Genomic DNA, 72,089 nt, shown 5'->3' with positions numbered 1-72,089 from the left:
TTGGATCACATGTGATAATTTATACCGATCATTCGGCAATCAAGTATCTCGTACGAAAGAAGGATACGAAAGCTCGCCTCATTAGGTGGGTTTTACTTCTTCAAGAATTTGATTTGGAAATTAGAGATAAGAAAGGTACGAAAAACTTAGTTGCCGATCACTTGTCTAGATTACCTAATGCAAAGGATGATGAAGGTCCAATTAATGAGAATTTTCTTGATGAGCAGTTGTTGGCTATTTCGAGTGAGCCATGGTACGCGGATATTGTGAATTATTTGGTTACAGGTGCGACACAGGATCATTGGTCCAACCAAGACAAATAAAGTATTTCTTTTGGGATGACCCTTGTTCAAAAATTGCTAGGATCAAATTGTCCGACGGTGTGTGTCCGATAATGAGCAACAATTGATTCTATCATTTTGCCATGATCAAGCATGTGGTGGTCATTTTAGTGCAAAGAAAATGGCCCACAAAGTGTTACAGTGTGGATTCTATTGGCCGAATCTTTTTAAAGATGCTTTTGAATTTTGTAAAGCTTGTAAATCGTGTCAGTCATTAGGTAAAGTTACAAAGAGGAACATGATGCCCCTCAACCCGATCTTAGTGGTCGAAATCTTTGATGTGTGGGGTATTGATTTTATGGGTCCATTTCCCAAGTCCTTTGAGAATTTTTATATTTTGTCAAGAGTAGATTACGTTTCAAAGTGGATTGAAGCCATTGCTTGCAAATCCAATGACCACAAGGTGGAGGTCAAGTTTCTAAAAGAAAACATATTTTCTCATTTTGGTACTCCTCGTGCCATCATTAGTGATAGGGGAAAGCACTTTTGCAATAGACCTTTTGAGGCTCTTATGAAGAAATATGGGATCACTTATAAGTTGGGTACCACTTATCACCCACAAATGAGTGGTCAAGTGGAGGTTTTGAATAGGCAAATTGAGCAAATTTTCGAGAAGATAGTTAATCCAAATCGCAAGGATTGGTCCATTAGATTAGTGGATGCCTTGTGGGCTCATAGGACGAGATTTAAGACTGATATTGGTCAGTCTCCATACCACCTTGTGTATGGAAAAACTTGTCATCTCCTGGTTGAATTAGAACATAAAGCTTTTTGGGCTATTAAGAAACTAAATTTTGACTTGTCTGAGGTAGGAAATCATAGAAGACTTCAACTTGATGAATTGGAGGAGTTACGTAATGATGCTTACGAGAATGCAAAAATCTACAAAGAGAAGACAAAAGCCTTTCATGACAATCATATTTTGAGGAAAACGTTTCAAGAAGGTGAAAAAGTTCTTCTCTACAATTCAAGATTGCACATCTTTCCAGGTAAGTTAAGATCCTGTTAGGATGGTCCATATCTGGTGAACAAAGTTTTCTCTCATGGTGCGATTGAAGTTTTAAATCCAAATTATGGTGAGATATTTAAAGTAAATGGACAAAGACTGAAGCCGTTTATTGAATTACCATCTTCGAATTTGGAAGAGGTCATGGATCTCCATGAGCCTCCTTACCATTTGTCTTTTTAAGAGTTTAAGGTATGCCCCTCTCCTCATTGTCCTTGTTTTATTTCTATTTTTGTATGCATTGAAGACACTGTATGATTTAAGTATGGGGGGTTAATTTTGGAAAACTTAATTGCGAGTTTCTTTTATGGTTTAAAGTAGAAAACCTCATTTTTCTTTATTTTTAGTATTTTTACAAAAGAAAGAAATAACTAGATATTTTTGGAAAGAAATTTTTATCCCGTTTTAAGAAAGAAAATTAGTCTATATTTTAATTTTGAAATTTGAGAAAAGAAAAAGAACACTTTCTACTTATAGTTTTGATATCATTTGTAATCTTGTTTATAAAAGATTTGATTAGGAGATGAGATTATAATTTTGGCTTTTATATGGTAAACTGAAAAAGGAAAGAAAGGTGGAAAAGAAAAAAAAGAAAAGAAATTACTTTTGATCCAGTCTTGACTGGTAGCTTTTTTGACTCGAGTAAGTAAGTTCGAGGGGTATTCTACACCTAGTTCCTTAAAGTTATCTAGTTTGAGAGTAATTGACCAAAAGCTCGTTTCAAAGGTCGTTTAGAAAGCTTAAGAGGTCAAGACATTGCATGGATCAAAGTAAAAGTTGAACTCATACTGCATCAATTTCTAAAGATATATGCAAAAGTAATTCCACCATGGCTTAGTAACTTGGGTGTCTGGTGCAAGCCCTGCATGCCATTCACGCCAACAACAGTAGATGAATAATTGAGTTCAATTTTTAGAAAATAATGGGAATGTGGAAAGAAAGGTGGAGCCATATAATTGTTCAAACTTCTATCAAATTTCTGATTCAAATTCTTTTGTAACATAGATGACACTAGAATATAATCTATAAGGACAAAAGTGTGAAAAATATAAATGAGGATTCCTTAATTAAGATATATGTCAAATTTCACAACTTAGAATGGGATAATAAGATCAAGTATGGGGGGTATTCTAGAAGTTTCTATCTTGAGTAAAATAGTAAAGCAAGATGAAGGATTGTATTTGGCTTTATTCCATATTAAGGATTTGAATGAAAGTTTTTATTTTTGGAAAGTTTAATTTTTGGAATTTTGTGTGTATATTCACTGCAAACACTCACGAGACACAACTCGTCCACTAGGGTAACCTAGGGGTTTAAAGGCTTGTTGCATGTGCTATGTGCAATCGTGATTCCTACGAAAGTGAGTTAGGTTATTTTATCTTTATTTTTTGTTTATTTTGTTTTTGTTTGGTCGAGGACTAGCAAAGCTTAAGTATGGGGAGTCTGATGAGCACATTTATGTGTGAATTGTAGGTAGGAAAATCATGCATATTTTATATTTAGAGCGGTACTACTATGGTAGTTTTCTTTATTTTTGTGTTTCAAGTTGTTTTCTGGATTTTCATGGAAAATATAGCTAATGAGATGGAGTTTCAAGGGAAAAAGCAAAGCTTGGAAAATCATGGATAAAAAATAAGAGTGTACTTCGACTATGGTGGTGGACCTATGAGGGAAGATATCTCTCTCCTCACAAGGAAGTTCAAAAAATTCATAAGAAACAATAGGAGAGACGTCTAAAAGGAGAAGAGTTCTAGACGGGAGAAAGAAGAAGAGAAAGATGACCATGATGAACTAAGGTGTTTTAGATGCCACAAGCTCGGACATGTAAGATCCGATTGCCCCCTCAAGAAGCTCGATGAAAAGTTCAACAAAAGAAGAGGGAAGGACAAGAAGAAGAGCTTTAGTGCAACATATGATAGACTTAGTTGCTCGTCCGGAAGCTAAGAAAGCGATGATGAAGTATCCCACATATGCCTTATGGGAGTTCAAGAAGACCTTTCAGCGAAGGAGGTAAATTCTCTATCCGCTCTTAATGTTGAAAACAATGATGAAGATGAAAATATTTCCTTTACTTATGATGATCTATATGATGCTTGTGAGAAATTTTATGAAGCACACATTCTTGAAGTTTCCAAAAACATCAAGCTTATGAAGAAAATAAAAAAAATTAAATCTTGAACTTAGAAAATCTAAGAAGGAATGCAATGCTCTCACTTGCATAGTAAATGAAAATAAAGTCTTGAAATAAAATCAAGACTTTTTAAAATAAAATCAAGAAATCTACTTAAACATTGAAAGGTTATATTTGGAAAACAAAGAATTGAAATGGGAAAAATGAAAAACTCTCTTTAAAATTTAAATGTGGGAAGACAAAATTTAGATGAGATACTTAATATGAAAGTCTCTTATGATAAGTGTGGACTTGGCTAGCAACCTCGTCAAAAGAAACCTTCATATAAGAAAGATAACCACAAATTATACATTTCATTCGTAAAGGCTAGCACATCACATTCAAATGCCAGTTATTATGCTAGGTCTAGAGTTACCCCCACTTGTTACTATTGCGGTAAACTTGGACATATAAAATACAATTGCAAAGTTAGAAAATCAAGTAGATATGTATGGGTACCAAAAGGCAACTCTTATTGAACTAATCCAAAAGGACCCAAAGAAATTTGGGTACCTAAGCCCAAGACTTGATTCTCTATTTTGTAGGTATGCTTGAGTAGCAATTCTACATTGGACAAGTGGTACCTAGACAGTGGATGCTCAAGGCATATGATGTTTTATCCCTCCAAATTTTCTACTCTCAACATGGAAGATCAAGGAACTGTCACATTTGGAGACAATGCCAAAGGAAAAACAATTGGCGAAGGTACGATTAAATTTAAAGGTATTACCATTAGAAATGTATTGCTTGTTGATGGACATAGACATAAGTTGCTTACTATAAGTCAACTATGTGATAATGGTAATGAACTACTTTTCAAAAATGATAAATCCATTGTTAGAACTTCATATGATAACAAAACCGAATTTGTAGCTACTAGAGATAGAAATGTCTATACTTTAATGCTTGAAGAACTCACATGTCAAAATGTCACTTATCTTGCATCTTTTGAAAATAACACATGGACATGGCATAGAAGACCGGGACATTCTAATATGAAAATTATTGCTAGAATATCTAGAAAGAACCTTGTGGATGGTTTACCAAAACTCAACTATCTTAAGAATCATATGTATAGAGCTTGTCAACTTGGCAAACAAGTAAAAGACTCATTTCAACCTAAGAACATTATCACTACTTCTAGACCATTACAACTACTTCACATGGATCTATTTGGTCCCGTGAAGACATGTAGCTTTGGCGGAAAAACATATGTTTTTGTAGTGGTAGATGATTTTTCTAGGTTCACTTGGGTTCTATTCCTTGCTTCCAAAGATGAAACATTTAGAGAATTCTACAAATTATGTAACAAGCTACAAAGAGATAGAGGGTGTCACATTAAACAAATTAGAAGTGACCATGAAACAGAATTTGAGAATCACCAATTTGAAGATTATTGTATTGAATTAGGCATAGATCACAACTTCTCAACCTCAAGAACCCCTTAGCAAAATGGTGTAGTGGAAAGAAAGAATATGGTCTTACAAGAAATGGCTAGAACACTATTTCATGATCATAACATATCTGGACATTTTTGGGCAGAAGCTGTGAATACAACTTGCCATGTGATAAATAGAGTATTGATAAAACCCCACACTAGCAAAACACCCTATGAGCTTTGAAAATGCAGAAAATCCAACATTAGCTACTTTAGGATTTTTGGATGCAAATGCTACATTATGAACATAAAGGATAATCTTCACAAATTTGATCCTAAAGCAGATGAAGGAATATTCTTAGGGTATTCAACTAGAAGTAAGTCCTATAGAGTGTTCAATCAAAGAACCTTGACAGTGGAAGAATCTATACATGTCAAATTTGATGAACAAAGTGAGGACAAGAGGGTAACAATCAACATAGATGATGAAGATGAAGGCCACCCTGTAACTTGTGAAAAGAATACCTCCACCTTGATTAATCCTTTGGAAAATCTTAGTATTGAAGTTGAGTCAATCGAAGAGAGAGGGAATGAGGAAGAAGATCCAAGAGGCAAAAGAATCATTGCAAGTCACCCCTCTACTTAAATTATTGGTGAAGCATCATAAGGAGTTAAGACTAGGGGATCGAACAAGGCCTTTAAAACCTTGATCTCCCTCGAAAATTTCTCCAGCGAATTTTCCGGTCAGATTCCGTTGAGTTGCGGCAAGTGCTTTAAAGGTCACAAGAACCGAATCTAAGGAACAAATTGAAGTCCAATTAGAAGGCCAATCAAAAGTCTAGAGTCCTTAAATGAATAGAACTAGGCCTATTTATAGGCACAAATGAGAGGAAAAATGCCTACACAAATGTCAAAAAGTGTTCACAGATCCATTTTTCATACGATTGGGATTTCGTACACTTTAGGAGCAAACGAATGCAAATTTCGTACAAAGCAAATTCCTCCAAACTTCTGGAATTTTGTACATATCCAACAGGTACGAAATTATTTCCGCACATGAATAATTGTACGAAAACAATTTCATACACATAGAAGTGTACGAAAATGCCAACTAATGTTCAACTGGGCCAAGAAACTGGCTAGCTTTCTGCTGTTTTGCTAGTTTTTTGGCTCGTTGTCGGGGATCTTAGGTATGCAAGCTCTGGGCTATAATTGCAAACTGATCTTGGGTCAAATTTCGTGTTGAGTTCGAATGATATTTGTCATCAAGTAAAGGTTTTGGACCGGGAATTCTTCCACTCTTTGTGCCTACACCATAATTTTATCATCCCGGGAATGCCAAAGCTCCCCGGTTCTCATGCTGGATATACTATATCACAAGGATAAGCATCACTTCTCCAAGCACGGATTCATCATTGGAATCATCATTGCGCCAAACTATCATCAATCCGATCTTGGAAAAATGGGGTGTCTCGAGATGCCCCTCTTTGGCAGAGGATGCGAAGCATAAGAATGCCAAACTAAAAGAGACAAGAACAACATTTTGATAAGTGAGGACTGACAATAGGGTGCAAGTTCCTTGGGTCCTAGGGTGTCCCTTACCAAGAGAATCTTGTTGTTAGGTCCTTGAGTAGAAATCTCTCGCTAACAAGTTTTGAAAACAATATTTTTTAAACATAGCAAAGTGAGTCCTTGAGGAATTCCTCTCCTTCGCTTAGCTATGCAAATGGTCGGGTCATAAAATGTGAAAATTTTCACCGAATTTGGTCCTAGGATGTGGAAATCCTCACCGAATAATTATGAAAACATAATACTATTGTTCAAAGAAAATGTCGGATCCTAGGATGTTGAAATCCTCACCAAATCCGGGTCCTAGGATATGGAAATCCTCTCCGAATAATTTTAAAAACAAATTCACCCTTCTGGGGAATGAAGAATTTTTGTAATAATGAGGTGTTCTTCTAACACCTAGTGCATGATTTTAAAAATTTGGGATGCCTTTCTAACATCCAGTGCAGAAATTGTTGAAAAGATTTGGAATTTGGGATGCCTTTCTAACATCCACTGTGGAAATTTTTGAAAAATGAGGCATTTTTTCTAGTACCCAGTGTAGACATGATTTTCTTTTTGGAGTTTTAATGCCCTATCGGTGATCAGAGAATTTTTGTGAATGCTACCATACTTCAACACTCCCACTCACGTGGGACTCCTCTTTTTTTTATTTGAGAGGCGAGAGGGGGTGTACTCGTCAATTTTTATCATGAGGGAGTTGTTTGGATTGAAACCAAGGACATGCTCTGAGGCAATAACTTTGTTACCATGTATAACTCGTGAATTTTTAATATCAAAGAGTTTTTTGGATTGAAAACATGGACATGCTGTGAGGTAATAACTCTGATACCATGTTGTAAATACCCCAAATACCCCTTTAAAATTTTTGTCCCCCCTTCTAAAAGAGGGGCATTTTTGTCTGTTTGTATTTGACTTAGATTAGGGCTTCCTAATAAAGCCTATAAATACATCGCTTTGTGGCTTAAACAAACCCTAAACGTTTCGTTCAGCCCTAGAGACAGAAATCAAAGAAAGAGATGAAGAAGACCAAGGAGATCGCAATTTCGAAGTCAAAGCCGCGAAACAAGGTAAGATTTATGAACTATGAAAGATTTGGAATATTAGGAACCCTAAAACAAGGGTTTGATAAGTAGAAATAAAGAAAAATTGTGGTTAATTTGGATTAGAAATAAGAAATCTTTGGATTGATCTTGAGTCCTTGGACCTAATATTATTTTACGGTTCCAACGAACTCAAAGTCGATTGGTAAGAATCTGAATTCAGAATTTTGTATTTTAGAAATTCGAATAAGAATCTTTAGGAATTTTTCTTAAATCGTACGTTTGAATTCGAAGCATAAAATTGGGTTTTGATGGATTCATCTTGTCGATACGAATCCATCGGATCCGACCTCACGGAATTTGGAGTCCGAACGAAGAAGATATGATGTATTTAAGTTTTGAGAAAAACGGGTAAAAACCCAAGAAAAACAAGTTTTCGAAGAGCAGCCGACTGGTCGGACCAGTCGACTGGCTCGCCTAAAACTATGCTTTTCGTTAAAACAATAATAGAGGGCCGGTCGACTGGTTGGACCAGTCGATTGGAACCCTAGAACTGTGTTTTAAAATTTGAAACAGTAGTTGATGGGCAGTCGACTGGCGCGCCAAAACTGCTTTTTGAGATCAAAACAGTAGTGAAGGACTAGTCGACTGGTCCCACCAGTCGACTAGAACGCCTTTGATGTTCAAAAATTTGTCTGGATTTGAGAATAAGTTTTGAGTTCTGGATTTTGATTCTTTGGGTTTTGGGTTACCTTTTTGGGCCCTTATATGTTACATATGTTCTGTTCAGATTAGGGTATTGAATCGTAATCAGAAGTTAAGAAGGGAATCAAGCATCCTTGAGGTACGTAATAACGTACTACTTTGGGTATTATAAACCCCTTTCCCTTTTGAATCAGTATTGACTTTGGAAACCTGTATTGACACCTTTGAACTTCTGAATTAACTTTGAGTCATGCCATCTGTTTCATCTATTGTTACTCTGAAATAACTGTTGTAAAATCTGAACTTTTGAAATAACTACTCTGAACTCTGAACCTCTGAAACTATCAGTTTGAACTTTGAATTATTGGAACCATTGGAATAATTAGAACTATTTGAATGTGAACCTCTGAACCTGCTTTTGGACACCTTTTGAACACTTCTGTGGAGGCTTGGATTATTTCTGGACCCTACCATATGGGGGCAACTCTAGACCCACCATGGGGGTAGTACACTGGAACTTCTGGCCCGTCTGTGGGATAAAAAGCTGGCCCTGTTGACTTGTATTTGAACTATGAGGAACTAGTTCCAACACCGTGGACTGTCAGTCTATAAGCAATAACATGTCTTCTGAACCATGCCAGTGACTCTTAAGTGTATTTAAATTCTAAAAACCTTTGACTTTAATCTGAACTTAGACATTGAATTACTTTATTGCACCTTGAATTCAGAACCTTATTTGACATGCACTACATCTACTTTGTGCCTACTGTTCAATTGAGACTTCAGTATTCAGTTCTGACTTTGTTATCTGACCCTATTGAGCCTTGTTATGATTAGACTGTACTTAGAGTAGTGCTTTATTATGTACTGAGCTTTTCAGCTAACTATGGTTATATAATATTTTTCAGCTCTTACCCTCGTGAGGCTAACGAGGAACATGACACTTAGCTTTGGGATTGGACTTTGACTCAGAGATTTGTTTAGTTGTTTTCAGTTTATTAGGATGTGAGTACTTTGAATAAGATGTAAAGATTTTAATATTTTATTTTGCTATGTCTTTGGGGAGATATGAGATTTGATTTGACTTTGATAGGTCCGTATTAATTGAACTTTGATATTTTAGTTATGGAATGCCAGGTTGTTTCTGTTATTTGCTTTGTAGCCTTGTACATTTGTGAGACTTGTTTTGCATGTGTACGGCGCTGTCATGTCCTACGCCCAAGGTGGGGGTTTGGTGCGTGACACATGTGAAACAAACAATTAGTCCAAAAGCTTAAGCTTTTAAGAGTTGGTTTTATTTAATCATTTCTACTTCAATAAGTTGGAATAATTTTCATTATGAAGACCCTATCTTTATCCTTCCAGAGTCGTAATTGAGCTAGTTTGGAATAATACCTTCTTGGACCATATCATTTTCCTGCTCATCTACATTCTAATGAAGAGAGAGCTCTCACAAAGAGTAGACGCAGCTAAGGGTGGAACATGACATTAGTAGTAAAAGGGCATAACATCAAAAGAGCCCTTTCAAGAGAATTCCGGTGGTTGCACTGTATTTTTTGTTTTTCAAATGACTTTTGACATGTGCCTTTTAGTTGCTTTAGTTTATTTTGAAATTTGAAAATAATTTCAATATAATATATTCATTTCTACGATCTACAACAGTTAATGAATTTAGGTGCTAAATTTTATAAATTTCCTTTGTCTACCGTGCAATAAAATTCTCAACTCTACAACCAATGAAAAGAAAAAATATATATATATCATGTCATGCTTTGTTGAGTGTGTGAGGTATGGTGGATCAGAAATACCAGTCATAATTTACTCTGTATCAAGAGTGGGATTCTCAACATTACTATCATTAAAACGCAATTTTGAAGTTATTTTCAAGAGAGAAGCACCGCCTCTCTTGAAAAAAGATGTTGAGAAAGTGGTAGGTGGTTCAGAAAAGATGTGGGGTAAACCTTTATTTTCTTAATGTTATTACTAAAAGAGAATGTGATGCAAAACACATTGCATTGGACAAGTCTTTTATTTTTTATTTTATTTTTTTATCATTTTATTTGTTGTATTTTTTTGGGTATCAAATTTTGTTCTTTTGGCCTAATTTGGGTGTTTTTAGAAAGGTTTTTCGATTGCCTATCTAAAGAGCCCAGGATTACGCGATTTGGACTTGATTTGGCTATGTTATAGGCATTTTACGGATATGGTATAGGTATATTACGGGATTACTATTTTAGGAATATTTTAGTCATGTTTCAACCTTTTTATTTATGTTCCTTTAGTTAGAAGATTGAAAATAATGGTTAGGCAAATATTTAGGGTATCTATTCGTAGGTTTTAACTCTTTATATAATGTAATGGCATGAAGAAAGAAAGAAATAGATTGAATAAAGTTTATTTTTGGGACATCACTTGTGAAGAGAGCATTGGCTATTTCACGTGGGTGAAGGAGTTTGCTCTTTTCATGTGTTATATTCGAATTTTTCTCCAAACCGTGGCATGTGTTTTCAAACCCGGCCCCCACGAGATTATTTTAGTTGCTGCTTGTGTTGATCTCCATCTTATGTTGCCGCTCGACGCTCCCTGCATCAGTTGGTTTCAGAGCACAATGGATCTCCGACGCATGCATGACAAGATGAAGAAGTCGTTGCACCTAACGTTAGCCAGTCTGATCTAGCTATGGAGAACGAAGAACTCTACCAACAGGTGAAGAGCTTCACACAGTTAGCACTACTCGAGGCCCGCATCCATGAGAAGACACACATGGATAGGGTTGCAACTTGGGCCAGGTTTTACTCGACCCGCATCAACCCGACCTAAAAATATGCAGGGTCGGGTTTAAAGAACAGGGGTTTCAGGTAGGGTCAGTTTTGGGATTAGAAAACCCGACTGTTTCTCGGGTCGGGTCGGGTCGGGTTTGAAAATGTAAAACCCGAGACCCGACTTTACTTCCTTTCATTTTTTATATTTTAAACACACCTTATGCAGTACGCCAATATGGAAGCAACATTGGGACTACTTTCCCTCTTGCCAAGTATTATTTATCCTCTCTCTCTCTCTCTCTCTCTCTCTCTCTGCATCCTTTTTCCTCGGCAAGCTCTTCCCGGGCAAATTTTCGACGTGCAAGCCTTTCGATCTCTTCCCGGAATCCTCCCTTGGAGAATCTACAGTACTTTAAAAGCCCTTTATTTATAAGAAAAAAAATCCTTATGAATCTCTCTCTCTCTCTCTCTCTCTCTCTCTCTCTCTCCACACAAACCCAAATTCCCTTAGAAGATCCTTGTTGAAAGGGTGATGTTCCAAGGGAATGGGCACCCTCTAATGGCTATCTTTTAGGGGTGAGTTCTACCCTGTTAAATTCCCTACAATCCTTGCGTATGTGTGAGAAATTTTCTAGGGTTTTCACATCTCCTTTGTGGGTGTTTTCATGTTCCCTTAATTTCTTTGTGGCTTATAATTAGAACTTGCTTTCAAATCGACCTCTAGAAGATGAAATCTAGAAGCTTTGACTAATAGTTCTTATTCAAAGGAAAGCAATAAGGGATAATCCCATGTTCTGTAGCACTACCTCATTACTAATGATGAACCAGAATCTGGAAACTTGGTAAGAATCCCCAATTTCATTGGAAGAGGTTCTCAATCCGTGTGTCTATGGCTTTCTGCTTGGTGGTGTCTCTGATTTGAATTGAGAGGTTAGAGAAATCAAGTCCAGTGCTCCCCGGTTTTCCCCAATACGGTCTGTTCAAAGTAATTAGTTTGACTTTTGCACAATGAAACTAGTGGTCGTTAGATCACTATATTTGTTTTACATCACCTTTTACTGTGCAGTGGATTAATGGAAAATAAAAACCTTAGTCGGTGAAAATGTTGACTACATAAAAGTTTTACTTTGGAAATATAATTAGTTTACAAAAGTTTTAGGGAAGTGATATTTACTCCCCTTTTCATCACCAGGGACACCTGGCGGCAGTGTATCAATGACTAAAGGGTCGCTAATTTACTTGACATCAGAGAATCCAGTGGGCTTGATTGCCACGTACATTGGCGCTTGGAGTCCTCGGTGATGAAAGAGGGCATAAATATCACTTCCCAAGTTTTATTGTGATTGGAAGGAGACATTGCAAACAATTTATTAGGGCAGGGCTCGTGTTAGACCATAAATCATTTTTCAATTGCTAAACCATCGTAACATTTACTTTTAATCTCGATATTCAGCAGTAAAAACACTTTTTTTGTTTTTTCATGTCATAGTATTCATCAAATCAAGCTAAAAAATGAGTCAACCTAAAAGAAACCCGACCTGACCAGAGAAATTATCATGGGTAGGGCCTGGTTTGAGTATCATGGGTTTTTCGGAAAAAAACCCAACCCGACTAGAGATATTTTCTCGGGTAGGGTAGGGTTCTTCAAAACCTGACCCGCCAGACCCGAGTTGCAACCCTACCCATGGATCTGAGAGTGCCTTCGAGATTGATGTGGCGCCTAATAATTAGATTTGGACGAAATACTTCGATAACATTGCCGTTTTAAAGGAATTTTTAAACGGATTTTGATAGCATGGCCATTCTTAATAACGTGAGGGTGCTTAATAATAGGATTTCCTTGATAACATGGCTGGAAGGGCAATAGGGTCTGATGGTGTCAGGAACGACGTGTACTATCTTCCACAAAATCTAAGGAGGCTTTTTAGGCTCTAATGGTGTCAGGAAGGGCAATAGGGTCTTTTTCCCACCAGCTTTTCAAGATTCATCTGTGTTACGTTGATAAGATCAAATGTGCCAATTTCGCGTGGATAAGTTTTGGAACTATCCACATTCCGTACTTTTGGCAGATTTTGTCTTCTTCATTTAATTCAGCTGGCTGTTCTCTTAGGCAAAAGTCAGCCGCAAAATGCTTTTCCACAAAATTCCCTAGCAATATAAGGGAAATGATATCAGCACAACCATATTTTAATATTTGCGCAAAACTAGCTGTCTTTTGTTATTTAATTGGCTCCGGAGAGCAATTTGGGAAATGTTCTAACCTTTTGACAGCTCTTTAAATACTAAAAGACAAGATGGACTAGCAACAATATCAAAATAGGTCGTGCTGAAATCATCTTTTTGAGGAATGCTAGTTTGAAGAGCCCTTGCCAAAAAAATGAAAGGGCTCCCCATTGGCTGGATGTCACCAGCCATCATTAATAATGACTGCAAAGTCAAAGAGGATGGTGATGTCCAGCCAATGGGGGAGCCCTTTCACTACATTTTTGCAAGGGCTCTCTTCAGTCTAGCATTCCTCCATTTCCCAATATCTATGATGCAAAAGTAACAACATGAAAATGAACCAATATTGCTACGAAAAGCAATAAACTAGTATTATTATTTCATCACCCAGTTCATATTGTTGCCTGAAATCCCTAGTTTATTATTATTTCATCACCCAGTTCATATTGTTTCCTGAAATCACTAGCAGCAGTAAAAATTGATCTGCAGCAAAAACAGAACGGAAGGAAAAGGTAGCATATCATGCAACCTCCTCTTCATCTGAATCGCTCCCATGCCAAATATTTTGCATGGCACGGTTCCAGACCCTTGCAGCTCTTCTCTCTTTGATGCTAGTTGCAAAGGAAGGCCAACCAGTGGCTCCACCACCTGATGCTGTAATTGGTGCATGTGCCGAGTACTTTAACACACATTTTCTTGCAAAGTCGAGGGTGCCCACATCAAATGCACGCGAAAGTGGACGCCCCTTGACTTGAACTTGGCGCACACTTCATGTAAAAAATGCAGAGTGAGATTCATTAGATGTCATAAAATTGAAAGAAACAGCAGCGTATACATGTCGAGGTCCTTAGGGATAGACCATAGTCACAAATATCCGTCTCGAGAATTTGTCAGGAAGGGTGTATCTCGGGATATTTTTTTAGAAAAATTATCTTTGAGTTTACATCGTGAAAATTTTAGAAAAATTAAATAGTTAAAATATAAAATTTAAGAGCACACCACGAATGATATCGTGAATTTATTGGGGTGTTTTCGTGATATGTGCGATAAAAACAATAAAATATGAAGATAATTTAGAATTGCAGAAAACTTTTGGGATTTTGTCCTTTTATCAAAAAAATGTTAAATATCGCGTTATTTTTAAATATCATAGTTGTGACTTTGACATGAAGTAGGCCCTCATTAGGTTAGGCGACAATCGTCACCTGGCTTAGAAATATCTGAGTACTAAAAGTTTAAAAATCGTTGGCAGCTGAATTATAAGTGTAGATGAAGACATGTTTTCTGAGGAACTAACCGTACGTAGTATAACCCATCCATTTCTTGTTTCTGAACCATACCCAACAGCTCAATCTGTAGAATCCCACCAATGCAGAGAACAGGCTGTGGTAGCTTGAATGCTTGCAAACGATACTCCTGATGGATGGAAAATCATTCACAAAGTTAAGATTTGGAATTAGAATTTAAAAAGGTAAATAGTTATTTACATTCCACTGAATATTAAACAATATATTTATCTGGAAATAAGCAGCTTTCAGTTCTCAACTATTAAATTAAGTTCAGATTCATATGGGCCTTACGGCCTAGAATGGAACATAAACGGCTATCAGCTAACTCGATGGAGGACTGCGGATGGGGGATGAATTAGCACGTAGCGGTGCCTATCGGGAGGAGACTACATTAACCGTTCATAGACGCGGAGTCCTAACTGGTGGGATCGGGAGCTGCAAATATGTACTGGGTGATTCGGGATATTATCTGAATTTGTAATCTTTGGGAACTTCTTGTCCCCAGTCGATGTACGATTTAAGATATGGAATAAAATCATTAAATTCTCAAAAAAAGAAAAGAAAAAGAGTTTTCAGTAGCTTGGATATTATCTTAAATTGTAATCATTGGGGACATCTTGTCCCCGGTCGATGTACGATTTAAGATATGGAATAAAATCGTTAATTTCTTTAAAAAAAAAAAGAAGAGAGTTTCCAGTAATGGGATATTATTTTAATTTGTAATCATTGGGAACAACTTGTCCCCGGTCGATGTACGATTTAAGCTATGGAATAAAATCGTTAATTTCCCAAAAAGAAAAAGAGTTTCGAGTACGCTTTAAAATAAGGGAAAACAAAATGTCATGACCATTCGCTCAAGTGAGTAGAGATGTGAAAGATCCCACATCGGAAAGGGAAGAAAAGTTACTGGGCTATATATGTGGATTTCTCCTTTCCCTATGTAGACGCGCTTTCAGCATTTCAAAGGGGCGCGCCCCGCGGAGTGGGTCGGGCACGGTTAGTGCTGCTAGAAAACAAAACCGGGGAAGACTGCGGCCCAAAATCGGACAATATCCACACAGCGGGGGCGGGGCATGACATAATGGTATCAAAGCGGGACCTCCCATCCAGTACGGTGTGCCAGCGAGGACGCTGGGCCCTAAGGGGGGTGGATTGAAAGATCCCACATCGGAAAGGGAGGAAAAGTTACTAGGCTATATATGTGGATTTTTTCTCTCCCTATGTAGACGCGTTTTCAGCATCTCCAAGGGGCGGGCCCCACGGAGTGGGTCGGGCACTGTTAGTGCTGCTGGAAAACAAAATCGGGGAGGGTTGCGGCCCAGAATCGGACAATATCTACACAGCGAGGCCGGGCATGACATAATGGTATCAGAGCGGGACCTCCGATCTAGTACGGTGTACCAGCGAGGACGCTGGGCCCTAAGGGAGTGGATTGAAAGATCCCACATCGGAAAGGGAGGAAAAGTTACTGGGCTATAAATGTAGATTTCTCCTCTACCTATGTAGACGCGTTTTCAGCATCTTCAAGGGTCGAGCCCCGCGGATTGGGTCGGGCACGGTTGGTGCTGGTGGAAAACAAAACCGGGGAGCGTAGATGACCCAGAACCGGACAATATCTACACAGTAGGGTCGGAGCGCGACATAATTGTGAGATCCAACATCGGAAAGGGAGGAAAAGTTACTGGGCTATATATGTGGATTTCTCGTCTCCCCATGTAGACGCGTTTTCAGCATCTCCAAGGGGCGGGCCCCGTGGAGTGGGTTGGACACGGTTAGTCCTGCTGGAAAACAAAATCGGGGAGGGTAGATGACCCAGAACCGGACAATATCTACATAGTGGAGTCGGGGCGTGACATAATGGTATCAGAGCAGGACCTCCCATCCAGTACGGTGTGCCAGCAAGGACGCTGGGTCCTAAGGGGGGTGGATTGAAAGATCCCACATCAGAAAGGGAGGAAAAGTTGTTGGGCTATATATGTGGATTTCTCCTCCCCCTGTGTAGACGTGTTTTCACCATCTCCAAGGGGCGGGCCCCGCGGAGTGGGTCGGGCACGGTTAGTGCTGCTTGAAAACAAAACCGGGGAGGGTAGATGACCCACAACCAGACAATATCTACATAGTGGGGTCGGGGCGTGACATAATGGTATAAGGGTGGGACCTTCCATCTAGTGTGCCAGCGAGGACGCTTGGCCCTAACGGGGGTGGATTGAAAGATCCTACATCGGAAAGGGAGAAAAATTTACTGGGCTATATAAGTGGATTTCCCCTCTCCCTATGTAGATCCGTTTTCAGCATCTACAAGGGGTGGGCCACGCGGAATGGGTCGGGCATGGTTAGTGCTGGTGGAAAATAAAACCGGGGAGGGTAGATGACGCATAACCAGACAATATCTACACAGTGGGGTAGGGGCGTGACATAATTGTGAGATCCCACATCAGAAAGGGAGGAGAAGTTACTGGGCTATATATGTGGATTTCTTGTCTCCCTATGTAGACGCATTTTCAGCATCTTCAAGGGGCGGGCCCCGTGGAGCCCAAGCATGGTTAGTGCTGCTAGAGAACAAAACCGGGGAGGGTAGATGACCCAAACCGGACAATATCTACACAGTGGGGTCGGGGTGTGCCATAATGGCATCAGAGCAGGACCTCCCATCCAGTACGGTGTGCCAGCAAGGACACTGGGCCCTAAGGGGGTGGATTGAACGATCCCACATCAGAAAGGGAGGAAAAGTTGTTGGGCTATATATGTGGATTTCTCCTCTCCCTGTGTAGACGCGTTTTCAGCATCTCCAAGGGGCGGGCCCCGCGGAGTGGGTCGAGCACGGTTAGTGCTGCTGGAAAACAAAACTGGGGAGGGTAGATGACCCAGAACCGGACAATATCTGCACAGTGGGGTCGGGGCGTGACATAATGGCATCAGAGCGGGACCTCCCATCCAGTACGGTGTGCCAGTGAGGACGTTGGGCCCTAAGGGTGGTGGATTGAAAGATCCCACATCGTAAAGGGAGGAAAAGTTACTGGACTATATATGTGGATTTCCCCTCTCCCTATGTAGACGCATTTTCAGTATCTCCAATGGGCGGCCCCACGGAGTGGGTCGGGTACGGTTAGTACTGCTGGAAAACAAAATCGGGGAGGGTAGTTGACCCAGAACTGGACAATATCTACATAGTGGGGTCGGGGCGTGCCATAATGGTATCCGAGCGGGACCTCCCATCCAGTACAGTGTGCCAGCGAGGACGCTGGGCCCTAAGGGGGGTGGATTCTTAGATCCCACATCGGAAAGGGAGGAAAAGTTACTGGGCTGTATATGTGGATTTCTCCTCTCCCTATGTAGACGCGTTTTAAGCATCACCAAAGGGCAGGCCCCGTGGAGTGGGTCAGGCACGGTTAGTGCCGCTGGTAAACAAAACCAGGGAGTGTAGATGACCCAGAACCGAACAATATCTACACAGTGGGGTCAGGGCAAGACAAGATGCCCCACGCTGTAGAGACAAGCAAATGGGAGATCTTTTCCTCCAAATCAAAGATCCTATGTACTAGATGGGTCAATTGCAACCAAAATGTCTCAATGGACGAATCACCTTTGACCCACAAACAGACTTCACTATGTTGCCTTCATTCCTAGAAACACCGCCAACCCTTACCAGCCCCAGACTTTCCAATCAAGCGTCAAATTTTGACATAATGAAAAGTAGAATTTTCCATCTTGAGGTTTTCCTTTCCTTCAACTATCTTCCCTTGATGATCTTTTTCCATTTCTTTATTCTTTGACACCAATGGTAACAAGGTTTCACTTATTCCTAATATCCCCATATGGTGCCCCAACATACTATATGCAAAGGTGGACCATATCAAGTACAAGGTAAAAAGGAATCGACTCGTTGAGTCAATGATTGATGCGGTTAATCTTTCAATAACTCGGGTGGGTCAAAGGAGTTTTTGAATGACTTGATAGGGCAAAACTCGAAGTCAAAAGAAAACTTGGCCAAGGTAAAAATGAGTCAACTATGGATAGTCGGTGATTGACTCTGTGGAAGGGTATTATAGTCTTTGTACATGTAACACATTTGGGCACACACACACACACACACATATATATATATATCATATTTAATGGGATCTCTCTAAGGAGACTCCATCTTCTACCTAAATTCCTCTTCTCCTTCTTCCTTATCCAGAGTAACATGGTATCAGAGGTGATCCATTGAAGGAGAAAAGAGATACAAAACAAAACAAAACCACAAAAAATACCCTAACAGTATCTTTTCCACTCTGCCATTCCTGTAAACCCCTTACCTCCCAATCCCTCCTCACCATATTAGCTCCACTCTCCACCCTCGCCCCATCCCATAACTCAGTTTGTGCATTGCGTAGAGTGCGCAAGCCACCCTCCCCCGCACTCTCTCTCTCTCTCTCTCTCGCGCGCATTATCCCTCTCTCTCTCTCTCTTTCTCGCATTCTCCCTCTCCCTCTCCTTCTCCCTCCACCATATCCATCCCTCCTCCACCTAATCCACCCCCACACCCTAACTCACTCTCCTGTTCCTAATCCCAATCCAAAATCCCTAATCCTTTGTAAATCCATCCACCCTTCCATTTTTAACAGAAATTTATTCAATTTCATTCCCATTTCTAAACCCCAAATTTCCATTTCGTAAATCCATCCACTCTTCCATTTCTAACGGATTCCACTCCCATTCCCATCCCAATTCGCCAGTCCTCTGTATATCCTTTCACCCTTCACCCAAAATTCAAAATCCAAAATCCTTTTCTAAATCCCTAAACCCTTTCTTTATTGGTTGAGCTTTTCTCTCTCCCCATTCGATGTTGTTGGTGGCTCCGGCTGATGTTGTTGCGCCCTCCTTGGTTGGTTGCTTCTGCGCCTGGTGTTTGTTGCTACTTCAAAGTTGTGTGATGTTGTAGTTGCTTTGCATTTATTTATGCATTCGTTGTGGTTGTGGTAGTATGTGTTGCTATACGTCGTGTTGTTGTTTGTGGCTTGCTATACTATTTGTAATGGCTACCTCTTCTTGTTTTATCAGAGCCGTGTGATGATGTGTGCCACTGTGGTTGTCTGTCTTGTTGTTGTTGACTGTATGAAATGATTGTGCTATGATCATCTGTTGGTCGTTGCCAAAACTATCTCTCCTATTCTTGTGGTCGTGGGATGATCATTATTGTGGTGGGTTAGTTTTATATCGCCCTGTTGGTTGGTTGGTCGCTGGTTACTCTCTTTTTGGGTTGTTGTGGTTCTTATTTTATTGGAGATGTATTGTCAGCTGCTTTCTCTTCATGGTGCTTCACCGTTTTCTGTTGTAAGCCTGTGGTCCTTCTTCCGTTACTTGTGTTACTTTAGCTGATGGGACTGCTTCCCATGTCTCCGAAGTTGGGGTCACCTTCCTCGTTTCCCTATTAACTTACTTTTTGTTAGTCAGTTGGCTAAGGATCTGCGTTGCTCTGTTTTATTTTCTTCTTCTTTGTGTGTCTTCCAGGATCTGGCGCCTAAAAGGACTTGGTTCGGGCCGTGGGGTGAGCGGCCTGTATTATCTGGATCAGCCAATGCACATTATTACGTTCCCTGGTTGATGCCTTTTAGTGGCACTGTCATTTAGGGAATCCATCTGTTGATACGTTGCCCCGATCTAGATTCCCGTCATTTTTTAGTTGGTTCACTCCGATATTTGGGGTCCTTGTCGAACCTCCTCCTATTTTGTCATATTCATGGATGATCATTCGCATCAAACTTGGATGTTTTTGTTGAAGGATCATAGGGAGGTCTTCTTTGCCTTTCGTACCTTTTACAATGACGTTTGTACTCAATATAGTTGTTATGTTCGTTGCTTGATGACTGACAATGCCAAGGACTATTTTTCGCCGCCTTCTGGTTTGCGATCATTCCTTGACTCTCATGGTATCCTTGATCAATCTTCTTGTGTGCATACCCCCCCCAACAAAATGAGGTGGTAGAGCGGAAAATCAGAACTTTAATTGGTATATCTCGTACTCTTCTTTTTCAAATGAAAGTTCCCAAGACTTATTGGAGTGATGCTGTTCTTACGGCTTGTTTCCTTGGGAACCATTTTCCATCTTCTGTGTTGGTTGGTCGTTCTCCTTTTTCCACCCTTCACCCTTCAGGTGATCCATTTCCTTTGACTCCTCATGTTTTTGGTTGTTTGTGCTTCGTTCATCTGTTGTCTCCTGGGTTAGATAAGCTTGACCCCCATTTTGACACCCGTTCTGAGTGGTGCATCTTTCTTGGCTACTCTCACACACATAATGGATAAGTGTTAGACATGCCTTTGTCTGTGCTCATGTTACCTTCTTTGATGGTTCCCCTATTTCTTACGCACTGCTCCCTGGGTCTAGGGTCCCTCTTTCCATACCCCGCCTTGTGGTTCCTGATTCTGGGGTACCTCTCCCATACCCGACCCTACTGTCAATGGGTCTAGCATGCCTCCTCCCGTATCTAGCATTGTCATCCCTGCTCCATCCAAATAGGAGGAGGTTTATAATAGTCATCCTAGTCTGACTGTGCCTGTTGATCCACCCACTTCTACAATCGAGCCACCTCCCCCCATTCCACCTCGTCAGTTAGCTAACTCCACTCTAGGTACTTCTCTTCCTTTTATTTCCCCTGAGTCCCCTATTGCTTCTCGGACTCTTTTGTGGTGTACCGCCCATCCTATTTCGTACTTTGTTTCCTATGACCATCTTTCTGCTGCCGATATGGGTTTTGTTTCTTGCTTATCTTCTCATCAGTTAACTATGTCTGTGGCAGAGGCCTTATCTCATCCATGTCGGCGCTCATCTATGGCGGCTGAAATGCAGGCTGTTGCCTCAAACTGTATATAGGAGCTGGTTCCATAGCCTAACGAAGCCTAGCTTGTTGGTTGTCGTTGGGTGTATACTGTGAAATATCTACCAGATGGTACAGTTGATCGGTTGAAGGCTCGTTTGGTGGCCAAGGGCTATATTGAGACATATGGTGTTGACTATACTAAGAATTTCTCTCACGTCGTGAAGATACCATCAGTTCATGTCCTTATCTCCTTGGCCGTTAACCATGGTTGGTCCCTTTATCAATTGGATGTTAAAAATGCCTTCCTCCATAATGACCTCTCTGAAGAGGTGTATATGGAGCAATCACTTGGGTTTGTTGCTCAGTAGGAGACTGATTTTGTTTGCCATCATTGGAAGGCATTATATGGGGTGAAATAGTCTCCATGTGTTTGTTTTGGCAGATTCAACAACGTTGTTAGATGCTTTGGTATGAGACAGTGCACAATTAATCACTCTGTATTCAGTACTTGTTCTGGTGATGGCTACATCTTGTTGATTGTGTATGTCGATGATATTGCGATTGCTGGAGATAATGCGACAGGTAGGCAGAGACTTAAGGTATTTCTTCAGATAGAGTTTTGTACCAAAGACTTGGGACGTCTTCGGTATTTTTTGGGTATCGAGGTAGCACACTCTAGAGGAGGTCTTTCCTTGTCGCAGAGGAAATATGTTATGGACATATTACAGAAGATGGATCCTTATAAATAAGGCCGGTAGAGATTCCTATGGATCCCAATGTGAAGCTTCTTCTAGATCAGGGAGAGCTGTTGGATGACCCTGATAGGTACATGAGATTTGTTGGTAAGTTGATATACTTGACTGTGACTTGTCCTGATATATCCTATGTAGTTTCTAAGGTCTCCTCGTTCTTCACATTGGGTGACTGTTCTTCAAATAGTCAGATACTTGAAGAGTGCTCCTGGAAAAGGTTTATTTTTCAGGAAGCACAATCATATGAGACTCAAGGAGTTCACAGATGCCAATTGGGCAGCATCTCCAATAGATAGGAGATCGACTATTGGTTATTGCACCTTTGCTGAAGGACGTATCCTGGATGAGTAAGAAGAAAGGGGTGGTATCTCGTTCTAGTACAGAGGCAGAGTATCGAGCCATGGCCCAGACAAGTGGGGAGTTGGTTGATGTCTTACTATTGCAAATTGGTTTTCCTCCTTCATCACCACCATCACTCTATTGTGATAACAGGGCAATACTTGACATTGCTTCCAATCCAGTGTTCGTGAGAAGACAGAGCATATTATAGTAGATTGATATTTTGTTTGTGAGAAACTTTAGAAAGGAAAGATAAGCACCTCCTTCACTCGTTCTGCAGATCAATTAGCAAATGTATTCACCAAACCGTTGGCGAAGTCTAAGTTGAGAGATAATTGTGACAAGCTGGGGTTGTATGATATATACACTCCAGCTTGAGGGAGATTGTTGAAGGGTATTATAGTATTTGTACATGTAACCCATTTGGACACACACACATATGTGTGTGTGTGTGTGTGTGTGCATAATATTTCAAGGGATCTCTCTGAGGAGACCTTCTCTATCACTTCCTCTTCTCCTTCTTCTTCCTTATCCACAATAATAGACTCAGGGAGTTTTTAAGTTCAAAATCAAAATCTCAAAAACTACCCACTTGACGGTAGGTGCTACTATGCCATTCTCCAATTCATCATGTCCTTTGACTTTGTTACTTAAGCACTAGATGTCTATTTTTATGATCATTTTTTTGGTGGGCTAGGATCATCTCCTCTAAAAGATTTCTGGATCCTGGTTTATCCACAATACAAAGCACTTAATGAACAGTGTAGATCACATATCGTGGTTTTGGTTGTGGATTGTGCTATAGAGGTGAGCGTATCAGAAATCTAAATTGGGTAAAAAGAGATATGAAGTAATATTGTGAACGTGGAGTAAAAAATGGAAGAAAACAAACAAGATCCGAAGGTGGACATGGAGGATGCAAGCATTTACTGATAGTAGAAAGAATTAACAAAGATAATAGGGAGAAGAAATCAATCATATGGAAGAGGCAATGTCACAAGATAAACCAACCGTGTTAACAAACAATCATCTAAATTGGTTGATGTCTTTTGAAATTGAAACCAGACCATCAATGTCCTATGAAATTGAAACCAGACCAAAACCCTTCTCATATCCCATCCATAAAACCCAAATCCAAAATCAAAAATTCAAAAACTCATTCACAATACAACTGTTAAACAGATTTCCATTTCCTCTTTCTGTTAAACTGGAGACAAGATCATATCGAGCTAAAATGAAACTGGTGTTATAGATCTAGGGAATGAAATTGGAGACGGGATCAAATCGACCTAAAATGGATGATTTATAGAAAGAGAGAAAACAGGCGATAACAAATGAGCAAATGTGAGTGACCTGGAGAGGAAAAAGGGGCGTGCTTAGAAATAGTTTTACAACGTTAACTGACAATTACATCTATTGGAACACACTGGGTTTGTAAATGAAAAACTGTAAGCCCAAGGGTTCCCATGGGTTCAATCATTCACCTTTATCTTCTTGTTTTGACGCTAGCAAACCTAAATTCTTTAGTCTTTATGGACTAATGTGTTGCTTTATAGTGTTGTGCCTTATACAGGAATTTTACATGTCATACCTCCATCACTCAACTCTACTCAACACAAGGTTTGCTGATCCACATACACAATGAACCAAGAGCTTGTACACACAGTGGAGACATCATCCTTAGAAGATGTTCAAGTCAAGAACTCAAGTCAAAGATCCCTCAATCATGCCTTTCAAGTGCCAGTAGAAGCTTGGAGTTGAACAAGCATTGGTGACACCTCATGTACCACTCAAAATGATTTGAAGAATGGAGGATGTCACAAAGCCAAATCAAGTCGAAGAGTTCACTCACAAGTTCAAGATGTCCAAGAAAGTGTGGAGGAGCCAAGACATCAAGAAGACTCAAGGTTATACATTTTTAGATTGTATTGGAGTCCTCTTGTTATATGTATTTGCACTTTCAAAGGTTTTCAAAATGGTTTTCATAAAGAGTTTTAACATCTTTGAAAACCATCCACACACCCCCAAATATGTGTTTGAAAACCTTGGACAAAGGCCAAAAGACCATGGCCCAAGTCCCTGAAATTTTTATAATTAAAGCTGAATTTTCAAACAGGGCCGGTCGACCAGGGTATCCCGGTTGACTGCGGTAAGGAGGCTAGAAGTCTAGCACCTACCGAAACATAGCGGGCCGGTCAACCAGGACCTCCTGGACGACAGCGGATGTGTTTCTGGAAATCCAGAAACAATCTAGCATGGTCGGACCGGTCGACCGCCATAGAGCCGGGCGACCGCGGATAGGGATCTGGACAAAAATAAAAAAGTCCAGGTTGCTCTCAGCAAGGGACCGCGATAAGCTCGATCGACCGCTGCGATAGAAATTTCAAAATAAAAAAAAGAGCGCCCGATAGGGACGGCAACCGCGACACCTCGGTCGACCGCGATGGTCTCAAAAAGTAGCCGTTGGGGCTTGCGGGGCTTGACTTTTTCAACCCATTTTTTTACGGTTTTACCCCCAAACGGTCATATTTTCAAATGGGCTATTTATACCCTATCCTAGACCAACTAAACAACCTTTTGCAAGATTATTTCACATCTTTTAGAGCTTAAACTTAAAAATCCAAGGTTGTTTCAAAAATCCTCTTCTACGCTTTGGTTCAACAAGTGCACTCCTTAAGGCTTTTATTTGTTATCATTTGGAGTGATTGGTGAGCTATCATTGTATTATTTGCCTATTTAGAGGCTTGAAAGACCTTAAACTTCTTCCATTATTCATTGTACTCGCAAAGATGAGCTTTTTCCTGTGAGGCGGTTTGCGAAGAGGGATCACTACCTTGAAGGCGTTTTGCGAAGAGAGATCACTACCTTGGAGGCGGTGTGCGAAGATGAGTGATTTCCTTTTAGGCGGTTTGTTAAGAAGAGTGATTTCCTTATAGGCGGTTTTGTGGAGAGGGATTGTTCTTTGGAGGCGGTTTGTATAAAATGGGGTTTGTCCCTTGAAGGAGTTTATTGTAAAGCCCGGAGATTCGGCCTGCGGAATCTCAAATAGTGAAAGAAAATCGCAAGGAAAGACCAAGTACTTGGGTAGTGGAGTAGGTCCGTTTGTGATCGAACCACTATACATGATTGCGTCGTCTCCTATCTTCTTCCTCCTTATGGTGATTGGTAATATCTAACATTTCTTTATGTTTATAATTATTTCAACAAGGGTTAGATTTAGACTTGTGTTGATTTTAAAATCCTAATTGAACTTGTAATTGCTAATTGTTAAAATTGGTTTTTAACATTACACTTAATTAGGGCAAAAAATTTAAGAACCCAATTCACTCCTTCTCTTGTGTTGCCTATTGGATTTTCAATTGGCATCAGAACTAAGGCTCATACATAGGCTTTCTTTTGAAAACCTCCAAGAGTAAAATATCCAAGGCAACCAATGGCATCTAGACTACCCGTATTTGATGGTTTGGATTATGGATCTTGGTCGATCCATATGAGGACATTTCTTAAGGGTTTAGATTTTGGTGTTTGGCAAACAGTAGAAAAGGGATATACTTTTCTCAACACCAAAAAGCCAAATGAAAAGAAAATTAAAAACTTCATCTTACATTGTAAAGCTATGATTACATTATGCTGTGCATTAGATCCAAATATATATGATAATGTATCTTCATATAAAAATGCAAAGGACTTGTGGAATACACTTAAAAATCTTTACAAAAATAACAACACAAGTAAAATTGCCTCACCAAACAATGAAAATATCATAAATGAAAGTGAGCAATTCAAAATGAAGTATGATGAGCTGAATAAAGAATTAATGGAAAGAAACAAAAAGGATTTAGTAATCAAAAAATCCGTTGACTCTATGTTGTTCAAAATAAAGAAATTGGAAGAAAATTTGGAAGAATACAAAATTAGGAAAATCAAGCTGCTTGAGTTAAATAAGCACTTAATAATTGCAAACCATAAATTGAATGACAAACTCAAGCTATCAAGTAAAAAGAAGAACTAAAAATCAACTCATCTCTTGAAGTGAACAAGTTGAAAAATCAAATTATAGAGATGAAAGCTCAAAATGAAAATCTTTTATTAGAAGCTCACAAACTACAAGAAAATACTAAACAGGCTTGTGCTCATAAACATTCTTGTAGTGATATTTGTTCTCCATCTACTAGCTTCTTATCATGTGATTATTGTGGTAGATGTGGACTTTACAAATCTAGATGTAAGTTTAGATTTGTAAAATCCAATAGGTTTGTTTGGATTAGAAAAGATACACTAAATAAAAAAAACCTTTTTGGACCCACGATGGTTTGAGTTCCAAAACCCCCTGCATGAGCCATATCATATGCCTATTAGATTCAGGGGTTTGTGCTTACTTGTTAAATCTCTTCGAAATTAATTGCTAGATACAACTTACTAATCTTGATTGATCATCTTGTATTTAGGTTGCGCTTAAATGGTTATATCTTTTTATAATTTTGTATGCTAGATGCTATACTTTTAAAGTAGATTTATCTCTTTGCATCTAGTTGTTTGTGCTTCAATGTTTGAATCGTTTTAAATAAATAAACAATTAAGTTAGAGATACATGTGCCTATTCTTGATTATCTTATTGTATCTAATGAGTTGTGCTTAAGTTGGTAAAATTATTTGAACTCATATAGAAAGATACATATACTCACTCATTGATTGATCTCGATGTATCAATAAAGTAGTGTTCATACCATCTGTAACATGACTCATCTTGATTGTTTAATCTTATAAGTCTATATCATTGTATATAGAAAATTACCCTCACTTATAATTGTATGATCATGTACTTTGGTCTAAGTGTTTTGTATCTCATTTGAAACTCATTCATGCACTTAGGACCACCATTGACCCATAGGATTTGCCCAATTAGTTCAAGATAGGATTCTAGGCTTAGACATCTTTGAAACTTGAACTTAGAATGAGAAAAATAAGTAAAAATGGGTCTAAACGTAAAACTTGATGAATTTTCAAACCTTTAGTTAAAGCTATAAGAAATTCGCAAGAATGAGTTCATTAGTCCAAGGTGTTTCTCATTGAGGAAAGACTCTTAAACATCCTTGGATTACAACTTCCTCTTAAACCTAGAGTGTCACAATTGTTGAGGGAAGTTGCAAATGCAACTTAGTTCAATGAAAGAATCATGATTCATCTTGATTGAACTAAGTCATATGTAGCATGTCTATAAGCTTGGCAAATTCATCCATGACATGCAAATCATATGAGAAAATCACTTGTTGAAAAGAACTCTAAAATGAACTTAAAGCATTCAAACAAGTGAAAATGAAGTCATTAGTGTAGGTAAAGTGATAAAAATCTTTAATCATCTTAACACCCTTCACAACAAACCTAGGTGCACTAGAAAAATAAAAATCTAAGTAAAATCTTTAAGTGTGCACATTGAAACACATGGTCACTATGGAGAACATATTATGTTTGTGCAATATAGCATTCATATGACCTTGATTTGTTCACAAGAATTACTGAACTTGAAAAATAAAAATACTTGTGAACTTCAAACTAAAGTGGAATCATTAAATGAAATGATTATCAAAATCCACTTAGTTAGAGGCATGTGATCTAGAGTAAAGATATATACACATTATGCCTATATATGTGTGAAATAAGGGTCTATAGAACCAAGAGGGGGCTGAATTGGTTTTATCAAAAATTTATACCATTTTTAAATTCAAGTATTAAACCTAATTTGATTTTGTTCTTCTCTTGATTAGATTTTGGTTAGTTCAAATAATATCAAATAAAAAGGAAATGCCAAACCAAACAAAAAAGAAAGTCCAAGACAAGGAAGGAACACACCGGTGTATAGTGGTTCGGGCAAAGCCCTACTCCACTCTTCTTGAGATCGTCCTCAAGGATTTCCACTATGTGAGACCTCCACGATGCCCGGCTCCGAGGCGATTACACTCCCAAGGGGTATTAAATGAGGATGCCCTTGACACCTTTACACCGACTCTCCTTCTTCGCTGAGTTCTAAGCATTACTCCTTTAGGGTATTAAAAATAGGATGCCCTAGCCACCTTTACAATGAATAGAAGAAGAAGATTGCTTGGCTTCTCTTGAAAGCTTGATGCACAATGAAGTCCCCTTAAGTGCTCTCCACAATAGGTTGCAAAAGAAAGCCCTAAATCCAAACTCTAATGATTTGCAAGTGCAAGACAAGTTTGGTGGAGAAGAGAAACAAATTCTCAAGCTAAAGAGGTTTGCAAGTTCTTTGAATGCTTAAGGATGTTTTTCAAAAGATTCAAGAGAGGAAGATAATCCTCTTGAATGAGTATTTATAGCTCTTTGAGAAGATATGACCGTTTGGGGCTGTGAGTATCAAAAGACACCAAAAATTAATTTTTAATTTTAAACCCAACAGCTCTTTTTTTTGCTGTCGCGACGTTCTTGGAGTTCCGAGTACCATTCTCGGAGCTCCGAGAAACATTTTCGGAGTTCCGAGAGAATGGCCAGATGTTGGAAAATACTACTGGACCATTTCTCGGAACTCCGAGAAATTGTCCAGAGTATGAAAATACTCCCTGGACACTTTCTCAGAGTTCCGAGCTCGGAGCTCCGAGAAGCCTAAAATCAGCAAACTTTTCTGTTTTTGTTGCTATTTGACTTTGGGCTTTTGGAACTCAAAACTTATGATAATTTGGAATGTTATGAGGGTCCCAACATGTTGGTCCACCACATAACCATTCACTTAACCAATTAGTTGAGTGTGGTTAGTTTTGAAAAATACATTTGAAAGATTTTGCCTTGACTTAGAAATCAAAGAGAGAGGATGTACAACAAGTCTAAATATAATTACGCTCCTCTTTGGTCTTGGTCTTCATAGATCTTCTATGGTGTGCTTGCATTGCTTAAGTGTGTTGAGGTGAGCTCCACATGATTGTTCTTCCAAGGTGATTTGTCTCCTGTGGTATCTAGATCCTTTGACTCTTGTGTGGTACATCTTCAAGCATGACCAAGTGATGTGATGGTTCCTTCTATGATCACCCTACCTTATCACAACACTTCAAGGCAAATTGATTAGTATTCAAGAACATAATCAATTATGTTTAGAATCATCAAAACAAGATAGGATAGTAGACCTTTGGGCTTACAATCTCCCAATTTTTTATGATGACAAACAAAATTGATTATGAGGTGTGTGTGGAGTGACATAATAGGCAAGTGAATGCAGGAACTCCCCCTCAATATATGCACAATGATAAATGATAACAAGTAAAAGCATACAGTGCATACAGGCAAGTGAATAGATAATCAATTTCCAAACTTCTCCCCCCTTTTGTGATCGACAAAAAAGGACGAACTTAACCAAGGTTTAAGCACATACATGAACAAAGTGATATTTGAGAAGTAGTTCATGTTGATTAGTTATAAAACTCCCACTTAAACTTTCAAATGAGGCAAACTAAGATGTATAGCAAATAGGAGTGAATGATGATTGAGTTAGGTACTCCCCCTTAATCAATGCTTATGGTATAAAATATGTAGCGAGATAATGCACATATATCTGTTCATGATCGAGATGTTGACATGTTGTCAAATTGTTAGGTATTTTAATTAAGATGAAGGTACCTCTCCATCTTAGAGAACTAAGAAGGCTAAGAGTACCAATTGAGTGATTTTTAAGATTAAGGTTTGACATCTCATTCATGCAGATACTACCAAACAGGGATGATATATATATATATATATATATATATATATATATATATATATATATATATACACACTATATAGATAAGCTGGTGAAAGGCACAAAGTATTTATCTGGCAATTTCTTTGACTTGATTCGCACTCCAAATGTTCAAGGCACTTCGGATATAACATATTCTATCATCACTAAGAGGTTTTGTAAAGATATCAGCCAATTGTTCCTCAGTGTTAATATATTTTAAGCAAATGTCCCATTTTTGTGAGTGATCTCTAATGAAGTGGTGCCTAATCTCAATATGTTTGGTTCTAGAGTGTTGTATGGGGTTCTTTGTCAAGTTTATAGCACTAGTATTATCACATTGGATGGGAATATTTTCCAATTTAATTTCATAGTCCATCAATGTGCTTTTCATTCATAGGACTTGTGCACAGCAAGCTCCAGCTGCCACATATTCTGCTTCTGTTGTGGATAGAGCTACTGAATTTTGTTTTTTGCTAAACCATAAAACAAGTTATTTGCCTAAGAATTGACAAGTCCCACTAGTGCTTTCCTATCCACTCTACATCCAGCAAAGTCTGCATCTGAATATCTAATGAGAGTGAAGGCAGTAGATTTTTCATACCATAGTCCCAGATTTTGGGTTCCTTTTAAGTACTTGAAGATCTTCTTGACTGCAGATAGGTGAGACTCTTTTGCATCCGATTGAAATCGATTACAGAGACAGACAGTAAACATAATATCTGGTCTATTGGCTGTCAAATAGAGTAGGCTACCTATCATACCCCTATACACCTTTTGGTCCACAGATTTGCCAAATTCATCCTTTTCTAACTTAGCAGTTGTACTCATGGGAATTCTTGATGTCTTGCTGCTATCCATACCATACTTCTTTAATAACTCCTTTGTATATTTTTCTTGATTTATAAATATTCCATTTTGGTAATGTTTGATTTGGAGTCCTAAGAAGTAGGTTAACTCACCCATCATGCTCATTTCAAATTTATTTTTTATTAGAGTTGCAAATTCATCACACATTTTTTTTATTAGTCGAGCCACAGATGGTGTCATCCACATAAATCTGGACAAGGAGGATATCTTGATTTTCTCTTTTGATAAATAATGTTTTATCCACCTATCCCATCTCAAAACCTTTTTCTACTAGGAAGGTGCAAAGCCTCTCATACCAAGCTCTACGAGCTTGGTTCAAACCATAGGAGCTTGCTTCAAACCATATAAAGCCTTATCAAGCTTGAAGACATGATTTGGATATTTGTAGTCTTCAAAACCTGGAGGTTGCTCAACATACACTTCCTCTTGGATATAGCCATTTAGGAAGGCACTTTTCACATCCATTTGATATAATTTAAATCCTTTATGAGATGCATATGCCAAGAGTATCCTAATAGCTTCCATATGGGCAACAAGAGCAAATGTCTCATTATAGTCTATTCCTTCCTCCTGATTGTACCCTTGGGCTACAAGCCTAGCTTTATTTCTAGTGATAATTCTATTTTCATCCATTTTATTTCTATACACCCATCTTGTGCCAATGACTGGATGATCACTAAGCCTAGGCACTAGCCTCCACACCTTGCTCCTTTCGAATTGACTCAACTCTTCTTGCATAGCCATCAACCAATATTCATCATTTTCGGCTTCCTTGATGGACTTAGGTTCTAATTCGGATAGGAACGCCAAGTTGTTACTCACACTTCAATAGTATGATCTAGTTCTTACCGGCGATGTGGCATCACCTAAGATTTGGGATTCAGGATGATCTACCAATATTCTCCTATCCCTAGGTAATGAGTCATCATCTACACTCTCAACTTCCTCACTAGGTAATGTATTATTTGTAGATGCATGGGGAGGAGCATTTGTCTTAGGTAAGAGGTGTTCGATGGGTTCATCCTCATCATGTGGCATTTCTTGAGGTGTTTGCTCTCTCTCATCAAATGTAACATGCATGGATTCTTCTACAACTAGGGTTCTTCTAATAAATACTCTATATGCCTTGCTATGTGTAGAATACCCTAAGAATATGCCATCATCCGACTTCTTATCAAATTTATGTAAGTTATCTTTGATATTCAAGATGTAGCATCTACAACCAAACACTCTAAAGTAGCTTCTATTTGGTTTCAAGTTTTTCCAAAGCTCATAAGGTGTTTTCTTATAAATTGGCGTCATATACACCCTATTTATGATATAGCAAGCGATGCTAACCGCCTCCGCCCAAAAGTATCTAGGGAGATCATTCTCATTTAACATGGTTCTAGCCATTTCTTGGAGGGTTCGGTTCTTTCTTTCTACAACCCCATTTTATTGAGGTGTCCTAGGTGCCGAAAAGTTGTGTTTAATGCCATGTTCATTACAATAAGTGTCAAAGTGTATATTTTCAAATTCCGTTCCATGGTCACTCCTAATGTAAGATATGGCAATACCTTTCTCATTTTGGACTTGATTACACAACTTAAGAAAATTTTCATAGGTTTCATCTTTATGTGCTAAAAATATGACCCATGTAAATTGTGAGTAGTCATCCACAACACAAACACATACCTCTTTCCACCTAGGCTACTTGTCTTCATTGGTCCAAAAAGATCCATATGAAGTAGTTGCAAGGGGTAAGTGGTTGAGATCATATTTTTAGGGGCAAATGAGCTCTTCAATTGTTTGCCTAATTGACAAGTTCTACAAATGTTTGGTGTACTTGAACTTAGGCAACCCTCTAACAATGTCTTTTGAGGAGAGGGTTGAAATGAGATCCATTCCGGCATGACCCAACCTCCTATACAATAACCAAGAATCTTCACTAATGGCATTAAGACAAGTTACATTTTGGAGTCTAAGATCATCTAGCCCAATAGTGTAAATGTTATTGTCTCTAGAACCTATGAATTGCACTTTTCCATCTATCTTATTTTTAACAATGCATTTTTCGGGGTTGAAGACTACTTCAAAACCATTGTCACATAATTGACTAATTCTAATAAGATTATGAGATAAGTCATCAACATAAAGTACATCATGTATGGGAGAGGTAGAGTTACCTATGGTGCCTTCTCCTTTAACTTTTCCTTTCTTATCATCTCCAAAGGTAACATCTCCACCATCCTTGAGTGATAGGGATGCAAATTGAGTGAGGTCTCTGGTCATGTGTCTAGAGCATCCACTATCATGGTTATAGTGTGCAGAACGAAAATTGAGAATATCACTATCAAACTCTACGAATGAACAGGCAGAAAGTGCTCACATTTAGCCTGATTAATTTAATATTCATCAACAATATGGTGAAAAGGAACCTTGAAAGCTTCTTGGAAGTAATGTCTTTTTCCACGATCCCAATGGAATGAAACTAATATCATGAGGATCTGAGCTGATTTATTTGTCGTTTACAGATAAATTAAGAAAAGCGGTACGGATCAAATCAAAACATGCACCAGATGGAACAAGAAATGGCATACCAATCAATTACAGGGTGCAAAAGAACGAAAGAGTAAATCCCAAGCTTCCGTTTGGAAGTTCGAAGATGGGATGGGGCAGATGGTGAATAAAGTGTCACTCAAGTAACTTAGGAAGTCTTTAAAATTGCAAGGGAGGACTCTATGTACAAAAACATGTACATATATATATATATAGAGAGAGAGAGAGAGAGGAAAGTGTTGGTGAGCTTAAGCGCCCCAATCACATGGGTCCCACATTTTCTGTGGTGATCCAAACCATTCATTTGCAAGGCCCTATCATAGATAGGGTGTGTACCAAAAATCAGCTCCATAGGATCATCCTAACCCCTCTATTATGGAGGACAAAAATGGGCAGATTTGTGGACAAATAATGTCTGTCCATTTTGACCTCCACAAATGGATGGGTTAGGATGATCCTATGGAGCTGATTTTTGGTACACACCCCATCTATGTAAGGGCCTTTCAAATGAATGGTTTGGATCATCATAACAAAGTAGGCCCCAATGTGATTGGGCGCTTAAGCTCACCATAAGTTTGGTGAGCTTAAGCTCACCAACACTTTCCTCATATATATATATATATGGGAGATGATAAATTCAGACCCGCTTTAAGATAAATCACACCCTTTCAACAATAAAAAACATTAAAGTCTGCCACATACTTATTGGTTGTAAACGAGCCGAGCCGAGCTTGGCCAGGCTCGGCTCGGATCGTTAAGCTCAAAAGCTAGGCTCGGGCTCGGCTCGGCTCTGTCAGGCTCGCGAGCCTTCTCGAGCTCGGGTTGTATTAAGTTCACACCCCTCATCTTCCCTAGACAGCCCTATCTAGTGTAATTTGACTACTCCTTTTACGCTACGGGGGCTGGTCCAAGTAACAAATGGGGTTCCAAAAAAGAAGTGACATATTTTGCCTCCCCCTTTCACTCCCTGGACAACCCTTTTAGTGTATATATTAATATATAATATATATATTTAAATATATTAAATTCTTAATGAGCCTTACCAAGCCGAGCCTAGTGTAGCTTGGGCTCAGCTCGTTAAGCTTAATGAGCCTGGCTAGCCGGCTCGTCTCGGCTCGTAAAGGATTCGAGCTGAGCTTTTTCTGAGCCGAGCTCGAGCGAGCTTTCGAGCCCGAGCCAAAATTGACACCCTTACTAATGGGAAAAGTGTCTCTGGTCGATCGACCAGATAACTTATCCGGTATGTCACTCAGAAACATAGTGGGGCTCACTTTGTTTGGGTGATCCAAACCATTCATTCGATGGTCATAGATAGGGTGTGCCCAAAAAATCAGCTTCATAGGATCATCCTAACCCTTAGATTTGTGGAGGTCTTAAATGGACAAATTTGTGGAAGTTTAAATTATAGTTTTAAAACTCCCCCGCATCCGCATCAACCTTTACCTTGGCCGCGTTCCACGTTACGCTGCATCCGCATTCCGCGTTTTGCCCAACAGAGTCAATAAAAACTCCTTTGACTCTCCCGAATTATGACCGCATCAACCGAGTACTCGACCACGTCGTGCTGATTTGACTAGGATTTTCTTTGGCCGCATTCTGCATCACATCCACATTTTAAAACACTGGCTTTAAATGGTCCTAAACATACATATGATTAATTCCAGCCCCAACAGTCCTAAACCCAACTTTATTGATGAAAACCAACCCCTAAACTCAAAATCTGCACACTCGATCCTCATTCCCAGCATATACCTCCTCGAAACACATACTATGGCTGACGCAAGGAGCATGAGAGCGGCAATACCAAGATAAAGATTGACACGAGCAGCACTAAAATAATCTCGTGGGGGTTTGAAAACTCATGCCACGGTTTGGAGAAAAGCTCCAACATAACAGATGACAGGAGCGAAGCTCCTTCACCCACGTGAACGAGCCAATGCTCTTCACAACAGATATCCCAAAAATAAACTTTATTCAAATCTATCTTTCTTTCCTCATACCATTACATAATATAGAAAGTTAGCAACCATAAATACTTGCCTACAAATTATTCTCCATTTTCTATCTAAAGCTACAAAAATAAAAGGAAGAAATAGTTCTAAGATAATCCTAAAATATTAATCCCGTATTAGACACTTACCATATCCTAAAACTGCCTATAACTTAGCCAAATCAAGTCCAAATAGCGTAATCTTGGGCTCTTTAGATAGGTAATCGAAAAACCTTTCTAAAAATACTAAAATTAAGCTAAATAGACAAGTTTTGACGTCCCAAAAAAATACCACAAATAAAATGACGAAAATAGGAAATAAAAAATAAAAAATTTGGTCCACGCCGCATGTTCTGCATCAATGGCCGTCCAGCATAAGATGCCCTATAATCTAGTGGTGTGATGCCCCGGTAACTTCTATCCCCTTCTATCTCATGTATGGTATTTCTCAAGCTTTTCTTATATTTTCTTGTTATCAACCCGAAAGCCTTTCTGTTTTTGTGATTTTAAGATTCAAAGGATATAGTGAGATACTGTATTGATTTTTTTTAATTTTTTTTGAAATGGTGGAAGTTTTATTAATCAAAAAAAGAAAGAAAGAAAGAGATTGTTCTGATTACTATAGTAATAAAGATTCTAATGATCGTTCTTGATAGTAAGTCAGACGGCAGGATTTGATTAATTTCTGTTACAACAAAAATGTAATATTGATTTCCCCTTCAATTTCTGCATCAGAAAGTTTTTTTTCTCCCATAGAATAAAGATATTGAGCTTATATATATGCAGTTTCTATTTTCACCCTTTTATTGTAGAAATGCTTGATGATTTAGAGTTAACAATTCCTCATATGATCCTTCCAAACCGCTATACATATGAGAATGATGGTGAACTATACAATCATATGGCTTCCAACAAAGAGAAAAGTGCTGAGGCAACCTATAGCAACAGCATCCATGCCATGGATTACGTAGAGAACTGTAATGGCCAAACAGTTTCATGCCAATTTAAAAGGTGCCATAAAAACAATTGACCGAAACCATCACACCTCTGATAATGCAATCATGGAATAGGAAAGGTACTTCTCAATGCAGAATATTGCCTTCATTAAAGAAACTATTTTCTCCAATCGTGTTTTGCAAAGTTTGTTCAATAAGCTACTGTGAAGAAATTATATATTAAAAAAAAACCCAGTTAAGTTAATAAAAAAAAACTGTTGAAAAACTGTAATTTTACCTGTCTCATTGGGAATTTTGATGATACATATGTCCAGATGAAGTCGTCATCAGCAGATCTCTGAACTGACGGAATCCCATCCATCATGTTGTTTGTCCTGCCCAGTAATGTCTTTGAATGGCCCATCTTAAATCGCACAGCCTTTGCTGGATATGTAGGATGCCGATGCTGAAAAAATGCTGAAAAAGAAAACATAATTTTACTGATAGTATAAATAAAATCACCAAGGGAATAATAAAATAACCCAAGTGAATAATAGAATCATATGAGTGTGTAAACTGAAAATATCAGGACACTAACCTCGGAATGGCTGTATCTTAATTTCATTAACAACACATAACTTAGAGGTCAATCTATAAGTTAGTGTCTCAGACACCTCAGGATCAATATTTCCTTTACTTGACCAGTAAGAAAGCCTTCCATCCACTCTATTATCATTTGGATACAGTGTGTTCACAATGCTCTCTTCTGGATAGGTATCAGTACTGGAGGCATTAATGGCCTCTAGAAGGCGATCCTTCATTTGCCTAGGGGATGTAAGAGCTCGAGCTAAACGGGCATAGACTCTGTGGTCTCTTTCCAGACACTCCCACTCTATATAATTACTCGCTCCAACTTCTATCGGCTCCATGGAGTCACATATTTCAGTAACATGTGTGAAACAAGATATTTCAGGAAACCTTTTTATGCAGAGCTTCTTATAGAAACTTTTTGCGATCACTGCAAAACATTTTAGAAACAATTCAGTATCTCATCTAAAACTATAACTCCCACACTAAAACTAAATTAATCAGTCACATAGGATCATACAATACAGCAGAGCATAGCCCCATCAATCATCCTAAACTAGTAACAAGCTTTTGAGCAGATAAATGGAGTCCTTTTATCCATCTTCATTCATTTTTGTATTGTAAAGATGATGTGGCCAAGGGGAGAAGTATAAGAAAGAGGGAAGGAAGAAGAAGAAGAGAAAGGAAAGCAGAGTAGAAATAGGGGAGAATCTGTTTTCTCAATTCATTAATTCATCAAAATTCCCTAATCCCTAATACCTAATACCTGAGGGCCTTATATAGGCAATTGAAATAAACCGGAAATGAAATAACATGGAAAATCAAAGCCCTAAAAACTAAAATATGGAAATAAAAATCCTAGAAACTAAATGGCGTGGAAATAAAAATCCTAAAAGTTATAATGGGCAGATGTGCCTCTTATTGGGCCAATGAAGTAGATCAGAAGAGAATGTTAAACAAGTTAAAAATACTGTTAAAATGGCGTTCAGAATCAATAATTTCTGAACTTGACCATGAGGAACACTAACTAAAATATGTCTCCATCAACTTTTTTTCATTAATTAACAATCAAAGAAACAAGACCATTCAAAATAAAGGTCTAGAACACCACAAGTATCCAACAAAAAAGGACAGCGTTAGCGCACATGCAGAAAGGGTCATGCGTATAGTAATTGCATGCTAGGTATATACACGAGCACTTGAGAATCAGAGTGTGCGTAGTTGGCCGCTGCGTCAAGTTAGAAACCCAAGTGAGTCAAAGATTCCTCATTCCAATTTATGACCAATATGTGAGCAAAAAGCCTAAATCGCCTTATCCATAATGAGAATTAGAAAATAACTCTCATCAAACATCAGGAAAGCAAGATCAAGATTAAAAACTCACTGTTGATATCAGACGAACGGCTAGAAATTAAATGCATTTAATTAAAGAGAAGAAATTATTGTGGAAAACAAAGAACAAAAACCAAAGAGAAACTTTCAGAAAAGGCAAAAGAACGACTTGGTAAACAATTTTATGATGAATAATGACTGAAGCTCATGACACTCGAAAAGGTTGAGGAAACTTTGCCATTGTGATCGTAGCCTATGGTTTTGGTCAGTAGTTAATCTTAGTTGGGGCCATTTTCTACATTTGGGCTGTAAAATGGCTTTGAGCATCCAGTGTGGGTGAAAAGAATCAAGAGCATAAAGCACCTGCAAATCAAATTGCAATCATCATACACACACACAAAAAAGGCCAAGTAATACATTCAGGGCCTAAATTATGGGATAGATGATGGCAGGGAGGTTGAGTTTGCACTCAAATATGTGGTATGACAAGGTAAATTTCAAAAGCAGGTACCATAACCTATTTAGAATGTGTTCTACAATTAGGCTAAGGAATTATGGCATGGAGGTGATCATTTTCCTTGCACACCTTGCCTTTTGAGGGGTTTTACACGTGGATTTGTTTCCGAGTCGATTTCACCTCTGTCGTGACTATGTGCATCGCCCGAAATCAGCCCATTAACTGTCCTGTGAATGGCTGAGATTAAAATTTAGTTTTTCATTAGGCTAATCAAAGCCATTCATGGGAAAGTGAATTGGCTGATTTTGTGTTGTCGCAATGGAGGAGAAACAACCTCTTTGTTTCTTGCGATTTTTTTTCCTCAAGAAGCTTTTTTTTTAAATAGCAAATAATATTGAAAAACATAAGGGGGGGGGGGGGGGGGGGGAGGGGACGAGAAGGGAAAACCCAAGAATACAGAAAGAAAAAAGAAATAGAAAAAAGAGCACAACGCAGAGGACACCTCAAGGAGGAAGATGATCAAACCATCTCAAAAAATCGCTCCCCACCCCTCTCCTAGCCAACAAATCTGCCTTCTCATTTGCGGACCTCCAAACATGGTCCAATTCAATATTTTATTCCGCAATAAAAAAGAGCCAAGAATCATGGAGGAACTACCCCACCCTTCAACCATCGGATCACATTTAGAGAATCCCCTTCAACAATTAAGTTCTTCAAACTATCCCTCCTAATCTTTTTTAGTCCTTGAAAAGCCGATGGATGACATCTCGTCCATGCTATAGCCACCGTAATAATGTGCATAAATAGATAATATGGAGATTTGGATACCCTCTCACTAGTTTCTATACTATGAAGGATCCATTACCTTTCCATGCCTAATTGGAATTTTTTCCACACAGTGGCTTTCGACTTAAAACTTTTCTCTTGCTATTTTTGTTGAATTTGCTATTAATAAAAGAAACTAGCAATTATTCTTTTCTTTTTTTGTATGTGTCAATTTGTTAAAAAGTTCTCTTGCTATTTTTGTTTTTTTTTTCTATTAATAAATGAAACTAGCAATTATTCTTTTTTTGTATGTGTCAATTTGTTAAAAAGCTCTCTTGATATTTTTGTTTTTTTTTTCTATTAATAAAAGAAACTAGCAATTATTCTTTTTTTGTATGTGTCAATTTGTTAAAGAGGCTGTTTCACCACTGTCGCGACTGAATGTATCACCCAAAATTAATCCATTCACGTTTTTTAGAATGGCTGAGATTGAAAAACATATTTTTTAATATCAGTCCTTGAAAAGTGAATGGGCTAATTTCGGCTGACGCACTTAATCTTGACGAAGGAGAAATAATCTCTTTTTTAAATGAATACTTCTTCTATTCCTTTTATGTATGGTTTTTCCCTCTATTCATTAAGGCCACGTTTGGATACGCAAAAATTTTGGATTTCTCACATTTATAGTTGAGATTTGGAACTAGATCAGATCCTTAGATTTCCAAATCAACTACAACAGTGAAACAATTCTGATTTTGAAATCTGTTCTGCAAGACATTATTTGGAAATCAATATTTGTGGCAATTACCTTCACCCTCGCTGCTCCTCGACCTTGCTACAGCAGCAGTCTGACTTCCGTCTGTCCCTCCTTCTCTTCCCCTCTCTCTTTCTCGTACAACATGAGCGTGAGGATGATTGATGTTTTTTGTATCCAAAACTCAAATCCAAATCCAAATACAAAAACATGAGGTATCCAAACATGGCCTAAAGGGGTTAATGTAATAATAAAGACTAGCTGAGTTGAAAAAAAATGTGGCCCCGGAGATGGACAAACACTAGCATACACAGATGCAGTAAGATATTCACTCACAAGTCATGGATGTTATTTAATATAAAGAATGATATGGACCCACCATTATTGATGCATTCTAGAGCGAATATACAATATTAAAATGGCCAAACTCAGTAACTTTAGACAATTGGACCTCGATTTCTTAAAATGATGATATATAGATTCATCAAAAGAAGAAAAAAGGACGCATGACTGAGGTGGTCGGAGCTATTGACGCCAGACGAAGCCCACGAGGATGGCCAAGATCAAAGTGATCTCAACCAAAAAAAAAAGGATAATTCCAGGAATCCTCAACCAGAGGCAATGGACGCAATGGACGTCACTCAACGTTGCTAATCGTGGAAGCCACTCAACTCCATCAAGCCACAAGCTTGATTCGTAGGAGGAATCAGTCAACTCCAAGACAAGGAAAACTTGCAAAGAATATTTGTAAGCCCAATGGTTTTTACCTTGGCATTCCCATCTTGTTTTGATGATTCCAATACACAAGTGATCTTTTATCACTAATGTGTTTGATTGTCTAAGTTGTAGATTATGATAAAGTAAGATCAAGGATGCTTGGATTGAAAGCCAAGAAGCTCACATTGGACCACTAATTGGAAGGCCAAAGTCATCAGGCAAGAAGTCATGAAGACTTGAAGACATGAAGAAATTCATATTGAAGACCATTTTTTGTCTTTTAGAATGTAATTGATCCAAACCTAGATTAGGCTTTAAGAGGCATAATTAAGTTAATCTCACACACCCTAAAAATATATGTGATTGTATATGTGGAGTTCCAACACCTTGGAACCCTCATAAGCAATCCCAACTTGGTGTTAAGTTGGAAGCCCAAAAACAGAATTGAAAATCTGCTCTTCATAGGCTTCTCGGAACTCCGAGAGTTTTTCTCGGAACTCCGAGAATTCTCGGAACTCCGAGAAATGGTCCAGTAGACTATTTTCCAACTTCTGTGTGTATTCTCGGAACTCCGAGATTTTTTCTCGGAACTCCGAGAACACTACAACGGTCGGATTTTGAGCCGTTGGGAATTTTCTAGAAATTACCGTAATGCCACTGAACGGTCATATTTTGTTTTTCCTATAAATATGGGAGTTCTAAACATTCAATCAAGATATCCTAACACTCTAAAAACTTCATTTGAATATCCAAGAGTGAATCAAACTTCAATTGTGCCTCTCATCACCATCTTTAGGATTTGGATCATAGGCTCAAATTTGTACATCCATTTTGTAACCCTTGTGAGGGATTTTTTCATTTCTTTCTTTCAACCTTCGAGTGTTGTATTCGGGCGAGTTTTCGGAGAAGCGAAGCCCATTATCCGTGGTGAGGATAGCCACCAAGGTTAAAGCTGTTGGGGTGAGGATAGCCACCAAGGTTAAAGCTATTGTAATTGGCATTCGATCTTCGCCAAGGTTAAGAAGATCAAATAGTGTAGCCATCAACGGGTTTGGTTGGTGGAGTGGAGTAGGCCTCGGATTTGAGGACCGAACCACTTTAAATCTCGGGTGCACTCTTTCTATCTCTTTGCTCTTTTATTTGCATTGCACCATTAGATTTAACTTGTATGCTTGATTATTGATTCCTGATCTCTTAATCTTAAAATCGGTTTAAAGGTTTTAAATTGGTAGATTCTATTTCTTAAAACAACCATATTCTCCCTCCTCATTGTGTTGCCATTCTAGTATAACTTGGGACCCCCCTACATCGGATTTTCACTTGGTATCAGAGCCTTGGCTCTTAAAAGATTTTAAAATTTTTGTGAAAGTTATTTCAAAATCTAACTAGGGAAAAATTTTATTTGGCAACTTCTATTTGTGAAATGGCACACCAAATTAGAACCGGACTTCCGGAAGGCCATTCCACAACTAGACCTCCTTTCTTCAATGGGTCAAACTATGGACATTGGAAAACAAAGATGCGCATCTATCTTCTCTCGATAGATGTGGAACTTTGGTACATTGTTGAAAATGGATACAATGTACCTTCCAAACCATTTGAAGAATGGAATGTGGTAGAGAAAAAGGCAAGCAAATTTGAACTACAAAGCAATAAATTCTTTATTTTGTGCCTTAACTACCGAGGAGTTCAATCGAGTTGCTCTTTTTTATTCCGCCAAGACTATTTGGGATACCCTTGCGACTACCCATGAGGGAACATCACAAGTCAAGGATTCCAAAATAAACTTACTATTACGCCAAGACTATTTTTACAACAATCAAAAGTCCATCGCCCTCTATTCTCATTCATATTTATGGAGACTACATAAAAAGACTTGTAGCCCAAGATTCAATAAAGGCTAGACACATTTCCGAGGCACACACAACTTACTAGCTAGTCAAAGCATACTTTCAAGGTAATTAAAAAACCACAACTTACTAAGAAAATATTAAATACAAAAGACAAGACTAAAGACTCCTAGACCAAGTAATAAATGTGCCACATGCAACTTAATTATGCTCCTGCATCATTCTCCTTTGCTTGACTTCAAACTCAGCATACTTGGTGATTTCCATCCGCATTGTACTCCCATGGTTCAAAAAAACTCGTCCTCGAGTTTTGAAGTGCCGAAGAATGCTTACCATCTGAAACTCTTTAGAATCAAATCCAACTGCATAATCCCAAAGACAAAAATATGCCATGTCTTGAACTTGAACATGCTTGAAGTCATTAATATCAACTGTAGGCTTCAACGCAGGATCTAACAAAAATGGATCGATATATATATATATATATATATATATATATATATATAGAGAGAGAGAGAGAGAGAGAGAAAGCGACCCAAACTTCAATCTCCATGCTGTCAAATCCAATTTCTTTGAGTTTTTCGTTCAATAGTTCGTAGGGCACCTAAATCATTTCTTTAAGTGAATCATTGATCATTTAGTCACCATCAAAATTCATTGACTTACCCTTGGAACTTTTAGGAAAGATTAGATATCCATCTTCTGAATATTTATCCATCTAAGAAATAATAAAATTTCAAGTCTGGGTTTACCTCCCAATTTTGGCATTTGGAAACTCTCCTTTGAACTAATCGAAGATACTCTATACCAATCGCGAATCCACGTAAACTTTCTTACCAAACTTCAACCAAGAAAAGAATCAAGGAAATTCGGAATTGCAGTCCCCTCCGTCAGCCTTTACTAAAACGCTAATATATCCCTATAGAAAACTCTAATTTACGATCCGTTATTTACGCTGGAAACTAGACTCGAAGATCTTTCCGTTGGTATATCACTTGCTCAAGTCGGACACCAATAACCCTTAAAAAAAGTACGAAACAGACCCCAAAATTTCTGAATTTTGTTGTAGAACAAAGTGCGCCACATGTTCTTGTGGCTCTGATACCACTTTGACGCAGGCTGGAGCCCACATGGATGGCCAAGATCAAAATGATCTTAACCAAAGAAAGGGATAGTTTTGGGAATCCTCAACCGAAGGCAACGGACGTCACTCAACGTTGCTAATCGCGGAAGTCACTCGACACAACCAAGCCACAAGCTTGATTCGCGGACGTCACTCAACTCCAAAGCAAGGAAAACTTGCAGAGAATATTTTTGCAGCAATCAAAAGTCAATCTATTTTTACAGGAAGCACTCATCTCCCTCTATTCTCATTCATATTTATAGAGATTACATGAAAAGACTTGTCCAAGACTCAATAAAGGCTAGACACATTTCCTAGACACACACAACTTACTAGCTAGCCAAGGCATACTTTCAAGGTAATTAAACAACCACAACTTACTAAGAAAATATTAAATACCAAAGACTAAAGACTCCTGGACGAAGTAATAAATGTGCCACATGCAACTTAAATATTCTCCTGCATCATTATCCTTTGCTTGGCTTCAAACTCAGCATACTAGGTGATTTTCGTCTGCATCAACTACAAAAGAAGCAACTATGAAAAACCAAGCTACACCAGAATGAGACAAATCATGGAGGTGAAAAGTCAAATATATCAATGCAAATAAACTACATAGCACCCCAAATTACTGATCATTTCAAAGGTATTTATGAGAGCTTATCAATGAAAGTATCTAAACAAGCAGCCAAGACCTCCAAAATCACATAAAATAACACGACGCAATGCTTTCAAGCTCGGTGCAGTGCAAGAGATTGATATTGATAATAGTTGGAGAGAATAACATTCTTTTAATCTAAGTTGCATCTGTAACAATACGAGTGTCAGAGTCCGACTCGGGTATCGAGTGTCGGATTAAGCTCAAAAAGAACAATTCGTGGATTCACCAATAAATATTAAGAGGAATGATAGATGCAAGGTTGTCCTTGCATAAAGAACAGGAAAAGGGCCCTTGATTGGTTATACACCATTAAGTGTAACCGCTTAAAATCAGGTGAAAAAGTAAATTTGGTTACACTGAATGACGTGGAACCATTCAAGGGCCCTTTTCTGGATCTTTATGCAAGGGAGCCCTTGCATTTATCATTGCACATATTTTAATCAATCTTGAAATTTTATTTTATTTTTAGATAATAATATGACCATAACAACTAATATATTGAAAAATTTAACCAGCGAAGTAGATATAATGTTCTATTTCCATTTAAGAAACTTACTATTATAATGGGTAAAACTCAATACATGTGACAATTGTAAAGTTGCGGTAGTAGTAGTCAGAAAAAACAAATAAAGGAGATCTAGAATTGTCTCAAAGAATCCTAAAGTATTGGAATCCGAGATGTGTCCAACACGGATTCTTCACTCATTTAGAAGAATCCATGTAGCCAGACAAAAATTTATAAAAACTAGGATCTTGCATGATGCGATTCAACATTTATTTCAGAAGGGAAGAAGAGAAAATCTTACCAAATCGGCGCCATGAGTGTGAGACGGAACTAGCACGAGCAATATCAGACGGATCGTCCAAACACATCAGCACATCCATTGACAAGTCGTGCCCAATCAACTCCAAAAAATCACCGACCCTCTCCATTTCCTTAAAAAAATCACTGATAGACATTGATAACAGAAATACCCATCTTCGAAAATCAATATCAATAAAACCAGGCTACTGATATCCGCACCACCATGTTTTGATAATGAGATGAACTCAGCTTGTTTTACATATTTTAACCAGATGTCAAACGCTGCTGAGAGCTTATTGGGAATGGTGATAGCCTTTGGCAGCTGATCAAAACAAGGTGATATCGTCCTACTATCAAAACATGGGTGAGCCGATATATTTCTTCTAAAACAAAGATCCCCAAATTCACAAAAGCAAAATATGATAAATAAATAGATAAACTAATCCAGCAAAAAAAAAAGAGATCTTCTTAAGTTGAATCGCAACACATTGGCAGGGACATTTTTTTTTTTTTTAAATAAAAAACCAATAACAAGAACAAAGTTCCTGCTCAAACCTAACCGTAAGAAACATATTCACCCCATTAGCAGCATGCAATACAGAAAAACAACTAACAAAAACAAGAAAAACAACTAATAAAAATAAGAAAAAAGAGAAAAGAAATATTTTTCAGAATAACATAAGAACAAATGAGAAATGCATGCTAAATCCAAAGAAGGATTTGGCCAAAAAGCCTTAAAACCCAAAAAAAAAAAGATTCAAAAGAAAAGAAGAAGAAGAAGAAGGTACCTTATGGAGGAAAGCAGAGAAAAGATGTAGAAGCCTCGAAGAAGAACCTACAAAACCTTTTAGAAGAAAGGAGATTTAGCGTTACAGATTATTCGGTAAGATACATCCCCCCTTTCCCTTGGTGGCTTTCCAGTTATTTTACGACACTGTTTTATATGCATGGCAATGAAGAGCTGACACAGCCCTCAAAAATCGAACAAAACTAGGTTCCATATTGAGTTCCTGCATAGTCACGACGTGGCAGAGTAAAACAAGGCCACATGTCACTCCTCTCTCTCTCTCTCTCTCTCTCTCTCTCTCTCTCTCTCTCCTACCCTTGGGGGCCCGAATAGCACTCCCCCTCTCCCTTGGTGGGGTCTCTCTCTCTCTCTCAACGCCCTTAGTGGGGCCAAACAATTGAATGGTGTAAATCCTTGTTAAAAGATCCAGACCGTTCTTTTGTTGTCCTCAACATAATAGGCTTGCCCATTAGTTCTTCTCCGTAGGGTGTGGAGAGGGAGAGAGAGATTGTGTGTGACTGCTGTTCGGCCCCACCAAGGGTATGAGAGAGATAATCGACATGTGGCTGTCTTTTACTCAGCCCCACCAATGGTGTGACAGAGAGAGTGTGTTGTTAGGCCCCATTAAGGGTATGAGAGTGAGTGCTGTTCAGCCCCATCAAGGGTGTGAGAGAATTGCCATGTGTCGGTGTTTTACTCGTCCACAACTTCATTATGGAGGAAGTTCAACATCGCAAGGAGCCAAGTTCTCAAAAATCTCAAACAAGCAATCCACTCATTTAATAACATTAAAGAGAATCAATTTCAACAGTGAGATACTCCATAAGAGACTCAATTTCAGTACTGGGATAGTCCATCTGATTCTGATGGCCAATATACTCATTTAATCACATTAAGAGAATCAATTTCAATAGTTAGACAGTCCATCTGATTCTGATTGGCAAACGGATCCATTTGTGTTTGGATTGCAGGAATCGGTATTGGTAATATCGCATTCAATCCAATTCCAATTTCCTCTATAAATGAAATAACAATTCCAATTCTAGTATTCGTGTAAGCACTGGAATTCATCTAGGTAATCAATCATGATTCTGATTCTAGCGTTTGGTACTGTCCAGACCGTCGGAATGGAATCAAATTTTCAATAAATATTTTATAATATCTTAATCAATAAGAATTTTTTTACTAAAATGTAAATTAATATTTATAAATAAGACATTGACAATATAGAAATATCATTCATAATATAATAAAATCACATCCATTATAGTAATTTTACTAATAGCAATTTAAAGATCATACCAATGACTAGGCATTAAAACACATGCCATATGCAACAACTAACTTGATCATCACATTTTTCATGAATCATGGCATTTTGGTCATTTGCATAACTAAGGAGTATTTCGCTCAATTTTACCTGATTTGCTTATTTTGATCATTTTTTATGACATGGGGGCATTTTAGTCATTTTCATAACTAGGGGTATTTTTGTCATTTTCCATGACTCGGTTGTATTATGGTCATTTTGTACCCGATGTGGCGTATTTGATTATTTTTCTGTCATGGGGGTATTTTAGTTATTTTTCGTGACTAGCGATATGCTGGTCATATTTACTCGATAGGGGTATTTTGATTATTTTATACCATAGGGTTATTTTAGTCATTTTCCATGACAAGGGGTATCCTTCTCATTTTTACCCGATATGTGGTATCGTGATCGTTTTTACTTTATAGAGGTATTTTAGTCATTTTCCAAGAATCAAGGGAATTTTGGTCATTTTGCTCGATATAAGGGGTATTTCTATCATTTTTATGATGGTTATTTTTTACCCGATACATGGTATCGTATCATTTTTATGCCATGGAGATATTTTATCTATTTTAGTCATTTTCAGTGACTAGGTATCTTAGTCATTTTTCATGACTCAGGAGTATTCTAGTCATTTTTAAACGATATGGGGTATTTTTATCATTTTTATATCATGGGGTGATTTTATTTATTTAGCATGACTCAGTGGTATTTTGGTCATTTTTAACTGGTACAAGGGTATTTCAATTATTTTCCATGACCCAGGGCTATTCTAGTCATTTTACCCTCTATGAGGGTATTTTGATCATTTTTTATGTCATAAGTGCATTTTAGTCATTTTCCACGACTTAGGGGTATTTTGTCATTTTCACCCGATACAGGGGTATTTTGGTCATTTTCCATGACGCAGGGTATTCTGTTCAATTGTACTTGATTGGCATATTTTGATCATTATTTATGTTATGGGGTTATTTTAGTTATTTTCAAGTGGATTAGATCAGGTGCCTTGAGAGGAGATTTAACACCTTTTTTCTCCCCATTCCATAAATCAGAATACCACCCGCTTGGGCGAGTATCAAAAAGCACCAAATATTCCCTCATTTTCCGATCGGAGGTAAGCATTGTTTCCCATTCCAATATGCAAATGAATCCAAATGTCGGAATCTCATTAATCGGAATTGGATACCGATACTGATTCCCGATTTAAGCAGTGCAAAACGCACCCTAAGAAGCGCAATAACCTCTGTCCTATTAGATTCCTTCTATCTAATAGAGCGTGAAAGGCCTATCTAACCATCCACGCAGGGTTTCTATCAAGACTCCCACTACCTGTCAGGCTTGGATTACAAAGGTTTAATATATCAAAGTTTAGAATCCAAAACCTAGAGCAAATTCCTCTTGCTCTTGAATCAGTGGAGAAAAAACACAGAAAAAACACAAATTAACTTATGCAATGTGTGTTTTAAATGAAAACAATTCGAATTGTAATTTTTGTGATCCTTATTTTTTTTTTACTTTATACGGTCCTATGATCATCAAACTACGAAGGGACCACCTTGAAATGTGCTAGGGTTTTAAATGCCACCACTACAAAAGCATCACTTATGTATATGTGGCAGATATGCTATTTTCTATTCTTCTTTTTTAGTAATAGACGATCTTATTAAAAAAATGACCGAGGTGGTCGAAGTACAAGGAAGGAGCATACACAACAATTAGTCAAACAGTAAAAAAACTGTAAAAAAAAATAAAAATCGAGGAACAAAATCGAATAGCACCAAGTCTTCCATAAATACACCATCTCTAGAAAGGGCATTAGCGACAGAGTTAGCCGAACTTCGCACATGACGAAACACCAATGATGAAGATCTCGACCAATCAAGAATCTTGTCATAGAACTGGTCAAACCTCCAGGGGATGATTAGAAGAACCACTAAGCAAACGGATGAAAATTAAAGAATCCCCTTCGACCACTACATTAACTAAACGATCTCTGCCTCTGAAGAGTCTGCCACCCATATAGGCCATGTATAAGCCCATAAAACTTCTTCATTCTCGTCCCTCAAGACACCACCAATACCGACCGGACCGGGATTCCCCAAACTTGATCCATCAAAGTTGAGCTTTAAGAATCCATGCTCAGAAGGTGCCCACTCTTGTACCAGAATTCTTCGAGCGTCTCCACTTGAACACACAACTCTCCAAAATTTCCATTTTAGGCGGAAACGAATTTGAAAGATGGAGTAACCTTAACCTAGGATATTGTAAGAGCAATCACTTTAATGATCAAGAATGCAGAGTTTTTTGCAACACCATCCAAGCTTCTTGCGTTCCTTTCTTTTCATATTACTCAAATAGTAGCGAGGAAAGCCACATTCTACAAAATCCTTCCTTTCTTTTTCTAAGGTCCCTCGACCCAACATTTGAGTAAATCAATCAATTTTTTAGGAACACCCAATCAATACCAAATCTACATATTAATTTAGTCCATAACTCCCATGTTACTTTGCAATGTATGAACAAGTGGTCCACCGATTCTCCCGCTTCTAAGCATAAGGCACAATGGTCTACTACTGTCATCTTCCTTTTGCGTAGAAAATCAACCGTCTAAATCGTCTGAAGGATATTAGTTTGCCATTTTCTTTTTATATATAAAAATCTTCATAGGAGATTTGATTCCATATGTAGAATATTAATATATATTTAGACGATATAATAATAGAGATTTGCTAGCCACCTTTGCAAAAGTTGCTTCACGCCCTATCTTTTGCATGTGACGACAGCCATGTCAGATCAATTGAATGAATAAAGCAAAAGTAAACATATGCGGCTGTCATCACATGCAAACGACAGAGCACGAAGTAGCTTCTATGAAGGTGGCTAGCAACTATGTATAGGAAGTTGCTACCGTCGATCGCAGAAGGCATTTTTGCAGTGTCTGTTGCATGGGAGAGTGGCCACATAGGCTCAGATTTTGTCTCATTCATTTAATTCATTTGAGGTGGCTTCTCTCTCATGCAACAGACGCTTCGCAAAATGCCTTCTGCGATGGATGCTAGCAAATCCCATATATACCTATACATACATACATACCTATATATATATATATATATATATATATATATATATATATATATATATATATATATATATATATATACACACACACAGAGAGAGAGAGAGGAATGATAGAAGGAAGGGCGCCCTTGCATAAACTAGCTTCAAGGTCCCCTTGCAAAACTAGCTTCAAGGGCACCCCTATTGGTTGATTTCAACAAAGTGGATTTATGATTGCGCAGAAAAAAGTGGATGGCGCAGGATAAAGCGGAAACGGCTTTGGCTTTGCTAAAACCAACCAATAGGGGTGCCCTTGAAGCCGATTTTTTTCAGGGCGCCCTTGAGCTCAGATAGCTGATCTGAGCTCGAGCGTCAAAAACTCATGTGGGCCCACATTTTTGGGGTGATCCAAAGAATTCATTTGGAAGGCCGTTACACAGATAGAGTGTGTACCAAAAATCAAGTTCATAAGATCATCCTAACCCATCCAAAAGTGGAGGGAGAAATGGACAGATATTGTTTCTCCACAGATCTGCCCAGTTTTTCCTCAACAAATGGAAGGGTTAGAATGATCCTATGAACCTGATTTTTCGTAGGCACCCTATCTATGTACGGGCCTTTCAAAGGAATGCTTTGGATCACCCCAAAAATGTGGGCCCACATGAGTTTTTGAGCTCGAGCTCAGATAAGCTTTTCTGAGCTCGAGCTCAGATAAGCTTTTCTGAGCTCGAGCTCAGAAACACTTTCCTCTCTCTCTCTCTCTCTCTCTCTCTCTCTCTCTCTCTCTCTCTCTCTCTCTATATATATATATATATATATATATATATATATATATATATGGTGGCCGATCATCAAGTACTGTGAAAGATGTACCACCCTTGATATTTGATCCAACAGTAGCGTACTTTTTAAGAGGCTACTGCTGGATCAAATATCAGGGGTGGTACGTATGACGTACCATCTTCACAGGACTTGACGGTCAGCCTCCATATATATATATATATATATATATATATATATATATATATATATATACTATCTAGCTAGAGAAAAAAGGATTTCTTTTCTTTTTTTGTGAGATTTACATGTCACCATTAATATTTACAGTTTCTACCATCCCTAACTTTCAGCTTTAAGTTTTTCACCGATTTTTTAATTTACTCCTAAATTCTTTAAATTTAACACGTCAGAGCCATTCCCCTCCATCCATCTATTACAATTCTACCTCTCAAAAAAATTTGACTTCCTAATGTACCCCCCTACTGCTATATCCATCTATGGCTTTATACAAGGGCAAAATAGGGCCTCCCTGTTTCGGTATCTCTGAATCTCTCGCACCAGAGATATTTTCTCCCGTCTCAGCAACTACTTTGCTTAACCAAACACGTTTCCTTCTCTTGCCAGAGATATTTTCTCCCCTCTCAGCAACTACTATGCTGAACCAACCACATATAAGGGTGTCAATTTTGGCTCGGGCTCGGAAGCTCGCTCGAGCTCGGCCCGAATCCTTAACGAGCCGAGCCGAGCCGGCTCGCCATGCTCGTTAAGCTTAACGAGCCAAGCCCGATTTAGGCCAGGCTCGGCTCGGCTCGGCTCGTTAAGGCTCGTTAAGAATTTAATATATTTAAATATATATATTATATATTAATATATACACTAAAAGGGTTGTCTAGGGAGTGAAAGGGGGAGGCAAAATATGTCACTTCATTTTTGGAACCCCATTTGTTACTTGGACCACCCCCATAGTGTAAAAAAAGTAGTCAAATTACACTAGATAGGGCTGTCTAGGGAAGATGAGGGGTGTGAACTTAATATAACCTGAGCTCGGTAAGGCTCGCATATCCTTCTCTCTCCTCCATCTATCCCCAAGAACCCTAATACCCACCATGTCCTTCCTTTCAGCCAGGAGCTTCTTCTCCAAACCCTAATACCCATTCTATTCTCTTGCAGTCAAACCCCAGAAACCTAGGGCCAGAAATTCTCTCAATGTGGTCAGTAGCTCTATTGCCCTTCTTTTTCTTCTTCTTCCTTAACTATTGGTTTTTTACAGACTTGGGGATTTTTTGTTTTATTAGGTTTTGGGTACTATCACTGATTTATCAAGCAGGATTTAAGTACTCGAATGCATCAAACCTAATGCGTATCGTCTCAAGCTTCCTTCCCATATAAAGATACATGATGTATTTAACGTCCGCCATTTGAAACCTTATATGGGAGACATAACTGATGATGATACCTCGAATTCAGAGACAAATTCTTTCAAACAGGACGGGAATGATGCAGCCCACACCCATGTGGCTGACAAATTTGGAGCCCACATGAACCATCCCAAGCAAGTGAGAAGATCAGACCGCGTTCAAGCCCATCGCAAGGCCCAAGCCCAACTTGAATGCACCAAGCATAAAGGCTAGCTCCAGCCTAAGATCATGGACATGCTAATTCAAACCTGATCAAGTTGCATTCCCATCATAATGATTCTGATCGTTTTTTAAGTACGATTTTGGAATGGGTGAATCATGAAAAATAGAAAACTAAAAAGTTGTAGATTTGTGAATTCTGTTTCCAATGGATATTTATGGTCTGCATTTGGCCAAGTGGTTGGAAAGTTATGACATTTTAGTAGACAGTGTCTTTAAGACTTTGACTAGTCAATATGTTTTGAGTTCCTAAGCTATTAATGATGTATGTAAGTCTCTAAAATAGTTAGTGGGATAGTTTGAACATCTTTTTTATTGTATTTTCTCTATAAAAGTTCAGTAAAAATCTGTAATAAGTTTGTAGTTGAATTTTGAATGAAAATTTGCCTAGAGCATTTCCCTTGAACCTTGAAGAGTTCATCCTTGAAACCTAGAAGAGTTTCACTTATTCCTTGAAGAATAGGAGCTTTTCCATAACGTTTGCATCCTTTAAGAGTTGCAACCATCAGTCTAGAAGAATTGATGTTACCCACCTTCCTTGGCAACCTTGAAGAGTAGTCATTGAAGTTGTTATCCTATCCAGAATTTTATCTTTGCTGGACAGCCCACTTCCATCATATGTTTGAGTACTTTACAGTGTTTTCTGAGAAAACATTCTTCATCAAAGTTTTAGATCTCTGAGTCTTTGAAATTTTGGCTTTGTTATCAACTCATTCCGACCTATATCGAGGAAGATACATTCATTTTATTGAACTCACGTAAATCTGTTTTCATGTAGCTGGCTTATTTAGCAAAGGAGTGTGTTTGTCACTCTCCCAATCCTTAGTCCAAAAAGCCTAGGAGAGGCTTGCATCAGTAAGCTTGAGTCTACTCAGGGTTCCCCATTGCTGGTCTTGGTGGTCTTATTTTCCCACAACCTACAAAAAAGAAAAGTAACTTGCAGAGTCTTTTTCCAATTAAAATAATAGTTTTGGCTTTGTTTGGGTGGCAAGAATATTATGAAAATTTTGGAAAAGAAATTTTCCGCCCAAATTTCCTAGTTTTCCACTTTTGTCTACAATGAAAAAAGTAACTTGTACAACAACACTCCAAGCTTTTGTGGAATTATATGGTGTGTGCCCCACCACAAAAGTGTCCTTTGATGTTTGATCGAACAGCTACATCTTAAAAAAGTTGCTGCTGTTGGATCAAATATCTAGGCTGGCACTTTTATTACGAGCATGTACGTTAAGACACCATTAAAAATTCCAAGTTTTATTTAGAGGGACCTTCAATTTATAACGACATGCCTCCAAATAAAGTCATAAATTTATCTTTTCCCTCTAAATGTTTTTTTTATAGGCTTTTCCCTCTAAATGTTAGACGCAAAAAAATGTCTTAGGCTCCATTTAGTTGCATTCCATGTGAGAATTCCTCAAACATGATGTGAGAAAAAAAAAAAATTAGCCCCCAGATCGCCACCTCGCTGTTTGGATTTTGGCATAATCTCATTATTCTATTGGTTGGAAATTAAACCCCTAGGTTGAACATCGAGCAAAATGGAATCCACATAGGATTCCATAAAAGGCTCTTTTCACTTGCCTTCTTTAGAAAGGAAAGGAGAAGAAAGTAAGCCAAACTTTCTTGTAATTGGACATGATTTGACATTTTTCGTTGTTCACTCGTTTTCTCGGAAAAGTGGAATTACACTGGTGGAAAATATAAATAACGACGTGGAAAATCAACTTTCTTGCGCTTTCCCTCTAAATTTTCTCACCAAAATGATGACAAAATCATTTTCTTGAGAAAACCACTTTGCCTGCATACTTTCTTTTCCTTTCTCGACCAAGTGAACAACAGAATTTCATCACAAAAGGAATTTTCTCACAGTTTCTTTTCCTTTCTTTTCCAGTTTTCCACGTCAGATTTTTTTCCTTTCTTTTCTTTTCCTGCAGCTAGAAAAGAAGTGAACAGAGCCTAAGCAAGTTGTGCAAGAGAACAACCGAATTCCGGTCTACTATGGAAAAAAGAAACATTTTTCCTTTTCCAAAGAAATGTTTTTCCTGCAGTCTAAAGTGGGCCCAACTCTTTTCAATTAAAAATCCTAGCTGTCGACTGTTTCCCAAAATGCATCAAATAGTTCATCATGCATTTTTCTTAGAGAAGAATAGTTTATCATGCTTGATATGGCTTCTAACGTAGGGGGAATGCTTTAGGGAGGGAACTCATTCTAATCCAATGAGGCATGGCCACTAGGCCATAGTGGTTCCCACCTCTAATTGATCTGGACCGTCCATTTTATAGGCCTTGCTTTGATCTCCTATGTCCTTCGAAACAAATTAATGCCTAAAAAATAGAGTGTGAACTGTTAGCTATTGAAAAGGCCTTTCTCAATAGACAGAAAACATAACTATTACATCTATTTACATCTCACACACACACACCCACCTCGTGTTTATCCAAATGATACAAAAAACAGATCATATAGATGGATAGCCTGACCAAAACTAATTTGATTCTGCATTTTTTGGGCAGCCCCCCATGTATACTACAAACTTAACCGCAACTCAAAAACTCTTCCTCTTCTCTCTAAATTCACTGGGATATATTAACACAGAATCCACACAAAGACCTCCTTTGGTGTGGGTGCAATCGATCTGGGTCATGGAGAACTTGACCTTCGTTAAATTGTCGGAGTTCTCGACGAAGAAATCACCAACATGGTAATTGATCCAATTTCTGGGCTCATCTAAATAACACTGGGACAAAGCATGCTGACCATCAGAAGTTGATAGTTGAAAGCGCACGGGCTTTATGTCCCACCCATGGATGTGTTCAGGATTGCAGACCCGACGGCCGAGTCTTTTGGATGCCCGGCCTAGCTGAAGCCTGAAGAAGACGCCGTAAGTCCCAACTGGAAAGTGGAACTCAACCCCTCCATCTACCTCGAACCACCAGATTTGTTGGAGATAGGCAACTGTGTGGAATCTACAAGCAAGACAGTTTAAGATTTAAATCAGTAACCTTGACTTGGATTTTAACTTCTTTTCGAGCAGCAGTAACCTTGACCACAAGAATGGCTCCATGTAAAAATATATGACAGCCAAAACTTACATGCTTACAGGATAATATGAATCAAGTTCCAATAAATTCAATATACAAATTGGCTTCCAAGAAACAGTTAAATGCTCTTCCTCACTGACCACTGATGTTTAATTTTCAATTTGTGGGTAAGTTGCGATATAACTAGAGAAGCTCAATTCCTGGTCTAGTTAGTAGTTAGTACTTAGTAGACACTACCCACTATGGTGCAAGAATTTGAAGCGTAGGAAAAAGTTCAGCCAAAAGAAGCTGGGCAGTGCTTCGTATAGTGAAAGTAGAAACATCTCAACCAAAAGAAAATTTTGCATTTAGGGTTTCTAATCGATAGATTATCTAAATCAATTAAAACAGATGGATAATTTTAGAAGGGATTTGCTAGCATCCATCACAAAAGGCATTTCGCGGATAGTCTGTTGCATGTGAGAGCAGCCATACAGGCTCACTTGTTAGCAGATTTTGTCTTCTAGTTAGACTTGAACTCTGGTCAAGGTGCTGTTCTTGGCGAGATAAAAAAAGGGCGATTTCTTCTCCCCCTCCCTAGGTCGATGCAAACCCTAGGGAGGGAGGCGATTTCATCTCTCTCTCTCTCTCCTTGTCTCTCTCTTTCTCCCCCTATCTCCTTTTATTTTATTTTTCTGATCTCTCTCTTTCTGCTTTTTCTGTCCCCCCTCTTTTGATCTCTTTGGTCTTTCTTTCTCTTAGATCTATCTCTTCTACTTTCTGATCTCTCCCTTGATGGGCAAGGGAGGTGTTGGTGGCCGGATGATGCACAGGTTTGGGCAGATCTCGCAGGGGATGCAACAGTGGTGGCTGGAGGTGCGAAATGATTGGATCTGGGTCCGAGTGGGCCGGATTTAATGGGGAAAGGATGGGAACTGCGTAGGGTGGAAGGAGAAAGTGGGCTGGTGAGTCGTCGAAAGTGGTGGACGTGGCAGGAGTACGAAAAAGGGTGGCCGGATTCAGGGGAAAAAAGGAGGAGATTAGATGTGGAGGTGTTAGTGTTGGTGGTGGCCGTGGAGAAAAAGTTTGATGAAGGATGCGGACGACGGTGTTGAGCCGGCCGGTTATTCCAAACCCTCCTCCCCCTCGTGAAAAGCGGAAAGCACGTGGGATGTCGGAAATGGCGCGACGATTGACAGGCAAAGGGCTTTGGGAAGCAGTGGGCCGCCGAATCTGGGAGCCGTGTTGAGTGGGGGAGGTGACGGGTAGCTGGAGATAGCTTGGGGTTGCCGTCTGGAGATTGTGGGTAAAAGATGGGTTTGATCGAGGTGCAAGGTTGGGACTAGAAGGGCCAGGGTGCTAGGTTAGGATAGGTGTTTTGGGTTGTAGGTAGTTAGCTGGAGTGGTGGAAGGCAATGGCTGGAGAGGTAGTGGTTGAGGGAGGAGGTAAGACTAGGGTTAGGTGGAAGGTAGGGTAGGGTCAGGATTTAGGGTTTGGTGGAAGTGAAGAGGAAGAATGTTTGGGTGAACAATGATGGTCTGTAGGGTTAGGTGGAAGAAAGGGTAGGGTTGGGGATTTAGGATTCTGGTGGAGGTGAAGAGGGAGAAGTTATGGTGAATAATGGTGGTCTCTAGTGTTAGACTAGGGTTTTTCGGATTGGTGGTTTAATGAGGATCCCCCGGGACAGGCGGTGGCGCAAGGTGGAGGCTGCAGAAGATCGGATTCGATGGGTTGGCTATCTTGCACGGTTAGTGCCGCACAATAGTTACAGGCCTTTGAGCGAGATTTTTGAAAAATCAAATTCGCCAGCCAGAAAGTGGTGGAGAAGTCTGTGTGAAGTGGCAGGTCATACATATGACTTGATGGGCCCCACAAATATGGCACTTCTTGTTGGATTCGAATCAATTGAGACCATTGGGCAGTGTAAAGGAAAGGAAGGGGGAATGGTGAAGGTACTCTCGGCTTGTTTAGTAGATGAAGAATTTGAAAGGGAAGTGAAATAGTTATTCGGCATGGTGACAGCATATGGAAGTGTGGACCTACCTGTAGCGGTTAACCCAGAAGATCTTTTCTTTTGGTTTTTACTGGCCTAGGAGTATGCTCCTGGCCACCCTTAATTGATTCTATGTAATGCAAGTAGGGACCCCTGTCCCCAATGTCATCTTCATAGAATCAATGAAATTGTCAATTCAAAAAAAAAAAATTGTCTTCTAAGTGATAGAGGAAGCACCGTAAAGATCAATTAGCGATGGAGACAAAATTTGCTAAAAAGTGAGCTTGTGCGGCTGCTCTCACATGCAACAGACCATCCGTGAAAAGCCTTAGCGATGGATGCTAGCAAATCCCTTTTTAGAATGTAGGATATTCCATTGTTTCCTTGGAACAATCTTCAACTTCCTTTCCTGCAGACACCCATCACCCACTTTCAAGTCTCTTTTGGTAGGAAAATTGGCTGCATGATACTCCCGAAGCTGTAGAAGAAAGCTACTAGCAAAGAACACCCTTAAAAATAAGAGAACCCAACCATTAAGAGGTGGGTACCTTAAGGGTTTTATCCCAAGTACCTTAAGGTTTTTATCCCAATTAGAAATACTTAAGTTGTAAGGGATCATGATGACTAGGCATTTTCTATAATCTAGGACAAATGCAGACACGAGTATTTCATAACATGAGAGAAGACATGAGATACAAAGAAAAAAAGTAATAAGTATTAATATTATAGAACTTACAAATATTTAAGCTCGAAAGAAGAATTAATAATAAGTTTAAAATAGCATCTATAAGACTCTGTCAAAATTATAATTGCAAGTATGTGACACTAACAATAAAAAACCATAACAGTTAATTCTACGAGTAACATATGTTCAAACATGATAGTTATTCAGACCAGTAGAAGTATAAATGCAATATTTGGAATCACTATGGATATTGTATCATGTTAGACACAATATCTTGGGCATACACAAGTGGCTACGTAGCATAGCATGGACGTTGAAATTGGGGCTATACCATGCTTTGTTACATTTGGAGAAAAACATGTATGCAGCACACGACGGCATGGCAAAGCTACATGTCCGAAGGTATCTTAAGTGGAGGGAGGAGAAGAGGAGATGAGAATGAGAAGAAAAGAGTGAGTTGGAGAGATGCTCCCCCTCACTTATGTATTTATATTAAAGAGAAAGAGTACAATGACCATAATGCCCTTAGGCAAATACATACACCTTCTAACACTCCCCCTCAAGCTAGAATGTATATATCATGCATTCCAAGCTTGTTACTTAAGGACTTGGTAAACAATCCGCCAGCTGATCCACTGATCTAGTAAAAATTGTGCATATCTCGCCCTTTTGGATTCTCTGACGGATGAAATGGCAATCCACCACAATGTGTTTAGTCCGCTCATGGAAGACTAGATTTGTAGCAATATGAATCGCAGCCCTATTATCACAATACAACTGAGAAGGAGAGGAAGGAGCGATACCGATCTCCGACAAAAGGGAGCACAACCAGATCAGTTCTCCACTCGTGTGAGCCATGGCCCTGTATTCAGCTTCTGCACTGGATTTTGCTTTGACATACTGTTTCTTGCTTCACCATGACACCAAGTTACCTCCTACGAAGGTGCAATATCCAGTGGTTGATTCCTATCTGCTGGAGATCCTGCCCAATCTGCATCAGAGAACCCTTCTATCTTTGTATGACCATGCTTCTTAAATAATAGGTCTCTCTCTGGAGCGCGTTTCAAGTACCCGAGAATCTGAAGCACCGCGGCCCAATGAGAGGCACGAGGAGAGCTGATAGACTACCCCTACGGCAAATGAGATGTCTGGGCGAGTGACTGTGACATATATGAGCTTGCCAACCCACCTCCAGTATCTGCCAGGGTTATCTAACAAATCATCCTCTTTTGGACGAAGTTCCACATTAAAACCCATGGGCACAGCTGCAGGTTTCACCCCAAGGTAACCTGCCTCATCTGATAAATCCAACAAGTAGTTTCTTTGTGAGAGAAGATGCCCCTAGTGGAGTAGGCTACCTCAATCCCAAGAAAGTACCTCAAGCGACCTAGATTTTTTGTGAACTCTTTCTGCAAGAGGGCCTTCAATTTCTGTATACCCCATTGAGTCAGCCAGTAATGATAATATCATCAATATATACTATCAGAAGAACAAAGCCAGCCGCAGACTTATGACAGAAACAGAATGATCGATGGCGCATTATTTCATGCCAAAACGCATGACAGCCTCACTGAATCACCCAAACCATGCTCGAGGAGATTGTTTCGAGCCATAGAGATTTTCGCAAGCGACACACGAAGGATGACATCTACCCCTGAGCAACATACCCAGGAGGTTGCTCCATGTAGCCATGAAGAAAAGCATTATTCACATCAAGCTGATAGATGGGCCAACCATGGTTAACGGCCAGGGAAAGCAAAACACGAACAGAAGGGATCTTGGCGACAGAAGAAAAGGTCTCAGTGAAATCAACACTAAATGCCTGCGTATACCCCTTCGTAACTAAGCACGCCTTCAAGCACTCAACTGTCCCATCTGGCAAGTATTTGATGTAGAAAACCCATTGGCACCCCACTGGTCAAGCACCCGAAGGAAGAGAGACCAAATCCCAAGTCTAATTGGTTTGAAGATAATCAATCTCAAGGTCCATGGCGGCGCGCCATCCTGGGTGAGCAAGGACCTAGGCCACAGACTGCGGTAAAGAAACAAAAGACAAAGAAGATACAAAGCTTCGAAAGACAGGAGTTAAGTTATCATAGGAAACAAAGTGAGAAATAGGATCGGAAGTAGAACGAGAATGAGTACGTGAAGCAATAGGAGAATCTGTAACAGCATTAGGAGAGGCAAGAGAAGGTACTCGAGAGGTAGGAGCCGCTATCTCCGGCTAAGAGGACGATGCTTTTGGAAAGGTTTTCACCCCCTGGCGAAATCCCTACGCGCAGCAAAACTAGTGCGTAGAGAAAAGAAATTTCTCGCCGATTTCGCCCGATAACCTAGGAACCTATGGCCTAGATGATTTGATGGTGATTCAGATAAAAATATAAGACATAAAAATACCATTGTGACTGACCATAATTTTAGCCTCTGCTTGATCTACTCCTCAAACGGCAACAAACGATCCGATCACCGCGGACCCGCAAGTTGAACCGACGGATTCCTTCAAATTGCAAGAAGGGAAGTTGAAGAACTTTTCTTCAAACATATGTTCTAATCTATATCAGTACCTTTGGATGAGAATTTAAATTTTCTTGATGAAGCTTTAGGTTTTCTCAAAGCAATTTTAACTAAAATTGAAAAAACTAGGAGATAAAAAGAGAAAACTTGAGAGTAGAAGAGAGAGATAAGTCTTCGATGGTTTTCAAAGAGGGAGCAAGAATTTTCTAGCCTTTTTTAGCCTCCCAAACCGTGCTATGATGGTTTATATAGAGTTGGTTTCCTACATTTAAAAATTCCTAAAGTTTCTCTCACAATTTGACCCAAATTGGAAAACTAGTTAAGTAGAATTTCAATACTGGAAACAAACATCAAGCGGGAACCTATGGAGGTTTCCTACTACATTTTCAAAAAAAATGGAGGTTTCCTACTAGCATTAGGCATGCTACCAACCTTAGAAAAACGTGGTTTGCTTGGCCTAGGCTTTTTTGCATGTGGAGCCCACCCTGATGCAGGTGCATTCCTGCTTTACCAATTTCAAATTTGTTTTTGGACTATTATATGGCCGAATCTGGAATCATAAATTATAAATATGGCCGAATCAGGTTCAACCTGATTTTGGCTCGGGTTGGGTTGGCATTTTCTCGGGTTGGGTTGGGTTAGGGTTGGGAAAAGCCAACCTGATTTAATTTCAGGTTGGGTTAGGGTTGAGGCCTTAGCAACCCGACCCGAACCCGACCTCTGTCCTCTAATTTTCTCATTTTTTTTAGGATTGTGCATTTTTATCCTCGTATTTTTCTATTTGGCCCGAGATGAACCCGACTCAACCCGGACCCAACCCAACCCGATTTGGAGGCGGGTTGGGTTAGGGTTGACCATCCTCAACCCGAGGCTCGGGTTGGGTTGGGTTAGGGTTGAGAGAATACAATCTCGGGTTGGGTTAGGGTTGGCCTCAATTCGACGCAACCAGACCCGAGTTGCACTCCTATCCAATAGCCAGAGGTAGTAAAAAACGAAGCTGGTGAACCACCAGGCTGTGCAAAGGGGGCAGGCAGTAGGTGCTCAGCGGTGCGCACGCAAGCGCAAGAACTCATCATAGTCGGCCCTGGAGACCAGGAAATAGTCATCATGCTACCGGTCCAGCGAAGGAGGATGTTGAGTCATAGCACAAAGGTCTAGAATATCTCGTTGTCTGATAAGAAGTGAAGTAAGGGCGCCCACGCCCATCAGCGACACAGCTGCTGACAGAATCACGGTCTCGACGGCCCTTACCTCTAGTAAAGCGACCACCGCCATGGCAAGAATAGTCACCACCAGTAAACGTGCCAAGAATAGAAGTATCAATAGAAGGGTTACTAAACCCATTAGGCCGCACACGAGAGGGTCCTTGTGAGGGATGGAAGGGCCCGACAGGAGGGACAAAAGTCATCTATGGGAAAGCAACCTCCACAGAAGAGGAATAACCAGAGACGATAGCTAAAGATGGAACAGTTGATCTGAGAGGAGTCGTCGAACGAACTTGAGGATCCATGATGACAGAAATAAAGAGAAAGCCGCAAACTACAACAACGGTAGAGAATAAACAATAGAAGGTGACGAATCACAAGACAGGTTCAGCAATGATACCGCGGCGCCGATGAAGAAACATAGTAGAACAAGACATATGATCACTAACCAGGGGAAGAATAGAGGCTAGGAAAATAAATCGAAGGCACAACACCTCACTCGTGCATTTGAGCAAACATGTGGCGTGCACCTCAGCTCCGGAGAAGAGACATAGTGGAGTAGACATAGAATGATGACCAATGAGGAGAAAGAAAACAATCAAAGGAAATCGGAGAAAAAAGGGACGTAAGATGATTTAGGCCATTGAAGTGTAGGGGTGTAGAAGCCCAAGATGTGAAAGGTAGGTTGCATAGAGGGTTAGAGTAAGGTTAGATTGGTTGAGGTTGGGGTTGGATGTTCCACGACAAGGAAAGCGAGGGTGGTGGGGGGTTTAAGGGTTTCCGACAAGGGAGGATGAGATAAAGGGTTTCCGGCGAGCGGTGGAGGCGAGAAGGGTGGAGTGGTACGGACAAGAGAGTGAAGAGAGAGGCATTAATGGAGGAAGGGAAGGGTGGAGGGAGAAGAAGCAAGGAGTGCTTCAATGGAGGTCCATAGGGTACCACAACCCTAGGGCTCTGGTACCATGTTGAGGGAGAAGAAGAGGAGAAGAGAATGAGAGGAAAAGAGTGACTTGGAGAGATGCTCCCCCTCACTTATGCATTTATATTAAAGAGAAAGAATACAGAGACCATAATGCCCTTAGGCAAATACATACACCTTCCAACATCTTATATGCCTTCTATTAGTTGGTTTAAAACCATATAATATGCTCAATAAATAAAGGCTACTGATATTGTCACAACCATATTTTGATAATTGCACAAACTTGGCCTGTCTTTCCTTTTTTAATTGGCTTATGAGATCCTTTTGGGGACCATAATAACATTTTACAGCTGTTTAATAATAAAAGACAAGATGTGGTAGTGCAATTATCAAACCTTGGTAGTGCCAATATCAGTGGCCTAAATAAAATGCTAAGAAGCATACTAGACTATTAAAAAAAAAATCATAGCTTACAAAACAAGGTTAACTCAGGTTTTAGACAAGACTCAGTCCAAACTAAATCTTGATTATAAATCAAACTGTATGATCTATTACTCTACACCTATTATACTTAGGGTATCAAAAATTTCATTTAAAGTTGCAATGTTTTACTCACGGTACTTTATAACACATGCCATGTGATTATCACAATATCAATTTGATTCCCTACCAAATATCACATACTATCATGTGATTACCTACCAAAAAGACACAGATATCTTTGTTAAGAAGATTCAGTGAAAGCTGGTTGAAAATGGTGGGTCTGACTCTAGTATCCAGATTGAAAATGTGACAAACTAAAGGCTGTGTACTTCATATTACAACAGAACAAATATGGAAACATTATGCATTGTCAATTTTACTGCATATGATACAATATCTAGTATATGGTACAATGGAATAAAGAATTCATATTCTTAGTGTTTCACAATTACTGACTGTTACTACACCTTTCAAACTTCTAATGTGTATGTATATCCTGTGTTCATACTTTAAAATCTCTGCGTAAGACATCTCTCATAGCGGTGTTTGAGAACATGACACATGCATGCTTGTCTAGATAATACAGTTCTCATTGACCATTATCCTTTTGACCCTTGAAAGTTAATCTTGGAAAATTATTGTTTGAGAGAACGGGCTAATTTCTTTCTCTTGAACAATTAAAAATCGGAAATTTTTATTACAACACAAGCATAGCTTATTTACCCTGTACCGAGCAAAAAACTTTCAAGCCCTTCTAGTGCAACATAAACTGTTTTCGTCCACGAAAAAGGAGAAAAGAACTGAGCACCAGTAGCAAAGATTTCAAAGAATTGATTAGACTAAAGACCAAAGTTTACATTGGTAGTGAAGCTCTCTGATGGAAAGTACAAGGAAAACAAAGTGAGCTAGAGATAAAAGCTACTCGAGTTGTTATTCTACAACTGCCTGCATAAGCAGGATCCATTTCCCCCCATGAAACAAAATTATACATCACCTACAGAAAAGGGACATTCTTCTAGAAAGCAAACTTACCAACAATGCAAAAGCCACAAATGGAGCAGAAAATAAATACAACTCTGACAACCCAATGCCTCACAATGCAATTTGTTGATTCTCCTAGAAGATTAGAGATTTCGTTGTAGCCCAAAGAAAGAGGGGCTGAACAACCAAACTACTCATTCTACAAACTATCGGGAGAGAACCACACGCATGCCAAACAAACATGATTCTAGATACTGAAGGACTTTAATGAACAGGGATCCAAACAGGAAGAAATTCAAATTTTGCAAGGCTTACTACAAAAGCTAGATTTAAGCTTTCATTTTATCAAGACCAAAGGGAACCTAACCCATGTACAAGATCTTAAAACCAAGCTAGAATTTTCCTGATTGAAACTTACAAATGGAATTGACAACCAATCCAACAAAAACATACACGAACAAACTAAGTAAAAAATTTCAAGTAATTCCTGTTGATCATGGAAAGTCCAACCAGAAAAAACTCAGAAAATACAAATTATATCCGTCCTTGTGGTTTTTGACAATAAACATGCAAAAAAATCATAATCATAAAAGCATCTATATAATCATATAACTATCTTTTTCCATCAAAGATCATTCAATAACTCCAAGCCAAGAAATAAAGAGTTACCTAGATTCCTCAGTCGGTATATAATTCCAATATCTCCGGTCATCAATCCCTGTTATGGATAACGCCTTTGAAGAAATTGACAAGCAAATCCCACCTGTACTCTTCTCCAGCCAAGCCTCCTATACAAAAAGAGAAGAAAAAAAAACCCAATTCAGCCATAGAAAAAGGGGGGGAAAGAAAAAAAAAAAAAAAACTAATTCAGCCAAAGACAACTACAAAACCCAATAAAATTAAAAGAACCCTAACAGATTTTTATCCAATCTAACCTTCAAGCCACCATCAAACGGAATAGGCCGACAGAGCCACGCATAAATCTCCTTCCTACTAAAATCAGTAGGAATTTCATCAAACAGTTTCTCCACAAGGTACTGATAATTCCTCGGAAGCTTCAATTCCCAAACGCAATCGGACGATGCCGCCCCACGAAAAGCGCGATTTAGCCGCGCCAATTTACAGATATCAGGAGGATCTAGATGAGCGAGAACGGCAGCCACGCAGCCCTCTGGTATGTCACCGAGGCTGGGTTTCAAACGAGAAGCCACATCACCTTCTTGTACAGAGCTTGATAAGCCAGCCCCCATGAAAAAACCCTAACCCTAACCCTAAAAAGTCTGAAACGGCTAAACCCTAGCCCTAATTTCTGTTACAGATAGTCGAATTTCTAACTTTCTATCAAATGAGAGAGTTGAAACTTCTAAGGCCTAGCCCTAATATATCCTACAGAAAGTCGAATTACTAAATTTCTATCAAATGAGAAAGTCGAAACTACTAAACCCTAGCCCTAATTTCTTATACAGATAGTCGAATTTCTAAATTTCTTTCACATGAGAAAGTTCGAGGATTTGAGAGGGAGAATGAGTTCTTGAGGAGAAGAGAGAGAGATCAACGCTTTTTGGATCATCCAAACAATGTGGGCCCATACTCAAATCCAAACACTACCAAAAACATAGAAAACAAAGATACGGGCGAGGGTTCAAAGTTCAAACCATGACATGTAATCTATTCGTTGTTTCGCACCAAAGAAAACAAAATTGAAAATCCCAAGATATATTTTCTCGAGAATACGAAAGACTGTGGACTTTGACAATAGTGCCCCGCAGCTGATAGGATGAATTCGCTCTCATTTACAGCCGGTCTAACACCTAACAAGTAGGGGTGCAACTTGGGCATTGACCAGATCCGAAAATAACATGGTTCGGGTTTGGATCGAAGTGTTGGGATCATCCAATCGAGATGATTATCATGGTATGACATATTTGTGTTGGGGCCTCACAGCATAATGGTTTAGATCTTTGAATAAGGTGGGCCACACTCTATTTTTTTTTTAAATACGTGCACCTATGTACATACATGCATATTCATTAGAAAATTCATTACGACCCACATTATTCCAATATCTAGACTGTTCATTTGATGGGCTCCAATGTAAATAGGCATTTCCCCCAAAATCATCTCCATCTGATGATCCTAACTCTCTGATTTGTAGAGGCTAATCTGAGGGTTTGGATCATCCTATGGAGATGATTTAATTGGCAAGGTCTCCTTACGTTGGGACCCACCAAATGGGCAGTTTGGATCTTTGTACCTTCTAGGCCCAACTTTTTTTTTTTTTTTTTTAAATTACACTTTTTATGGGGACAACCATCTTCAATGATCTAAACCATTCATTGCAGGGCCCAACAAGGGTTTATGCTCAAAGAGAGAAGAGAGAGTACTGATTTTGCTACAAAAGTTCATTGAGAGAGAGTGAGAGAGAGTTGTCATGTGTACAGGTGTTGTACTGATTGTGAAGCCACAACTGGTCAAGGGGGTGAATTCATCCTTACAGGGACTTATCAGCCCCCTAATGTCCCCCCATTTATATTATATCTTATTGGGATTGTAAATATTTAGGGTGTGTTTGGTGACAATTCTGATTTTGTTTCTAGATTTTGATTCTATTTTTTTATTCTAATTTTGATTCTAAAGAATCAGAATCATGTTTTGCAACTAACAAAAAAAATAATTTTACTATTTTCGAAACAAAATCACGTTTAGTTATTGACTCCGAGTAGTAGAAAGAGTAATACATGCATTATAAGAACGAAATATGAAATGAGGTGGGATTAAGTGTTATTATCATCAATCAATCAACCTAGTAGAGAATCAAGAGGAATACATGACTTAATACCATCAATCAAATAGATCTGGGTGATAAGAATACAAATTTTTTTCATAATATAATAATTTCTAGACATGAGAGTAGTGTGTACACCAACATATAAAATAACCAAATGTACATGCACATGAAAAATTACTCTATATCATAATCAATATTTGGAGTAAACATGATTGTCTTTTGACTTGGATTGCTAGATTAACAATTTGAATTGGATTTTCTTTGAGAAAATGGTCATGCACATAGAAAACGATTCTATGTTATACCCAATGTTTGTTGCTTACTGTTAGAAGGGTCATATAACCCCCGGGCAAAATCGTTATGCGCAGCGGAATCAAATCGCATAGTATAATAATTATTTTTCAATTTCGCCCTTAGTCTAGGATTTGTAGGAACTAGATTATATTTAGGTGATAAAATAAATAGATAAAATTATACCTTTGAAGAAGTTACCACGAACAAGATCGTCTCCTTGATCTACTCCTCGAATTGTCACGAACGGACCCTTCTTCGTTAACGCGGCAAGTTGATCCGATGGGATCATTTGATCTCTACACAAAGGGTAGCGTAGAACAACTCTTGTTCTATATTTAAATCTGATCTTGATCAGATCTAATAGATGGTATTATTTCAAATCTAGAAAGAGCTTTTATGATTTTCTCAAAAACTAAAAGAGAGGTAAAAAGTAGAATACTTGGACGGTTTTACAAGGCTACAAAAAGTTAAATGATGAAAAAGTTTTAGAGACTCTTAAATGATGAAAATTTCAAAAATACTAAAAGAACCCTAGGATGGTTTACCGATTCGTTTCCGAAGGGACACCAAAGGGTGTCTTATGTCAGTATGAGGACATATATGTCCGATAGGAGAGAAATTAATAATGAAACTCATGGAGAATATCCATATTCTTAATTGTAGGTAACTAAGGTGATTAAGAAAAAAGAAAAGTTTTTGTCATTGAGGTATATAATAACGTACTACTTTGGGTATTTCATAAACCCTTTTTACTTGAAATTGGTATTAACTTTGGAACCCTGTGATTGATAACTTCCAACTTCTGAATTAGCTTTGAGTCTAGCATGTCATTTGTTTCACCTACTGCTACTTTAGAACCTTTGAACCAACTGTATGAATATCTATCTGGGACCTTTGGAACCATAATTTTGAATTTTGAATCTTTAGAACTATTTGAATATTTAGGAATATCTGAACCCTAAACCTTTGAAGTAACTATTATGAACTCTGAACCTTTAGAATAACTGTTCTGAATTCTGAACCTTTGAAATAACTGTTTTGAACTCTGAACCTTTGAAACCATTGGTTTGAACTTTGAATCTTTGGAACTATTTGAATATGGATCTCTGAACCTATTCTGAACTTTGAACTATTAAGAACCAACAGCTTGAATTTTGAATACTTAGAACTATTTGAATATGAACCTTGAACACTTCTGTGGAGGCTTGGATTATTTCTGGACCCTGCCATATGGGGGTAAAATAATTGGCAACTCTGGACCCACAGTGGGGGTAGTACACTGGAACTTCTAGCCCATCAGTGGAATAAAACGGTGGCCCTGTCGACTTGTATCTGAACTTGAGGAACTAGTTCTGAACACTGTGGACTGTCGGTGTATAAGCAATAACATGTCTTCTGAACCATGCCGATGACTCTAAAGTGTTTTTAAATTCTGAAAACCTTTGAATCTAATCAGAACTTAGATCTTGAAATTACATTATTGCACCTTTATTTTCAGAACCATATATGACATGCATTTTTAACTACTTTATGCCTATTGATTCAGTTAAGACCTCAGTATTCAGTTTTGATTCTGACCATCTGACCTTATTGAGCCTTGGCATGCTTAGACTGTACTTGAAGTAGTGCTTTATTATGTACTGAGCTTTTCAGCTGACTGTGGTTATATAACATTCTTTTCAGGTCTTGGCCCTCGTGAAGGTAACGAGGAACAGAACACCTAGCTTTGGATTGGAATTTGGCTTGGAGATTTAGCTTAGTTGTTTTCGATTCATTAGGAAGTGAGTACTTTGAATAAGATGTAAAGACCGTATTATTTATTTTCATTTTGACTCAGAGGAGAGCTGAGATTTGATTTGATTATAATGGGTCCGCAATTTATCGAGACTTTAATATATTTTAGTTATGAAATGCCATGTTATTTCTGTTATTGCTTTGGAGCCGTGTACATTTGTGGGACTTGTCTTGCAGGTGTAAGACGCTGTCATGTCCTACGCCCAGGGTGGGGTTTGGGGCGTGACACCACGTTACCGCCGTGTGGAGGGGCGAGATTGTCCACGTTGCTTCCGCGTGGAGGGGGAGATTGTTAGGGTTCCACGCAAAAGCAAATAGTCCCACATCGGTAAAGTGATGGGGATGTCGATGGGTTATATGGGAATGGGCACCCTCCCTCTAAAGGCTAGCTTTTAGGGGTGAGTTCCCGGTTAGATTCCCTAACAAAATTCACCCCTTTTAACATTTTTCTTTTCCTTTAAAACTTAATGAATAACGTTAAGGGGAGAGGAGCAGATATCATTTCCCTTGAATTAAATGGAATACGAAGATTTGGAAGCTACAAGCCCAACAAAAAAAATACTAAGGAAGAAGATACTTGATGTCCAAGCAAAAACTAATAGAAATATGGCCATGTTAAGGAACCTCTGGCCAGAGTCCCAGTAGCTCAGTGTTGATACAAACATGACATCACAATAATAGAACTGAAAATTTCACAACCTCTGGCCAGAGTCCTCAATAGATCAGATTAAATAGATCCAAAACAATAGTGGAGAGGCCAACTTTGGTTTCCTATGGTTCTCCTATATGATGCATGGTTGTTATTTGAGCTGCCCACGCTTTTTATCTTTAGTTGGGATCCTCACTGATCCTTAAAAGGACTTGTTCTCTTTTTTCACTTTACTATCCACTCCTATACTTCCATTGGCTTGCCTATGTGCTTTTCTTCGCTTGCAAAGCACACACACTGGATTCTTTGTTTGTGCGTTTTGGTTTTAAGTTGTCTAAGATATTCCTGTGACCTCATCTTTGCTTTCAGATCTTAAGAGAGTTGTAAGAATAATGAGTTGTCACTTGATTTTAAGATCCATTTGAATAACAAGGTGTCTAAAACTAGCCGTTCCTGATGAATTAGTGGTTACGGAGGATTTAGCAACAGATTTACACTCTTGAATCTTAACTACTTGAATGAAGTCCACAAAGCTCTAGTATATCTCAATAACGATAAATTTGTGGGGGTTAATATTAATAACAATTCGAAATGAAACAACTTTGTTGTGGACCCAATACTTCTCTTTATAATATTAATCAGATTAAAGTTGCATCCTCAGCGTTCCATCAATTGTCATGGGCCTGTAAGGGTTTTGAGATCACATGTTATAACATGCTATCTAAAATTTCTTAGATCTAAAAATTGGGTTCGGCGGGGTGTGTGTGAGAGAGAGAGAGAGAGACGATTTTTTAAGAATGTTGCCAAAAACCGAATTAGACTTTTTTTTTGTTACAGTCCTAAGTGAAATGATTTTTAAGAATGTTGCCAAACACCGAATTAGACTTTTTTTCTTAACAGTCCTAAGTGGGGCCTGCCTACGTATGGGACTATGTGGGACCCAGCCTAGCTAGTATGAGACAGGTTCGAATGGCCTAGCCAAATGCATTCAATTTATTTTGTCGTTGCGGGAGGGCTAACCTGTGCAAAGTGCTACCTGGAAAAAAAAAGGTTGGAGTGAAAGCCTCCACAAAAAGTACACCCTCGAGGATGATGGATGCGCGCGGAAGCATAGTGGAATGTGTGGACCCCGATCCGAGGTAGAGTGCGAGGGAACTGGTCCCTAACACCATCTGGATCACCCACGTGTGAAGGAGAGCTCTACCGAGGAACTCTCAAAACGGATGCCACCCTCATAGCATAGCACGAGTGGCGATATAAAAAGAAAGAGATATGTCTCGATCCGGAGCCAAGGATCGAAACCAAGACATACCTGAAATAAACTCAGAGTCGCCATCCATGGATATGCCATGGAACCCTAAAATCAAATCCTCTGTGCAATTGATAACCAGAAATATATATGGGTTCGTGCCTGGTTACGAATGGGGAAGGTCTGAGAGCACCCCCAATTCGTCCGAGTGCAAGCACTTGGTCTCTTATGCCATTTTTAGTAACTCCAAAGAAGTTTGAATAAAAATCATGTGAAATGGGAACAATCCTCAGGACTCGTCTACCTAAGCATGCATTTCCTGAGGATAAAAATAATAAACACATATAAAATAAAATGAAAGATGTGCCACCTAAGCATAGCTAGGTTATGAGTGACAAGCCTAATGGGTGTCTAAGTTCTGATGCGCAAACACATGCAAGCTATAGCTAAAG

The 72,089-nt window shown here is 38.9% G+C and overlaps 2 protein-coding genes across 2 annotated transcripts; both read right to left on the bottom strand.

Annotated features, from left to right (window-relative positions):
- Positions 1–13,594: 13,594 nt before the first annotated feature.
- On the bottom strand, positions 13,595–46,391 carry LOC143883685 (F-box protein At4g00755-like). Its single transcript, XM_077387011.1, has 6 exons — positions 46,274–46,391; positions 45,487–45,616; positions 37,032–37,451; positions 36,732–36,910; positions 14,495–14,613; positions 13,595–13,964 (listed from the first exon to the last, which is right to left on the bottom strand). The coding sequence occupies exons 2-6, from the start codon at positions 45,611–45,613 to the stop codon at positions 13,718–13,720; spliced, it is 1,092 nt and encodes a 363-aa protein (XP_077243126.1). The 5' UTR covers positions 45,614–45,616; positions 46,274–46,391; the 3' UTR covers positions 13,595–13,717.
- A 9,019-nt stretch (positions 46,392–55,410) lies between these two features.
- On the bottom strand, positions 55,411–66,565 carry LOC143883684 (F-box protein PP2-A12-like). Its single transcript, XM_077387010.1, has 3 exons — positions 65,799–66,565; positions 65,533–65,651; positions 55,411–56,025 (listed from the first exon to the last, which is right to left on the bottom strand). The coding sequence occupies exons 1-3, from the start codon at positions 66,111–66,113 to the stop codon at positions 55,605–55,607; spliced, it is 855 nt and encodes a 284-aa protein (XP_077243125.1). The 5' UTR covers positions 66,114–66,565; the 3' UTR covers positions 55,411–55,604.
- Positions 66,566–72,089: the final 5,524 nt, after the last annotated feature.

The sequence above is a fragment of the Tasmannia lanceolata genome, unplaced genomic scaffold (genome assembly GCF_043159265.1).
Source record: "Tasmannia lanceolata isolate RefF3 unplaced genomic scaffold, GAP_Taslan_0.1 ptg000008l, whole genome shotgun sequence".
Lineage (NCBI taxonomy): Eukaryota > Viridiplantae > Streptophyta > Magnoliopsida > Canellales > Winteraceae > Tasmannia > Tasmannia lanceolata.
The sequence above is the reverse complement of the archived record's forward strand: the minus strand, read 5'-3'. Positions and strand labels throughout refer to the sequence as shown.

Bases quoted from the DNA above. Each gene is read 5' to 3' on its own strand.
- LOC143883685 (XM_077387011.1), bottom strand. From the start codon at position 45,613: ATGGAGAGGGTCGGTGATTTTTTGGAGTTGATTGGGCACGACTTGTCA. The intron at 36,911-37,031 runs GTTAGTGTCCTG...TTTCTTTTTCAG, and splicing joins TAAGATACAGCCATTCCGAG to CATTTTTTCAGCATCGGCAT. The intron at 14,614-36,731 runs GTAAAATTACAG...TCCATCCATCAG, and splicing joins CAAAATTCCCAATGAGACAG to GAGTATCGTTTGCAAGCATT.
- LOC143883684 (XM_077387010.1), bottom strand. From the start codon at position 66,113: ATGGGGGCTGGCTTATCAAGCTCTGTACAAGAAGGTGATGTGGCTTCT. The intron at 65,652-65,798 runs GTTAGATTGGAT...CTTTTTGTATAG, and splicing joins CGTTTGATGGTGGCTTGAAG to GAGGCTTGGCTGGAGAAGAG. The intron at 56,026-65,532 runs GTAACTCTTTAT...TCTTGCTTGTAG, and splicing joins ATACCGACTGAGGAATCTAG to ATTCCACACAGTTGCCTATC.